General features: G+C 32.9%; 1 protein-coding gene and 1 pseudogene across 2 annotated transcripts; one reads left to right on the plus strand and one right to left on the minus strand.

Annotated features, from left to right (window-relative positions):
* Positions 1–3,882: 3,882 nt before the first annotated feature.
* LOC120158059 lies at positions 3,883–13,462 on the plus strand (annotated as a pseudogene).
* A 2,468-nt stretch (positions 13,463–15,930) lies between these two features.
* LOC120158105 (delta(12)-fatty-acid desaturase FAD2-like) lies at positions 15,931–19,535 on the minus strand. Of its 2 annotated transcripts, none has more exons than XM_039169036.1 (2): positions 19,471–19,535; positions 15,931–17,204 (listed from the first exon to the last, which is right to left on the minus strand). In XM_039169036.1, the coding sequence occupies exon 2, from the start codon at positions 17,191–17,193 to the stop codon at positions 16,033–16,035; it is 1,161 nt and encodes a 386-aa protein (XP_039024967.1). In that variant the 5' UTR covers positions 17,194–17,204; positions 19,471–19,535; the 3' UTR covers positions 15,931–16,032. The 2 variants fall into 2 exon arrangements, with proteins under 2 accessions (XP_039024967.1, XP_039024966.1); XM_039169035.1 differs by having other exon boundaries at positions 15,931–17,213; positions 19,471–19,522.
* Positions 19,536–72,089: the final 52,554 nt, after the last annotated feature.

The following is a 72,089-nucleotide window of genomic DNA, read 5'->3' on the forward strand; positions in this document are numbered from 1 at the left end:
CAGTTTTTGTCAATCATACAACTTGTTTCGAAACGATCTTTGCTTGATTTGTTAACTTTTAGTTGATAGCCATCTTCCACACATTTCGTATACAAAGCTATCTTCAAGTCTTCCTTTGTATCAAAACAATCATCTTTCTTGATACGAATAATTTTTGTGTAACAATCAACTACTATTTTTACCAACTCTTCTTCCGGTATCTGAATTAATTCTGGCATATTCCAGTTAGACTCCTGTGGCATATTCTTCGGGGACTTTTCTTCGGGGATTTCTTTTTCTTCTTTTTTTTCTTCAGGGTTATATGAATTACAGAATGGATGTTCAACATGTTCATTCACAGTCGTAACTTCCTCCTCATTATCATCAACAACATCTTCCTCGACAGCGGCTGTTTCATCATCAAAATTCGGGTATTGATCAATATCAAAATCATTACACGCAGGGTCTGTTTCTTCTTCTGAAACATCATCAAAATCTGAGTATTGACCAAGATCAAAGTCCGGGTATTGACCAAGATCAAATTTCGAATACCAACTACTACTCACAATTTTTTCTGTTGGCTCATCATCGTCTAACTGGTTAATACGAAAACCGGAATTTGGTGCTGAAAGTTGATTGGGATTTGGATTAGGGAAAGGTTGTGGGTTTTGAGATTGTGTTTGGTATTGGAAATGTGGTGAAACAAAATTTGCTTGGTGATGAAATTGTGGTGGAACCATTAAATTTTGAGCACCATAAACTGGGGTTGAAAAACTTAGTTGATTACTACCCGCTACTGACCCAACTTCACTACTTCTAGGTTCAACAACATACAATGTAACATCATCTTGCGAAACACTAATGTAAGCAATGAATCATTCAACATCTTCATTGTCGCTTAACAAATAAACTTTACCTTTTCTCTGATAAGATAGCCTAAATCCACTTAAGGGCTCTAAATTCAATTTATTTGCAACACGTAACATTAGAGTTTCATAAGTTAAATTTTTTAATGACAGTTTTAGTTGAAGATTCATGTGTAAAGGCATATATTGTAAATCACCATGAACATTCTCTCATGATCCTCCAAAACACAAATCTATCCAAACATGATCAACATTAGATGATTTCATTATTGTAAATTAATTTACTAAACAAACGAGCTGCGAAACTAAAACCCGTTGCCAGATGGGGAAGGATGTCGTTGGATATAAGAACGGATGTAGCCGGAGAGAGTGATAGATGGAGATGGAATGAGTTACGATTTAGGGATTTAGGTTATGAGTTGCTTCTGCTGCGTAGTTATATACCCAAAACATTTGTGTTGCAAATTTGAAATTCAGTGTTGCGACAGTCAGAATCGCGTTGCTATAGTCAGAATCACATTGCGATAATCATAATCGCATTGCGATTTACATATTCGCATTGCGATTTACATATTCGCATTGCGATTTACATATTTACATTGCGATAGTCGGAAAATCGCAACGCGAATTTGGAAAATTGCAATGCGATAGTCAGAATTGCGTTGCGAATCTGGAAACTGATTTGCGATACCGGAGATCACGTTGCGAATTATTGATCACATTGCGATTTAGTTGGTCATTTTGGCAAATCCAAAAAAAAGTTGGTTAAAATCGTATATTATAAGGCATTTTTTGTCACTAAGGTTATTTTCTCTAAAAAATATCAACGATCAACCATCAACATTAAAGTTTATATCGCTGTCAATCAACAAAAATTAAAAAAAAACTTACTAATAAGAGAGAAAATATCTAACTCGTTAATACACTTATAATATTTATATATAAGCTTTTTTTGATATTTTCATATCTTCGTACAAATCTCATGACCTTTAAATAAAGTAATTAAAGTTTGTCTAATAAAAAAAGATATGTGAGTACATTGAGGTTGTGCACAATTATGTTGTCACCACAGCTCGTATAAATTTCCCAAAGGACCAGTATATAGATTTCGAAGAACCTAGGTAAATAATCCATATGTCCCGATGAACATAGGTAAACAGTGCATATGTCCCAAAGAACATAGGTAAACAATCCATATGTCCCGAAGAACATAGGTAAACAGTCCATATGTCCCGAAGAACATAGGTAAACCCTCGACCCTTGGCATGCCAACTATACCCCTAGCTCTCATATCACATAACATGGGCATTATAATTTATAACAGTTCACATCACTTATTCATATCATTTCTTTTCTGTCACGTATCACATGTACGTGTAATCATTGATCTTATAATCACATATTTCTTTTCTTCTGTCACATACCATATGTATGTGTAAACATTTATTTCATATCATATAACATATAATACATATTTCATATTCATATAAGCATGTATATCATGTAACATTTTCATATAGTCACTTAGCATATCTCATTTCACATTGGTCATGTCTCTTAGCATATATCATATATGCATATAATCATGTAACATATATAATAACCTATATCCGTTTCATGTATTCATGCACATATAAGAATCACAAATCAAATAACATTTTAGGAGTCACTTCTTACCATAGTAACTCCAACACTGGCTCATCGCAAGTCAATGTTCGTTCAATAACATAAGTACAATTAAAATTGCATTCACCTTAGCCTGTTTGCTTTTGATTCAATCCTAACTGTTCGATTGTTTCGTAACTTGTTTAGGCTCAATTTCTACATAAGTATAATTTCCGATACGATTATCAGAAGCCTAAACCTTATAACTTGATGTTAATAACTCAGGCTAATTTAATAAACCAAATTTCAGCTTTTCCTTTAGGAGTGTATCGATACACTATGGGTGCATCGGTACACAAAATAGCTTCAAACTATCCATGCATCGATGCACCCCTTAATGCATCGATGCACTTACCTAAAAATCACTGTTCATTACACGAAAATTCACTCTTTAAACTTCAATTATTCAAGTTTCATTCCCTTTCATATTCTTAACTCAAATATACATGCTTAAACTCATTTATATCTATTTATTTCATCTTAAACCTCAAAATTCTATTCTCCATATAGAAATCAATAATCATACCAAATTTTTCATGTTATCCAAACTTAATTCTAACACTTCTAACTTCTTATTCTCATAGATGACAAGTCAAATTTATCCTCTAAATTCATTAAAACCTTCTTATTCAAAATTTCACTTAAAAACCCATTTTCTTTAATCTATCATAACTCCTTTATCTTTTGATTTTAAGATAACTTAAGCTTTCCTTAAGCTTAGTTATCATCTAAGGATCAAAATACATGCTTAAAATCAACAAACAATCAAGAAATCAGAGAACTCACCTTTGCCTTGAGCTTTCACGTGGAGAAGAGAAGAAGATGAAGAAGAGAATTGCTTGGAAGCTTATCTCTTCAATCATTCTCCACATGGGTATTATAATACCCATTAATTATTATTTAATTATTTTCCTTGTTCAATTACTCATTTGCCCTTTGACTCCTTTAATATTTACTAACAACTTTCAGGAAATATCTCCACATAAATCATTAAACTATTCAACTATTCTACTTTAATCACCATATTCTGAAATTTTACAATGTAGTCACTATCTGATAGTTTGGGATGTTACAATTGAATTAGAATCAACTAATATTATAATATGATAAATGTTTATAATTAAATTTAAATAGAAACTCGAAAATTCAATTCAATTTGACTTGATTTAAATTTTATAAACTCAAATCGAAAAAATTTCGAGTCAACTATTTTATAAACTGAATTGAGTATTTAAGTCCAACATAACCCTAAACCTAAACCCGTCATCACTTATTGTTCACTTATAGTTGGTTAATTTTTTTTCTAAATGATTATGTTTTGAGGGTTTAGGGTTGTTGCTTCAAGTTTAGTTTGTTATGGCAAATTTTGAGAATGGGTTATGAATTTGAGGTTGGGCATGTAATTGAAGTATTTTGGAATTTGATGTTTAGAATGTAATTGAAGTATTTTGAATTTAGGGGTTTAGAATGTAATTGATGAATGTGTTGTAAGTTTTAAAAGTCGGGGGACCTAAATACAAGCACTTGAAAAGTTCAGTGACTATTTATATAATTTACCCTAACGACAGTGAAACGAAGACTACGTCGGAGATCATATTGTAAACGAAATAAATGTTTGGTGATTGTATTGCAAGTTTTAAAAGTTTGAGGACTTAAATGCAAGCATCTGAAAAGTTCAGTGATCATTTATATACTTTACTCTAAAATTTAACAATTGTTATAACGGTTAACTGACCGTTTAGACTTAACGGTACGGTTAACCGACTATAAACACCCTTAATATTTAGAGTACGCTTATTTCACTAAAAAATAATTTTAAAAAATAATTTAAGTAATATAAATAATATTTTAGAGAAAATATATTTTTAACGTTCGAATGATAATGTGTAAATTATATTAGCTCTAATTTTTCTCTAATGTGATTTTAATTTTTTTTAAAGTGTCATCTTTATCATTATCTTTCATTTATTTATTTAAATTTAAATAAATATCATTATCGTTTTAATTTCTTTATTGTTCATCTGTTTACATAAGAAACTTTTCGATTCCAAATCTGGGAATAAAGCTTACATAGGCAAATATAAGAGAAATGTAGTGTGCGCAACAGAACAAACCTTAGAAATGGCGCCATCCAATACCAATAGATAATAAAATAGGAACAAGAGAAAAGCCGGGAAGAAGGAGGCCATATTCTTTAAAAGGGAAAAATATCACTGAGGCAAATCATCAAACACTTCCCCTACATTCCAAATCCAAAACCTTTCCCTCTCCCTCTCCCTCTCCCTCTCCCTCTCCCTTTCCTTTCCAATTCCCTTCGTTTTTCTTCTTCCCTTTCGATTTTCACAACTCACGACTCTCCATACAACTCGGACCCACACACTCTTTTGAAGCAGGACCCATTTGATATCTGTCTTTTGCTATGGGTCAAATCATTCTCTTCACCACCAAACGCCACTTTCCCCAACCTCACCGGCTTCCTTTCGAAATTAGACCTTTGGGTCTTAGCCTACCAACGCTCTTGCGCTCACTTCACCGGAACGTTCCCTCCCCGCAACGCCATTCACTCCCAGACCCTCAATTCCCTTCTCTCCCTCCGTGACGCCGTCGTTCACGGCAGCCGTTTCAAGTGGAACAACAAGACCAATCAGCTTATTCGTAGCCCGAATGACAAGCCGTCCACAACTTTGATATCAAAAAGGAAACTTCAAGCCATGCTTGAATCCTCTGAGCCTTGTTTCCAAGACCGGGTTGTCCAGGAGGTTCTTTTGATGGTCTTGGAACCAATTTTTGAAGCCCGGTTTTCAGGTAAATCTCACGCCTTTAGGCCTGGAAGGAATGCCCATACAGTTATCCGCACTATTCGAAGTAACTTTGCTGGGTACCTTTGGTTTTTAAAAGGTGATTTGACTGAGTTATTTGATAATGTGGATGTAGATGTAATGATGGGTTATCTTCAAAAAGTTGTAAAAGATAGGAAAGTATTGAATTTGTTTAAATCGGGGCTTAATGTGCGTGTTAAGAGGAGATTAAAGAGTGGTGATCATGGTAGTGGTAGTGGTAGTGGTGGAGATTTGAAGAGCAAGAGAAGGAAAAAGAGAAGCTACGAAGAAGAGAATTTTGAACGAGAACGAGCCTAAACCAGACCCTTATTGGCTGAGGACTTTCTTCGATTATGCTCCTGAGGAAGCTGCTAAGGTACCTTCATATGGTTATTGTGGAATTTTAAGTCATTTACTAGCTAATGTCTATCTTAATGAACTGGATCAAGTAATGGAAGAGAAGATAGTTGCATATTTTAGGCCGTCTAAGCACAATTCGATATGGAAGGATAGCATCGATGATGGATGCCACAACCCTTCTTGGCCTGAGTTTGTTCCTTCTAATGGTAGAGAGAAAACTAGGAAAATGGATTACATAAGATTCGGAGGTCATTTCTTGATTGGCTTTCGAGGACCGAGAGAGGATGCAGTGCAAATTACAAAGGAAATAATCGAGTTTTATGAGAGCAATTTTGGGTTAAGGTTGGATAAATCTAAACTGGAGATCGAACACGTTAGTAGAGGAATTCAATTCTTGGATCATATAATCTGTAGGAGAGTGATACACACAACCGTTCGTTATACGTCTAGTGGAGGGAATATTATAAGTCAAAAGGGTATAGGGACTTTGCTTTCTATTACCGCTAGCTTGCAGCAATGCATTCGAAAGGTCAGGCGGCTTCAGTTTGTCAAGTGTGATAAGGATCCTGAACCTTTACCTTGCAACCCAATGCTCTGCTCAAGTCAAGCTCATACAAATTTACAAATGAATATGTGTAACATCCCAAATTAAGGGTAGTGACTAAATTGTAAAATTTCAGAATTTGGAGATAAAAGTAGAATAGTTGAATAGTTCAATGATTTATGTGGAGATATTTCTTGAAAGTTGTTAGTAAATATTAAAAGAGTCAAAGGGCAAATGAGTAATTGAACAAGAAAAATAATTAAATAATAATTAATAGGTATTATAATACCCATGTGGAGAATGATTGAAGATATAAGCTTCTAAGTAATTCTCATCTTCTTCTCTTCTTCACGTGAAAGCTCAAGCAAAAGGTAAGTTTTCTCATTAGTTGATTATTTGTTCAATTAAAGGTTGAGTTTTGATCCCTAGATGATAACTAAGCTTAAGGAAAGCTTAAGTTATTTTAAAATCAAAAGATAAAGGAGTTATGATAGATCAAAGAAAATGGGTTTTTAAGTGGAATTTTGAATAAGAATGTTTAAATGAATTTAGAGGATAAATTTGACTTGTCATCTATGAGAATAAGAAGTTAGAAGTGTTAGAATTAAGTTTGGATAACATGAAAAATTTGGTATGATTATTGATTTCTATATGGAGAATAGAATTTTGAGGTTTAAGATGAAATAAATAGATATAAATGAATTTAAGCATGTATATTTGAGTTAAGAATATGAAAGGGAATGAAACTTGAAGAATTGAAGTTGAAAGAGTGAATTTTCGTGCAATGAACAGTGATTTCTGGGTAGGTGTATCGATGCAGTAAGGGGTGCATCGATGCATGGATATTTCGAAGCTATTTTGTGTACCGATGCACCCATAGTGCATTGATACACTCCTAAAGGAAAAGTTCAAATTTGGTTTATTAAATTATCCCGAGTTATTAACATCAAGTTATATGGCTTAGGCTTCTGATAATCGTCTCGGAAATTATGCTTATGTAGAAATTGAGTCTAAACAAGTTGCGGAACAATCAAAGAATTAGGATCGAATTAAAGCAAGGCTAAGGTGAGTGCAATTTAAATTGTACTTATGTTATTGTATGTGTGACATGATTTGTATGAGTATATGCTAGTGTGATTGTGAATAGGTAGAAAGGAAGCAAGAGATGATATAAGAATCTATTATAAGATATATGATATGAAAATATGATAGTGTGTTATGTGAAAGAACTATGAAATATATGAGTTTATAGTTGCTATGTGATTATATGCACATGTGATATGTGACAGAAAAGGAGAAATATGAGATTAAAATAGAGATGATATGAATAAGTGATGTGAATATGTGAACGTAAGTAAACAAGACATGATATATGTGCTTACATGAGAACATGAGAAATAAGAAGCTATATGATAAGGATATAGAGAATAAAATGAATGACATGAAAGTGGATATAGGAATATGTGATATGTGAAAGTGAACCATATATATATATATATATGAATATGAGAAATGATATAAGATATATGACATGAAATACATTATAAGAAGATATGATACTCTGTAAGGGTATTACATGATACAAAATAAAAGAGTTATGAGTTATATGCATATGAGATATATGTTTACACCTACATGTGGTATGTGACAGAATAGAAGGAACATGCAATTATAAGAGAAATGATATAATTATAAATGATAATGCCCATGTTATGTAATATGTGAGCTAGTGGTATAGTTGGCATGCCAAGAGTCGAGGAGTATACCTATGTTCTACGGAACATATGGATAGAATTACCTATGTCTTTCGGGACATGTAGACAGTATACATATGTTCTACGGAACATATGGACAGAATTACCTATGTCTTTCGGGACATATGGACAGTATACCTATGTTCAACGGAACATATTGACAGAATTACCTATGTCTTTCGGAACATATGGACAGTATACCTATGTTTTAAGGAACATATGGACAGTTTACCTAGGTTCTTCGGGACCTATGGACAATTGCCGAGGTTCTTTATGACATCTGGATAGGTCTTTCGGGACATTTATACGAGTTGTGGTGACAGCATAGTGGTGCATAACCTCAATGTACTCACATACCTTAAGTTCTCAAAAGTATACATAGGCTAATACATGATATTTAAAGACAATAAATAACTTGATATGATACTATATGTGCTCTGTTGTAAAATGATATGGATGCTCGATGGTGAGTATAGAAAGGTTTAGTATATGCTTACATGATATAAAGGAATTAGTGATAATAATATGAGTATTGATAAGTATTGTAAATGGTATATGCTTTTATATGATATGATAGTATTAATTGTTTATGCATTAATATAAGTAGAGTAATATCATATGTTTTCATGCCTCATTAAGTCAACGACTTAGCGTGTGATTGTTTTACATGTAGGTTCCGTGAAAAGGAAGATTGATAAAAGTTATGCAAGACAGGTCAGTTCTCATTTCCAAAGATCAGATCAGAAAATAAATGTATAGTATGTATTTTGTAATAAGGATAGTGGTTGGCATGTAAATAAAGGATTAAATCCGATATGTTCTAATCGGTTTTGAAAAGTCATATGATTGAGTTTTGTAATGTTCTAAACGTGTTTATGTAAATGATAATTGTATAGTAATGAACTGTTAAATTTTTAAGAGTTTTATGAATGTTTTACGAAAGTCACTGTAGCACTGTTCATGGCACTGTTCATACCGTATTTCACTGTTCATTAATACGTTTTTATCTCAAAATTTTATACCAAACACAATTGAACAATATAATATCATATTTTTCTTAATATAAGTTCAAATGTTCAGTTATTTTACAAGAATAAAGGTTTTGAAATGTCAATGTAACATCTCAGACTCGTATCCGGGTCGGGTACGGGTTGGGGTGTTACATTTAATGGTATCAGAGCTACAGTTTAGCCGATTCTAGGCTAAAAACGAAGTCAAAAGTGTTTTAAAAAGTATACATGCCAGCACAAAGTGGAAAATTTTCTGATCTGATAGGGTAAGGAGTGTGGTGTCTTGCTAAATAGAGTTAAATTGTTATGGTATATAAGATAAGTGAATACCTGAGAATGATTTATGAGAAATATATGTTTATATGATATGATAGATGATATGTGAATATATGCAACTAAAATATGTTATATGATATGAATTGGATGATTAGAGCTTGTGCCCTAGATTGAACAATTGATGTTTCTTAACTGTAATAGTAAAGGTGATAGAGTTGTAAGACTTGGAAAAGTTATAAGGTTAAGTATGATGAGTCTGAATTTGGTGGTGTATTCTGATCATATAGATATGATGTAGACAAAGAAATAAGTATTTGTATAAATTAAGGGGGGAAAATACCAAGTACAAGAGATGGTAAAGAATGATAGTATTAAAAGATATGTTCTTGTCAAAGTGTGCAATGAAAATTCGAGGATGAATTTTCTTAAAAAGAGGGGAGATTTGTAACATCCCAAATTAAGGGTAGTGACTAAATTGTAAAATTTTAGAATTTGGGGATAAAAGTAGAATAGTTGAATAGTTTAATGATTTATGTGAAGATATTTCCTAAAAGTTGTTAGTAAATATTAAAGGAGTCAAAGGGCAAATGAGTAATTGAACAAGGAAAATAATTAAATAATAATTAACGGGTATTATAATACCCATGTGGAGAATGATTGAAGAGATAAGCTTCCAAGCAATTCTCTTCTTCATCTTCTTATCTTCTCCACGTGAAAGCTCAAGCAAAAGGTAAGTTTCCTCATTAGTTGATTATTTGTTCAATTAAAGGTTGGGTTTTGATCCTTAGATGACAACTAAGCTTAAGGAAAGCTTAAGTTATCTTAAAATCAAAAGATAAAGAAGTTATGATAGATTAAAGAAAATGGGTTTTTAAGTGAAATTTTGAATAAGAAGATTTAAATGAATTTGGAGGATAAATTTGACTTGTCATCTATGAGAATAAGAAGTTATAAGTGTTAGAATTAAGTTTGGATAATATGGAAAATTTGGTATGATTATTGATTTCTATATGGAGAATAGAATTATGAGGTTTAAGATGAAATAAATAGATATAAATGAGTTTAAGCATGTATATTTGAGTTAAGAATATGAAAGGGAATGAAACTTGAAGAATTGAAGTTGAAAGAGTGAATTTTCGTGCAATGAACAGTGATTTCTGGGTAGGTGCATCGATGCAGTAAGAGGTGCATCGATGCATGGATATTTCGAAGCTATTTTGTGTACCGATGCACCCATAATGCATCGATACACTCCTAAAGGAAAAGTTGAAATTTGGTTTATTAAATTATCCCGAGTTATTAACATCAAGTTATACGGTTTAGGCTTCTGATAATCGTCTCGGAAATTATGCTTATGTAGAAATTGAGTCTAAACAAGTTGCAGAACAATCAAAGAATTAGGATCGAATCAAAGCAATGCTAAGGTGAGTGCAATTTAAATTGTACTTATGTTATTGTATGTGTGACATGATTTGTATGAGTATATGCTAGTGTGATTGTGAATAGGTAGAAAGAAAACAAGAGATGATATAAGAATCTATTATAAGATATATGATATGAAAATATGATAGTGTGTTATGTGAAAGAACTATGAACTATATGAGTTTATAGGTGCTATGTGATTATATGCACATGTGATATGTGACAGAAAAGGAGAAATATGAGATTAAAATAGAGATGATATGAATAAGTGATGTGAATATGTGAACATAAGTAAACAAGACATGATATATGTGCTTACATGAGAATATGAGAAATAAGAAACTATATGATAAGGATATAGAGAATGAAATGAATGACATGAAAGTGTATATAGCAATATGTGATATGTGAAAGTGAACCATATATATATATATATATGAATATGAGAAATGATATAAGAAATATGACATGAAATACATGATAAGAAGATATGATACTCTGTAAGGGTATTACATGACACGAAATAAAAGATTTATGAGTTATATGCATATGAGATATATGTTTACACCTACATGTGGTATGTGACAGAATAGAAGGAACATGCAATTATAAGAGAAATGATATGAATACAAAAATGTTATAAATGATAATGCCCATGTTATGTAATATGTGAGCTAGTGGTATAGTTGGCATGCCAAGAGTCGAGGAGTATACCTATGTTCTAAGGAACATATGGATAGAATTACCTATGTCTTTCGGGACATATGGACAGTATACCTATGTTCTACGGAACATATGGACATAATTACCTATGTCTTTCAGGATATATAGACAGTATACCTATGTTCAACGGAACATATGGACAGAATTACCTATGTCTTTCTGGACATATGGACAATATACCTATGTTCTAAGGAACATATGAACAGTTTACATAGGTTCTTCGGGACCTATGGACAGTTTTCGAGGTTCTTTATGACCTCTGGATAGGTCTTTCGGGACATTTATACGAGTTGTAGTGACAGCATAGTGGTGCATAACCCCAATGTACTCACATACCTTAAGTTCTCAAAAGTATACATAGGCTAATACATGATCTTTAAAGACAATAAATAACTTGATATGATACTATGTGTGCTCTGTTGTAAAATGATATGGATGCTCGATGGTGAGTATAGAAAGGTTCAGTATATGCTTACTTGATATAAAGGAATTAGTGATAATAATATGAGTACTGATAAGTATTGTAAATGGTATATGCTTTTATATGATATGATAGTATTAATTGTTTATGCATTAATATAAGTAGAGTAATATCATATGTTTTCATGCCTCATTAAGTCAAGACTTAGCGTGTGATTGTTTTACACGTATGTTCCGAGAAGAGGAAGATTGATAAAAGTTATGCAAGAAATGTCAGTTCTCCTTTCCAAAGATCAGATCAGAAAAGAAATGTATAGTATGTATTTTGTAATAAGGAAAGTGGTTGGCATGTAAATAAAGGATTAAATCCGATATGTTCTAATCGGTTTTGAAAAGTCATATGATTGAGTTTTGTAATGTTCTAAACGTGTTTATGTAAATGAAAATTGTATAGTAATGAACGGTTAAATTTTTACGAGTTTTATGAATGTTTTACGAAAGTCACTGTAGCATTGTTCATGGCACTGTTCATTTCTGTTCACGGTACTGTTCATACCATATTTCACTGTTCATTAATACATTTTTATCTCAAAATTTTATAACAAACACAATTGAACAATATAAGATCATATTTTCTTAATATAAGTTCAAATGTTCAATTATTTTACAAGAATAAAGGTTTTGAAATGTCAATATAACATCTCGGACTCGTATTAGGGTCGGGTACGGGTTGGGGTGTTACGATAAGTTTCTTGAGACTGTGGCTGATTGGTATAGATATGCTGATAATCTAAAGAAAATTGTTGGCTTTTGTGCCTACGTGATTCGTAGCTCTTTAGCCAAACTATATGCTGCTAGGTATATGCTAAAGTCTCGTGCCAAGGTATATAAGATAGCTTCACGTGATCTTAGTCGTCCGCTGAGGGAGAGTAGCAACAATCCCGCACCTGAATACTCCGACCTTTTGAGGATGGGACTTGTTGATGCGATCGAAGGTGTTCAGTTCTCACACATCTTTGATTCCATCTTGTGATTACACCCCGTTTCCTAGGAATTGGGTACCAGACCATGAGAAGCTTTTGCGAGAGTATATTACACTACAAGACCCCAAATTCTTCTGTGACTTGCATAGAACCATAAAACGTGAAGGCCTAAGTTTGCCTCAAGATGAGATATCTGAGATTGTGTGGGATTATAAGACTCTGGGGATTCGGAGATATCGATCTGTTAGCGGCAAAGAAACAAAAGAGAGATCCGAATAAAATGTAGGGACAATGTTATGCATGTGCTTGGTTTCCCTTCCTCGGGGTATAGTAGTTATCTACAAACGAATCGAACGCTACCACAGCTGGCGATCTTGATCTTTTGTCTCTTGGGGAAAGTAAATTTTACAAGCATCATTGGAGAGTGAAGATCATGAGGAATCCACCGAATATGCCTGCTAAAGTTCCAATAAATTGCGAAGCGTCCCCCCAAATTCAACTCTGCCTTCACCAGAGATCAACATTTGTGGAATGGTGGGAAGCGCTGCGTAGTCCGGCGATAGAAATCGTATCGGAGTCTCTTCACATTCGAAAAATCCGTCTATGCAACTTCATGGTTTGAATCGTTTCTCATTCATTGCTCTATTGATGAAGGCCTTTTTTCCCTAAAGGAATTGTATGCTTAATTTTCTTTTTTATTTTTTAAAATATTTTTTAAGTATAATGTTTTGATATTTATATGCAAATATCCAAATGTGCAACATTGATGTGTTGGAGATGGCTATTTAGAAAAAATACAGTTGAAGACGATGTTTCATTGTCTTGGTGCTAGATGGCACTGATATCCTTCTTTAAGCTTCCAACACTACCTCTCTTCCATTTATCAAAATTATATATATATATATGGTTGAAAAATCTTAGCAACATCAACATGGTTACACACTTTAGTACGAACGATGCCCGAAAATTGAACCATGCTTTACGGTTGACAGATCGAATGATAACAATTTTAAAAAGGGTTAAAGTGCATTCCGAATTCTGGTTTTGATAAAATGATAAATTACATCAATAGTCCCAACTTATTAATTCTCTTCAATTTTAGTAATTGAATTACGATGGAAAAGGTTTAAACTTTGGACCTCTTGCATAAAGTACCGATACCTAACCACTTAGCTAGGTCAAAATTTATTAATTTTTTTTTATCAAAATTTATATTTAATGTCATATTAACGTTGTGGTTAATTTTTTAATTGACAATGATTATAAATAAATAAAAAATGTTATAGACTTTTTTGAAAAAAAATATTAGTTCAATGATTAAACAGTAATGTACATTGAAGTAGTTTATCCTAATAAAAAAATAGGGTTGGTTTGGTTTTAGAATTGAAGAAAATTTGTTTGATTGTAAGAATTGCCCGTCCAGCTCAGTTGGTAGAACGTAAGGCTCTTAACCTTGTGGTCGTGAGATCAAGTCTCACGGGTCGATCTCACGGGGGGCAATTCATAATTTGGAGGTCTCCCACGGAAGTTGCTCTCAACCTGACGTTGAGGGCAGCCTACTATCCTACCTCCCCTTACCCCATTACATATGGGAATAAAGGTCAGCTAATTTTTTTTGTTTGATTGTAAAATTAGAAAATGATTGTTAACAAATAAAAACAAAAATAAATAATATATGAAAACATAAAAACAATGTTTTCAATATTTTCATTAAAATTATTTTAGAAATTTTAAAAATAGAAAAACATGGGATCTACAATTTAACAACGGATTTTTTTTGACTTAATGGTATTGAAGTCCTGAAACTTTTACAAAAAAACTAATGTGATTCCTAAACTTTTTTACAGTCATTGTGGTCCTTAAATTAAACTTTTATTAATAATTTAAATTCGTAATATTTTTATATTTAATTTTTTAAATATCTTAATAATTTTTTTATATTTTATATTTTAAATTTAAATATTTTTTTATTTTCTAAAAAATTAAATAAGTCCACAAACCTTTTTAAAAAAAATTAGACCCCCAAACTTAAATAAAAATCAATTAAAACTATTTATCACATCATCGTCCATCGTGTACCGTCACATCAATTTTGTAGATTATCATATAAGCATCATAACAATTAACGTTTGATTCCATTTATCAAAGGATTAGATTAATTTTTTTTCCTCATTGTAAGAATCATATTGAGTGCAAAAAGAAAAAAATTCAGGGGCTACACTAATTTTCCCTCCAAAAGTTTGAAGGTATCAATTAACATTAAATATATTTTTATTTTAATAACACTTTTGCATGCTCTTGCTTGCAACAATAATTTTTTATGTATTTTTTAAATTTACTTGATATATAATATGCATGAACATTATATTCTTATTATAAACTAAAATATTTTTTGTGTTATGAAATTTCTTATCAATTTCATTATTTTATATTTTTATAATTCACATGGTAAATTTATGTAATAATTTTTTAATAGTTATATTTTAATTTAATTATTTAATAACTATTTGTTCATATATATTTGAAAAAATTAAATATTAAATAAATTTTCAATATTTTTATTTTTAAATTTAAATTTATATTAATTAAATATTTTTCTAATTTTAAAAAAATAAAAATGAAACTATTTTTAAAAAAATAAAAACAATAAACAAAAATAAAAAATATTTCCTAAAACTAAACCAGGTTAAATTTTTGTTTCTTTGTTTAATTTAATAATAATTTTAAAATAAATTTTATAACTTAATTTAATATTTATAGTATTATGATTTCCATTTAATAATTCAATATTATTCAATAATTTAATAACATAGATCATCATCATTTTATTGTGATAAAAATATAAGATACAAATGACAACGATAAGAAACAAACTTAGATCTCTTGGAAAAAAATTAATGTGTAACCACTTAATCAAGTTAGGAAGTTGTTATAATTGTGACAAAAAATCATATTTAAACTATAATGTAATGAAAATTATTGAATAGTATAAATATAATTAGTTTATACTATAATTAATATATTTTTGAAAATATATTTATATTATTAATAGCTTTTACAAATAAAAGACTACAATATTTTAAACTCGGATCAAGTAGAAGAAAACAGGTAAAATGAAGTTGTGGCGCCAAAACCCAAATCCTTGACGATAATATAGCAGATTCATACAATTCTCCTACACGCAACCGCCATGGGCAACCGCAACGCTAATTTAAAGCTTGTTCCTAAACCAATATACACCTTTGCTGCTCTGCTCCCCTTCGTCTGGTTCCACGAAAACACACTCCTTTGCCTCCCTAAATATCGCCTTGTAAACTGGTGTGCCGTCGAACGAATAGTACTCTCCCAATATTGGCTTGATTGCATTGGTTGCCTCCATTGCATGGTAATGCGGCATCGTCGAAAACAAATGGTGAGCTATGTGAGTGTCCGTAATATTATGGAACACTTTGTTCAATATCCCGTAATCACGGTCGACCGTGGAGAGCGCTCCCCGCAACCAGTCCCACTCCGATGAGTCGTAGTGCGGCAGTGCTGGATGAGTGTGTTGCAAGTAAGTGATCATGACAAGGAATGCGTTAACGATGAGCAATGGAACACCGTAAACGCAAACGACCCAGGTAAACCCTTTGGCTAAGACGAGACGGTACAGCGCGTAGGTGACGGCGAGGACGCCGGCGTCGGATACGTAGATTTGAAGCCGTTCGCGATCGTTGTAGATGGGGCCGTAAGGATTGTAGTGGCAGGCGAATCCGTCGTAAGGCCTACCTGCTAGGTTGAACATTAAGTAAAGAGGCCAGCCGAGGGTGAGTTGAATTGTGAGGGTGATGAATCGGCCAGGTGGATTTTCGAGGTATTTCGCCCACCATCTAATGGAGCTACGTTTCTTCGGGACGAACACTTCGTCGCGTTCGAGGGAACCGGTGTTGGAATGGTGACGACGGTGGCTGTACTTCCATGAGAAGTAGGGGACAAGGACTGATGAGTGGAAGATGAGACCGACGGTGTCGTCAACCCATTGGTAGTCGCTGAAAGCGTGGTGGCCGCATTCATGGGCGATGACCCAAACGCCGGTCATGACGCAGCCTTGGACGGCCCAATAAACGGCCCAGGCGACGAAAGAAAGGGGTTGTGGAAGGTGGTTGATGTAAGTGGTGGCTACATAGTAGAAGATGGAGATTAAGATGAGGTCGTAAATTAGATAGGAGAATGAGCGGAAAAGGGAGCGCTTGAAACAATGTGGTGGGATGGCTCTTTTGATGTCGCTGAGAGTGAAGGGTGGTTTGGATATTGGGACTCTATTCAATGACTCAGACTCTGATTCCGACTTCCTTTGAGATGGCGGAACCGACATTCTACCACCGGCACCCATTATTCCACTACCTGGAGAAACATCAAAGATGGCAAAAATGGTTAAAGACCAAATACAGTTTGATGCGTGTAAATCAACCAAATATAACTGCAAATATACATCCGGATATTGAAAAAATAAACAGCTGCAAAATACAACATTAAGAAATGAAAACCATGATTAACGTAATCGTCATGATTAGGTTAGCACAACTTTTTAATATTTATACATTCAAATATCGAAATGAAAATCAATCGGTATTATTCTTTCCAAAAAAATAGAATTGAGGTTGAAAATATTTTCTGCCGATTATTATTTAATGATAAAAAATAATACTTTAAAATAAAAAGAATAAAAAGAAGTGAGAAATTTCTATTGTTGTTTTTTTATTGAAATGGAAAATCAACTTTTATTTATTTATTTTTAAATAATTTAGGGGATAATATGTGTTCTCAAGATTCTTAATTTTTTGAGAATGAAATCTCACATGATTGAAGTCTATTTATTAGACTAAAATATGAGTAAAATCATAAAAGAATTCAATAACAATTATACAATAATTAACAATTATACAGATTAATATTATTTTAATAATCATAATACATATTAAATATTTTGTAACAACTAACAAGATAAAATATAACTTTTGATAAAATAATATTTTATTGAGAAAATTGTGACTAAAAACCCACGCATAAATGGAATCGAATCATACCAGAGGATTCCTATCCAATATAAGATTCTTTGAGATACCAATAAAAAACAAGTAAACAATCACAAAATAATAAAAAAACAAAAACACAAATCTTTGGTGAAAAGTAAGAATAACGTGCCAAACAGATTTCATATAACAAATTTTAACAATTTAAATAATATTTTTTGAAAATGAAACTAGGAAAGTATTTTAAAATAATTAATACTAGGACAAACAAAATTCGACTCGAAAAAATTCAATTTGAATTAACTTCAAATTTTAATTTTACAAAATCGACTCAAAAAATTCATTTTAAATAGAGTTAACAAATATAATTTAAATAACCCAAAATAACTCGAAAGTTAGTAATTAAAGAAAAACAATAAAAGAGAGTTTATAACTAAAACGGATTCAATTTCCATTTAGCGCTCTTGGGCCTTTGCCCCTCCATCACATACTGTTCAAATAGTACATTTTATGATAACGTGACACCTTGATCACCGACTGAATATAAGAATCCAGATGATTACTGCACTATACGTTAAAGAAAGACCCTTTCAAAAGCAAGTGGTCATCACGTGATGATAGACAATCAATCAATTGTTTCCATTTATATAAGTGTCCCAAATCACCTTCTTTTTTCCACCAATAACTGCATATCTATCTCTTTCATTTCCTACCGATAATAGCCTATGTACCAATAACTACATCTCTATCATTTTAGATTCTCAAAATAAAAATTCAAATAAATATATACAAATTGGTATTGATGAAAAAATTAAGTCAACAAATAATAAATTAAATTAGAGATTATTGAAATATAGTTATAATCCGATTTTTGTGATGTTTTGCTTTTGAGATTACAGTTCATGTGCAACCCAGATTCAGATGAAAATTTGAGAATCTTATCATTTTCATATTGAAATACAGAGGAAAACAACGAAGAAGAATTTTATAAAGGCCGTCGAAAACCTAATAAACTATGACCGACGCCTGAAACTTTGACTCAGTGTGTCTAGTTGAGAGTGATTACATTAGCCAGCATTTGATTCTTTCTTTCATTAAAGAAAAAAAAATAACAATATAGCCGACATGATTCTTCATTCACCATTATAACAAAATACTTTATGATCTCAAATCAAATCAAATCCATGTTTGCATGGATGCATAAATATATATTATAGAGTAGAAGTGAGGCAGACAAAAAGACGAAAAAGAAGAGGAAAAAAAGGAAAAGATCTACGGCTTAAAAGTACAAGCAATCGGTAGCTGAAATCAGCTAAAACACAGATTAAGATCGGATAATTGAGGATTTCGTTGTTCCAACATTTCAGATCCAAACTCGTAGAGATGAAAACGTCAGAGAAATAAAAGAAAACTACATAGATTGTAACAACAACAGAAATTCAAATCTGAGTTTCAAAACGCCGTAGATCAACAGAAATTCAAATCTGAGTTTCAAAACGCCGTAGATCTAAAATCAATCAATGAATTTGCTACTAAAACTAACAGTACAAAACAACAACGTAAAATAAGCAGAATAGATTAAAAAACAACGCAAAAACAATTAAAAAAACTGGAAAAATGAAGAGAAATTGAATTACCTGAAAATGCAGATAGAAAATCAAATCTATCTTTGAATATTCTTGTTCTAAATTGGGGGGGGGGTTTTCAAATACGGCCTCTTAAATTTCTGGTGGCCGTTTGGCCACTCAAGGCCTGGTATTTAAGCTTTTCTGTTCCTACCTTTCCCTCCTCGGATGGGTGGACCTATTTTCGTAAGTGCATACTCACCATCTTGTTCCTCTTTCCCTTTCCTCCACGTGGTGCTATCTGATTGGTACTGTCCTTTACCGGTTCATTGAGAACCGTACACGGTGGTTATTTCGTGGAATGATTAAGGCCTTTGCTTCTCGAAAAAAAATATCTTACACGAAATTTTTGCCTTGGCGGGAATCGAATTCTGTTATTTTGACGGAAATACCCTCACGTCTTTTAGGAAACGTCTCCGTTTTATTCGCCGTCTGATTAGTTTTTTTAATTAAAAAAAGACGTTTTGATTTGATATATAGTATATATTATCAATTCGATGCTATCTTCTGTTTTTAAATATTTTAAAATATAAAAGGATCAATTCGATATATTTATAATAGACTCTGATATTTTATGTTATTCTTTGAAATTTTATGAATACACATAATTAAAATTAGAATCAAATCAAAAAATAATATAATTAAAATAATAATTAAAATATACAAAGATTTAGATAAGTATATATATATAATTCAAGATTTTTAATTTGATTTAATTAAATATTCACTCATAATTTTTTATTTTAAATTTAATTTTGATAAAATTTTAATCATGTTCTCTTCTAGAACTCTTCTAGAACTATAATATATATATATATATATATATATATATATATATATATATATATATATATATATTGTTGAAAATTTAATATTAGCCTAAATAAGTTCACACCTAAATTAATTTGATGTCATTGCTTACATCAATTTAGTTTTGATGTCATTGGTTACATCAATTTAGTTAGGTGAAAATTAAGTATTTTTCTCATGTTTTAATTTCAATGGTTTATATTATTTAGTGCTTATTTTAATGAGTGGTTTAGATTGTTTCTTGTAACCTATAAATACCCTACTTGTATTTGAGTTTTATCATCCAACAATCAAAGCTTAATTATAAGTATTTGAAAGTTTTCTTAAGAGTTCTTCCCTTTTGCAATTTTGTGAGATTATTCTAAAGAGTTTTTTTTCTTCTTCTCGATCAATTAGAGTTTTTACTCTATTTTGATTCAACAATTGGTATCAGAGCCACGTTTTTAAGTTCTCTTGAAATTCTGAGTATGCTCTGTGGCTGCAGTTTTTAACTGATCTTCCACATCAGAAAATATTTCTTGAGTTATTGTCTGGGTTATTACAAACCTTGTGGAGCTTCTTTGTATTTAGAGTAATTTAGTACTCTGCACGTTTGTTACTCAAGCTTGTTTGGTGTAGTCAAAGCCTTGCCGTTAAGATGAGTGATCTTCAAGTAGTTGGAGGGATCAAGAAGCTCAACAACAAAAACTAAAACACGTGGGCAACATGTATGGAGTCATACTTACAAGGTCAAGACCTTTGGGAGGTTGTCGGTGGTGGTGAAGTTACACAACCGGCGACAGAAGATGCCAATGGAATCTTGCGAAAGTGGAAAATTAAAGCAGGCAAATCAATGTTTGCTTTAAAGACCACAATTGAAGAAGAAATGTTGGAGCATATTCGGGATGCTAAAACACCAAAGGAAGCATGGGACACTTTTGTTACACTCTTTTCGAAGAGGAACAATACAAAATTGTAACTTCTCGAGAATGAACTTCTATCAATGGCGCAACGCGACATGGCGGTTGCCCAATACTTTCACAAGGTGAAGTCGATATGTCACGAAATTTCAGAATTAGATCCGACAGCTGCTATTGGGGAAGCCAGGATAAAAAGAATAATTGTCCATGGTTTGAAACCCGAATATCGAGGGTTTGTTACCGCTGTACAGGGATGGCCGACACAGCCATCGCTTGTTGAGTTCGAAAATTTGCTTGCAGGTCAAGAAGCCATGGCCAAGCAAATGGGAGGAGTCTCGCTGAAGGGTGAAGAGGAAGCGCTCTACACCAACAAAAGCAGAGGCACTTTTCAGCGGTATACTGGCAGTGGATCTAAAAAGGATGGCGACAAGGTAAAAAATTACCAAGGAAATGGAGGCCCTCATTCAGGGGGAGCATCCAAGAATCGCGGTAATAGTAGAAAGTTCGATGGCAAGTGTTATAACTGCGGGAATATGGGTCACATGGCAAAAGACTGTTGAGTTCGAAAATTTGCTTGCAGGTCAAAAAGCCTGTTGAAAGTAATACTGCTACTTCTTGTTCGAAGGAGAATAGTGAAGATAGTTGGGATGCTGAAGCGTTATTTGCTACGGAGGAAGAAGAATTAGCTCTCACGGTAACAACACCAGAACGGATTGACTACAAGAATGATTGGATCGTAGATTCTGGTTGCTCAAATCATATGACGGGTGAAAAACAGAAGTTACAAAGCCTGTCTGAGTATAATGAAGGTCGTGTGGTGGTGACAACTGATAACTCAAGGTTACCGATAACTCACATCGGTAAGACAATAGTTACGCCTCGATATAATACTAACCAGGTGCAACTCCAAGATGTTTACCATGTCCCATGAATGAAGAAAAATTTGCTATCTGTGGCTCAACTAACATCATCAGGCCATTATGTCTTATTTGGTCCCCAAGACGTGAAGGTTTATCGTGACGTCAAAATCTCAGAAACACCAACAATGGAGGGACGACGTTTGGAATCAATTTACGTGATGTCAGCAGAGTCTGCATATGTAGACATGATAAGGAAAAATGAGACATCAGATCTATGGCACATGCAGTTAGGTCACGTTAGCTATTCCAAGCTAAGTGTGATGGTGAAAAAGTCGATGCTTAAGGGGCTTCCTCAACTAGACGTGAGAACAGACACGGTCTGTGCGGGATGCCAGTATGGTAAAGCACACCAATTACCATATGACGAGTCGAAGTTTAAAGTAAAAGAAACGTTGGAGTTGGTTCACTCTGATGTGTTCGGACCGGTTAAGCAACAATCAATTAGAGGTATGCGGTACATGGTAACATTCATTGATGACTTCTTCAGGTATGTGTGGGTTTTCTTTATGAAAGAAAAATCTGATACTTTCTCAAAGTTTAAAGAGTTCAGAGACTCAGCTGAAGGAGAAGTGGGAAAGAAGATATGTTGCTTGCGCACAGACAACGGAGGAGAATATAGATCAAACGAGTTCTCTCAATACCTAAGGGAATGTCGAATACGTCATCAGTACACTTGTGCCAACAAGCCACAACAGAATGGTGTAGCGGAAAGAAAAAACCAGTATCTTACAGAAATTTGTCGAAGTATGCTACATGCAAAGAATGTACCTGGAAGGTTTTGGGCTGAAGCAATGAGGACTGCAACCTTTGTGATCAACAGACTTCCTCAACCAAGGTTAGGATTTGTTTCACCCTTTGAGAAACTATGGAATATAAAACCTATAGTTAGCTACTTTCGAGTATTTGGCTGTGTATGTTATGTGTTTGTTCCTGATCATTTACGGAGCAAATTTGACAAGAAAGCTGTTAGATGTATCTTTGTGGGATATGACAACTAGAGAAAGGGGTGGAAATGTTGTGATCCAATTAGTGGAAGATGCTACACGTCATGAAATGTGGTATTTGATGAAGCATCTTCTTGGTGGTCCTCAGAGAAGGAGGTGTTGCCAGATTCGAGAGAATTTGGAGACAAGCTACAACAAAAGATGGGGGAGCATGTTGTTCAACTCCAAACAAGTTCAGATGAATCAGAAGATCCAAATGGCGATGATATCGAACAAAGAGTGACTCAGAATCCTTGGCAAACTGGCGTGTATCAACAACCAAACGAAGAGGGTGGGCCTAGTGAAATAGAAGAATCAATTCCACAATCTCAACTCCGAAGGTCAACAAGAATACGAAGGCCAAATCCCAAATATGCCAATGCAGCCATAATTGAAGAAGCAACGGAGCCTGAGACGTTCGAAGAAGCATCGAAGAGTTCTGAGTGGATGACAGCTATGAAAGAAGAGATCGATGCACTTCAACAAAATCAAACTTGGGATATTGTACCAAAGATAAAAGATGTGAAACCCATATCTTGCAAATGGGTTTACAAGATAAAGCGTCGTCCATATGGGTCAATCGAGAGGTACAAAGCGCGATTGGTAGCTCGTGGTTTCTCTCAACAGTATGGACTAGACTATGATGAAACATTTAGTCCAGTGGCGAAACTTACAACCGTACGAGTCTTACTTGCACTTGCAGCCAACAAAGACTGGAACTTGTGGCAGATGGATGTGAAGAATGCTTTTCTTCATGGAGAACTAGACAATGGGTTTTCAGAGTCAAGATCATCCTGAATATGTGTGTAAGCTGCGAAAAGCACTCTACGGATTGAAACAAGCACCTTGGGTGTGGTATGGTAAGATTGCTGAATTTCTAACGAAAAGTGGTTATTCAGTAACACCTGCAGATTCTAGCTTGTTTGTCAAAGCCAATGAAGGTAAGCTAGCTATCGTGCTAGTGTACGTGGATGACTTAATCATAACTGGTGATGATGAGGCAGAAATTCTTCAGACGAAGGATAATTTATCAGTTCGTTTCCAGATGAAGGAACTTGGACAACTTAAGCACTTCCTTGGTCTAGAGGTTGATCGCACACACGAAGGAATATTTCTATGTCAACAGAAATATGCTAAAGATTTGTTGAAGAGGTTTGGAATGCTCGAATGCAAGTCAACTTCAACGCCAATGGAACCAAATATCAAAATGTGTGCATATAAAGGAAAAGATTTGGAAGATGCAACAATGTATCGACAATTGGTAGGTAGTCTGATCTACTTAACCTTGACCGGACCTGACATTTCTTATGCAGTTGGTGTGATGAGTCGGTATATGCAAAATCCAAAAAAGCCTCATTTGGAAGCAGTTCGAAAAATACTGAGATATGTGAAGAATACAATTGACTATGGTCTTTTGTACAAGAAATGTGAAGACTGCAGGTTAGTTGGTTATTGTGATGCTGATTATGCAGGAGATCATGACACCAGGAGATCAACAACTGGATATGTGTTTAAGCTTGGCTCCGGAACAATTTCTTGGTGTAGTAAAAGACAACCAATGGTATCATTGTCAACCACTGAAGCTGAGTATCGAGCAGCATCAATGGCAGCTCAAGAGAGTACATGGTTGATACAGTTGATGAATAATCTACATCAACCAGTAGATTATGCAATTTCGTTGTATTGTGACAACCAATCGGCAATTCGGCTGGCGGAGAATCCTGTCTTTCATGCAAGAACTAAACATGTGGAAGTACATTACCACTTTGTTAGGGAAAAAGTTTTGCAAGAAGAGATTGAGATGAGGCAAATCAAGAAAGATGAGCAAATTGCTGACTTGTTTACAAAAAGCTTGAGTGTTGGAAAGTTTGAACATTTCCGTCGTCAGCATGGCGTGATTCAAAGAATGGAGACTAACATTGAGAGGGAGTGTTGAAAATTCAATATTAGCCTAAATAAGTTCACACCTAAATTAATTTGATGTCATTGCTTACATCAATTTAGTTTTGATGTCATTGCTTACATCAATTTAGTTAGGTGAAAATTAAGTATTTTTCTCATGTTTTAATTTCAATGGTTTATATTATTTAGTGCTTATTTTAATGAGTGGCTTAGATTGTTTCTTGTAACCTATAAATACCCTACTTGTATTTGAGTTTTATCATCCAACAATCAAAGCTTAATTATAAGCATTTGAAAGCTTTCTTAAGAGTTCTTCCCTTTTGCAATTTTGTGAGATTATTCTAAAGAGTTTTTTCTTCTTCTTCTCGATCAATTAGAGTTTTTACTCTATTTTGATTCAACATATATAATTCCAAATTTCAATAATAATTTACTATTTATACAATTTAGTTGATCAGTTTTACATTTTATTCAATTTATATTTTTTCTGTATCTTTTAATAAATTTTTTCTTCTTATTAATTCATTGACTCATATATACAATACTTTTTTTCAAAAATTTCTTCTTTAAAAATTATATAATATTGTAACGTGAAAAAAATATGAAGAAACATATGAGTATACCTTATATGGTTAGAAAAATCATTAAATTAGAATCAACATGTGCCATAATTTTATAAATAATTAAATTAAATTTGGACAGAAATTTAAACTACTCAACTCGACTTAAATTTCATAAATTTAACACAAAAAATTTAAATAAAGTTTGAATGGTATATTATAATTAAACTAAATCAATATTTTTAATTTGACTTGATAAGATACTCACCCTTAATGGCAATCGTGAGGATTGTATATGTGAAAAAGTTTTTTATTTCTATAAATGTCTTTATTTTTAAAATTAAAAAAAATAGTAAATAGAGGACATGACCTCTGATAGGAAAGTATGGAGACTAAAGACTAGGATAGTCGAGTAGTGTGGGTCACATCTCTAGGGTGTATCATCTCTGTCTTCTTTTAATGCCTTTGTAGTAATTTCCATGAATTCTACTTTTTATACGTTTCTGTTATTAGTATTTATGAAGGCTTAGAAATGGGCTTGCTATCGTGGACTTCTGTGTAATATTCTCTTCACTTTTAAATTTAGTCGGGTCTTACGTTTCTGTCTATATGCAGAGATTTTTTCGCAGGGATTTATTTGCAGGGATTACTTCCCATTTCAAATGCTCATATGATATTAATGATATTTATGACTGCATATGAATATTGTTCAACTATGTTTTTATGTATTTATTTATACATGATTTGCATTTTATCTATATTTTTAATTTTCTGAGTGTCGGAGGTCTTCCACGGAAGCTACTCTCAACCTGGCGTTGGAGACAGCCTACTATCCTACCTCCCCTTACCCCATTGCATATTGGAATTGAGTTTTGTTGTTGTTGTTGTTGTCGTCTATATTATTAAAAAATAATATTATAAATTTCAACCTCGTGAAAATTCAACCTCCATATATTATAGTGCCTTATGTATTGCTCAAGGCTCAGATGAAAAAGCCGAGCAATTTTCAAGACTCTTAACAAATCTAAATATCCATATTCCTTGCTCACATTATAAAACTCCCCATACAGTGACTGCCAAATCGTGACGACGAACGACATTATCTACATTTGGCTTGATCCATCATTGTACAATTTGTAGATTATTTTAATTCAATTAACACAATTTTGAAATTAACTATATGTTATTAGCCACACGTTTTGGCCTTCATTATCAAACACGTTTTTCAAATTATTTTTATTTACGACAAACACAATTAAATGCAAGATGGAAGTTAGTGACATCACGGAAATTTGTCAATTTATTCCACCTCCTATCTTTAGCACCATGAGAATCACATGCATGACATAGACATCATGTTTGACGGTTTCAAATTTACATGTCTAATATTATCTATAATAATTATAAAATAATCTCAATTATAAAATTAAAGAGTATATTTGTTCACGTAATCATTTTAAATCATTTTTTATTGAAATAGAATGATTAGAGGATTACAAAGTAGTATTTGTTTTAAAGATTTCCAATCATTTAACAATGAAAATTAAATACTCTTGTAGTTTCTTTTACTCAAACCAGAAATAACAACCATTCTTTTAATCAGTGAGAATTAATTCGTACAATTCATTAATCATTCTAAAAATAAAGACTGTAGTTCAAGGTTTTTAGTTACACTCAACTCGCCACGATCTATAACTTATAATGATTGATCAAGCATAATATGTCTATATAATTACATGTAATTACACTCAAACTCAATTACTATGTAATTTTCTAAATGCACCCCTTGCAATGAACGCTCATATTCTTACTATGAATCGAACACATGATCTCCAGGAAGAATAACAAGTCTCTTAACTACCAAAGTCAATTGGTTTATGCTTCTAAATGCGCCCTTAAATGTTAAAATAGTGTAAGTTATGGATATTTGTTAAAAAAAATTTATTTGTTTTTTTATGTAAATAGAAGTAATTAGTTAATTAATAAAGATGAAATATCTACAATTATAATGAAGATATATAACCATAAAACGTATATTAAACATATAATTAGGACATATCCTATACCGTTAATACAAAAATAGTCACTTGAGATCATACAAAAACCAATTAAGGAAATAGTTAAAATTCCATCCAAAATCTCGAATAAAGATCGGTACGAACATATCTGACTACATCGATGAACGAATCACAACAATGAATCAAACTATTAGAAGACCTCCGATAATCACAAATCAGAATCGAATATTGTGAAAAAGCTCAATTACATGAATAACTAATTCCTAACGTCGAGTGACCAATTTGTAAAAAACGGTAACGTTAGTGACAATTTATTTCAATTGAGCTTTTTCATGAATGTTCTAAGTAAATAAAATAACTAATTTCTAATCAACTAAAAATCATACCAAGAGTTCTAATAAAATAACTAATTCTTAACTAAAATAATAATAAAATAATCAAATTAAAGCTCCTAAATAAAAAATTAATAATAAAATAATCAAACTAAAATTTTAAATCTAAAAGATTTATCACAAAAGAAAAAAATAAATATTTAAATCTTGTACTTCTGTTTGAATCGACTTCATCTTATGGATCTTATTCTAGATGAATTTCAATTAAATATTCAAGATAATCCGTATATGCTGAGTGGACTATCGAAATCTACTAATTAATTCAATAAAACTCATGTCCAAAACAAACCCAAATAAAGATAAATAATCGAAAATAAGGGATAAATAACAATAAATATATACAATATTAAATACTCATCAGTCATCTTTAATAGGTTGATTACTAATAATCAGCTATTGAAGATGGGTTTAACGGTGGATGATAAATGTGTTCTGTGTGGTGAGGCGGCTAAGTCAAGGGACCATTTGTTCTTTGGATGTATGTTTTTATTGGTGTATGTTAACGGTGGATGATAAACGTGTCCTGTGTGGTGAGGCGGCCAAGTCAAGGGACCATTTGTTCTTGGATTTTGTAATTGTGAGAGGTCGGTGTGTTCATAAAAACGAGTTTCTCTGAACGGTTCTTGCTCTCAAGGGTAAGTCTTTACCTCTTATTCTTAAATTGACATTTGGTTAGAAATGAACGAAATAGAAGAACATTTAGCCATTTGGTTAGAAATGAAGACATTTTCAGCTTGGTAAAGTTTACTGTTCAACACAAACTATACGATAGGAAGATTAATAGGATAGGGTCTGTAAATTCTAATCTTTATATAGAACGTGATATTTTTGAGTGAGTATCGAGTTTTAGATGATACTCGTGTATTTTTGTAACAGTTTGTTACTTTTATTTGGTATAATACTAACACATGCTATTTCTAAAAAAATATTTCATAAACAAATTTTAATATTTTGTATGTTAGATTTAGGACTTAATATTATTAATTTTAGGATTACATTTAAAATTTAAAATTTATAAATTAAAGATTAGGATTAAAGGTCTAGAATCCTTTCAAAATATAAAATGACAATCAAATAGGTAACTTATATATAAATATGTGATTAATTATATACCGATAAATATAAAATTTTCTTTTAAAGACAATTACGATAAAATCTAGCTTTCAATGCCATTAAGTCTAAATTAAATTAAATTGGTTCACGTCATTTTCTAAAATACTTGCAAATTGAAAAAGAAAAAGTTAGGTGCCGCTTAGGTTAGGTGGTACAGAAATCGGTCACCCATATTTTTAGAAAAATTATGGTTTGACCCTTTGAAATTTTTTAAAAATATCATTTGACCTTCTAAATATTAGAAAATTTTCAATTGTTTCTTTAATTTCTGTAATGTATGTATATATATCTTGAATAACACCATGACAAAAATTATCATCAAAGTTTTGTGATATATATATATGTGTAAAATCATTTACAATTTTTTTTTAATTGCTCATTTTTTTTTACAAATTCTTAATCTAATCTTATTTCTACCAAGAGGGAAAAGGAATGAAGGATTTTAGGGGAAGGAAGGTGAGTGTTTACTTGGTCTAGAACTCATGACTTGAAGGAATATAAAGAAACAAAGATAAACAACGTGATAAACCGACCAAATATAATTATTCTAATTGCTCCTAAAATTTAGTGTTAGAATATGTTATTGGGTGATAAACTTAGTTAGGTAGTCTTAAGAGGCAATTATATTCAACTTTTAATCGTATTTAAACTCGTGACTTCTAAAAAAGTATCAAATAGTTAGTATTCAAATCAATTTTTATTTTAAGATAAACTATAATAATGATCATTGACTTTTAGGGAGTTTGCACTTTGATCATAAAAATGAAAAACTTCCATTTAGTTTGTATCTTTAAAAAATATTTTCACTTGGGTTTTTTAAGAAGAATAAAGGTGGAAGACGATGATTAGGTTACTTTGGTTAATGTGCCATTCAACCTTCCTTTACTATGATAACGGTGTTAACGATCGATAATCGATTTATAAAATGATAACATTAGTAATCAAATTGTCACTTTTAAAATATCAGTAGAAAAGGAGAAATTTACTCATATTCTGATGACTATGATATGAGATCAAATGGTATGATGATGGTGGCTATGATGGGAAAAAGCCATGAGGTCAAATGATATGATGAATGGTCATTCCATGAATGAAAGAAAAGGAAGAGGTGGTAGGGATGATGTCAAGAAAGAGGTAGCTATTGACATGTATGTGGTTATGAAAGGCAGGGAGAGAACAAAGAAGGGAAGGGTAGTAATGGAGGAAAGAAAGGAGGTGAAAAGAACAACAAAGGAGGAGATAAACATGGTGGTAAAAAAAGAGGTGGGGGAGGAGGTTTACTTGTTTTTTTAAAAAAAAAAGGTGGAACATGATGAATAGGTTATTGGGTTAATGTTTCATGTCAGCTTTTTATTTTTGAGAAACGATGTTAACGATCGAGTGATCGATTTGTTATAAAATGATAACATTAGTTATCACATCGTTATTCTTAAAATATCAATGTAGAAAAGAGTAACCTATTCATACTCCAATTACTATTTAAACAGTTTATCCTATAAATTAATAAAAAATAATCATTTTAATAATCATAATTCTACGTAACTGCGGGATCATTGTATCAGTGGGAGGGGCTTAGCCCTCCCACCCCACACTAATTTTTATTTTATCTCGAATTTGTATAAAAAAATTAGAATATAGAACAATTATAAATTATCCTTATCCTTTATTATTTGCATAAACGGAACTAAGATTAAACATTGGGAGTGACTAACTTACTTACAACATATATTCAGTAGGATTTAAACCTGAAAATTGCAGGGGACAAGGCTTAATTTGATCTATATTTAAAGTAATAGGAATTGATATTCAATTAAGGGGCAAGAGCCCTCCCAAGCACTACATAATTCCTTTCCGGACTATTCAATTAAATTATATTTGCCCTTCTCGATTGATATTCTAACTCTTTACCTAATTCTAGGTTGTAAATAACATGAAATTTTAGATTTTGAGTTTTTTTTTAAATTCCACTTCATCCTATTAATGGTGTTAGTGATTTTGACCAAATCATAATATTAATAAGAGCGAGATGATCAAATTATGTCATATTAAAATATTTACACAATTTTCAAACCGAAATAGTACAGGGACGAAAGTAAATAATTTAACCAATCTTCCTCCTATATATTACATCTTACGGAGGACCAATTGTAAACTGACGGACAATATCTAGGTTTAGACAAGATATTAAACCAAGCTCTTGTTACATTCAATTCGAAAGTTACCATTAACTATGCGAGGGGCCATGAGCGTGACGATATGTGTCTGCAATTTTTATTTTAAAAAATAAGATTAATAAATAACAAAATGTACTTTTAATAAGAAAAAGTTGAAAATATATAAACAAGGATAAAGTAAACAAATGGTCATCCGATTATAGGATGTTGTTTTGTTGAGTTCTCCAATTATTAAAAGTTACAAAATTATCACCTAACAATTTATATGTACAAGCTCGTCATTTTTCGTTAAAAATTAACGTCAGTCTAAGAAAAATGTTAACCTGTTTGACCGTGATATGCTAAAATATGATCCAGAATCTCAAACGACTATCATATTTTAGTCAGCACGTTAACTTCTATCTTAGATAATCGTCAATTTCTTATTGAAAAAGGACGGGTTTGGAACATTGAATAGTCGAGTGACTATTTTGTAACTTTTAATAGTCGATGTACTCAAAAAGCAATACCCTATAGTCAGATAATCATTTGTGTATTTTACCCTAATTTTATCCTAACTCCATTGCTGAAATTACGGACTACTATTTATTTATAGGGCTAAAGTACACAAATAGTCCCCGACTATAGGGTGCTATTTTGTTGAGTCTCCCGACTATTACAAGTTACAAAATAATCATTCGACTATATGACGTTGCTTTGTTGAGTCATTCGACTATTAAAAGTTACAAAATAGTCACTTGACTATTCATATGTTCCAAACTCGTCCCTTTTCAATAAAAAAATGAAGGTCATCTGAGTTGATGTTAACCTGCAGATTAAGATAAGATAGTCGTTTGATATTCTAGGATAAAATTTTAGCATATCATGGTTAACAGCTTAACATCCAACTCAGATTACCGTCATTTTTAACAAAAAGGACGAGTTTGGAAATATAAATAGTCGGATGATAATTTTGTAACTTTTAATAGTCGGTGACTAAACAAAGTAACGCCTTATAATCGGATGACCATTTGTTAAACTTTTAGAAGTTATAAATGATCATTAAATTTTATCTAATTGTTACAATTTATCAAACTTTTATAATTATAATAACATTACAATGATTATTTTGTAATAACTCGATTGATTAAAGGATCATTTTGTAATTTTTAAAAGTTCAGTGACCAAAATAATCATTTTAGTATAGTTCATGATCTTTGGTGTACTTTACCCTAAAAAGTACTTTTATGGCTTAAAATTTCAAATTAAAAAGAGAGGAAAAATCAGTTGAACAGTGCATTAAAGACGAAAAAGTTGTATGCTTACTCTATAATATCCCTCCAGTAAGAGTCACTTGCCGTTGCTTCATCACCCCAAGCATCAACGTAGTCGAAGGGTTAGAGATGTTGTTTTCATTCTCGATAACATTAATGGCCGGTCTCGGTCGACATTCCGGCGATGCCGGAATCAACGTTGAAAGCTGAAGAGTAGTCGAATTTTGAATATTAGCAGCAACGATGAAGAAGAAGCAAAGGGAATATCAATACTGTTAGAATATGTTTTCGAGTCTAGGATCGGCTTCGGCTGATGTTGAGAAGCCACCAGGTCGATAAAATTCGACTGTAATTCTGTAATTTCATGTCCGACGCCGTATCCGAACGGTTGATTCTCGACGGTTGTTGGATTACTGGCAGTAGTACCTAGGACTTCAATCATGTTGTGCAACAAGTGGAGTGTTTTGGCAAGCGTTGCAGCAGCATTCGACTGCAACATAAGAGCGCTGTTGACGTCTATAGGGTTGCTGAAGTTTGCGGCGGCAAGCAGCTGTAGCTGGCTAGAATGCTGTGAACGTCGGTTGTCGGTCCGTGGGTGACCGGATCGATCCCCATCTGGATAAGCTTCCTCTTCAGCCGTGTGTTCCATAGATTTTTAATCTCGTTGTCTGTTCTTCCAGGGAGATGACTTGCTATTGTAGACCACTTTCCAAGTTAAATCATAAATACCATTTAGTAGTGGTAGATCTAGAAACATAATTTTAGACTGACAATAAAATTTTAGGGGATCATTATTAATAAAATAAGTAATTAATCAAAGAAAATTTAGATTTTAGAATGGACACGTGTCCACCCTCGAGTACATGTGGATTGTCACTGTCATTTAGAGTAAGTGATCGATCTTGACGCTCACTTTTGGAAATCAGAATTTTTTTAAGGAGTCTTTTTTTCAATAGACTAAAGTGATTATAAGGTAATATTTATTTAATTTTTTTTGAAGTGATCTTATATATATAGTATATATTATATAATGCTTGATTTTAATAATAAGTTTTGTCACGATGTTTCTTTGATATGTAAATATATTTTAAGATTTTCAAAAAATGATTTAAAAGTTTTTAATATTTAAGGAGGCCTAATGCTATTTTTTTTTTAAATTTCAAATGGCTAAATGGTACTTTTTCAAAATTTTGAGGGTCTAATTGTCATTTTAAAGAATATTAAAGGGCCAAATGAAAACTTTTTAAAATTTCTAAATTACTCTCGAATATAAAAATATTCTATTTGAGTCGTCAAAATCAATAACATATTGACCATGTCATTCTATTAGCTTAACCGTTAACTTGGGTAAGTTCACTATAGATAACCTTATCTACTAAATACGTCATATCTGAATTAATTATGTGACAAATAAAAAATGTATTTATAATTTAATTCACATATATTTAAAATTATAATACTTTTACGTGTTTCACATATTTCTTTCATATTTTTACTTTAATAATTTACATTTTAATTTCTTATAGTCTTTTACACTCAAAAAATTAATTTATATGATTCTTTTTCTTATAATTTAACTCAAATGTATTACAATACAAATAATGTTAAAGGTAATAGAATGTTTTTTTCCATTAATTTTTTAATTATAAATTTTCAAATCTTGAATTACATTAAATTCAATATTTTAGAAAAGAATATACTAAATTGAAAATAAATTAACAAAATTAGAATTCTTTCTTAAAAATATGTATATGTATTTAAAATTTAATTATAAAGAATTATTTAACATCACATATGTTTTCCAAACACATTATTTGTCAACTCTTTTATTTCAATTCCTTACTTGTTTTATTAAATTGAATATATATATATTACTAATATTATATTGTTTTAATCTCACTTATTACTAATTTCAATCACGTTATTTGTGAAATTTTTAAGAATTTAAAAGATAATATGAAGTAATTTACTAAAACTAGAATTGTTAATACATTGTAAAAGGGAAGTATTAGTATTTGATTCATTAATAGTATATGATTTTATGCATATTTAATGAATTAGATAATAACATGTTATGATATATGAAATTGTACATTGTGAGTGATTCAAATATCTACCGAATGAGAAAAGCTGTGGAGAGTAAAGAGAGGTTACTTATTGCCAAGGAGTGCATGGAGATCGATAATGGTTTGCTCTTCCTCACTAGAGAAGTTGCCTCTCTTGATATCAGGCCGGAGATAATTAGTCCATCGGAGCCTGCAACTTTTGCTAGACCGGTCAGTCCGGCCGATGTGGCGACGGATTTCCATTTTCCATGCCCATGCTTCTGAACGTAATCAACGAGGATCCGGTCTTCTTCCGGCGTCCACAACCCTTTTTTCAAGCCACTTTCATCACTGCCCTTCATCCCTGCAAAAGCACACACATACAATGATCATCACTTTGTTCAAATAATACAAGGATTTGCGTAAGCTTTCAAACCTTTTTGAATCGTATTATGGGGGGAAAAGGAAGTGCCGACTGATAGGATATAGTTAATTGAGCGTTGGAGATGTCTTTATATAGTGTTTTCTAATAAATTCTCATAAAGGGTTGTTCCGGTTTAATTAAGATCTCAAATTTAAAATTTAAGAAAATGATAATATTAAATATTTGATGGGAGTATTTTTGTTATTTTTGCGGTTCTACTTGACTCGATAGAATTAATCTATGGCATAGACTATTAAACGAATAGGGGAATCTTGTGATTCACAAGCATACAAAAATCGAGCTTGAATGAATAAATCATAGATTGTATTCTTGTTTGTTTATTTAAAATTATGTTTGTTTATGGATAACTATTTAGTATGATTATAAAATTACTGAAAAGTTTGTTAATAATTAAATTATGTTCGTGAATAATAAACAAACAAATTACAAATCATATATTTCTTATTTTTTATATAAATAATCAATATAGATATTAATAAATATATTATAAATAAATACGATGATGAAATTAATAATTATACACTGATCGAATAATAAACGAGCTTTAAACAAATACATTCAAACTTGTTTATAAATATAAGGGTAAATTACTTTATTGGCCACCAAACTATCATTGCCTTTCTATTTTAGTCATCAAATATTTTTAAAAATCGTCACTAATGTTATGTCTTTTTCTATTGTAATCACCTATCGTCAAATATTTAACTTCAATCTAAATTTAGCATAACCATTACTTTTATAGATTATCAAGTATTTAAATTAGTGTAGTGATTAATTGTTGGACTCATGTAATAGGATTTTATGATTGAATCCTTATTAAAAAATACACATGATAATACTTGTAAACAAAAAAATAACGAAAAAAATTTAACACACCATACATTTCATTAGTATCGTCGTTAACTTTTTAACAGCTAATAAAACATTTTACTCTAAGTATAGATAGTTTACCCTAAATATAATTGAACTTAACTATCATTGTTCGTATTTATTTATTTAGCTTGATAAACAAACAAATATTGGAACTCTTTATCAGCTCTAATAATTTAAAAGTCATATTTATTAATGATTTGGTATTTTATATGAAAATGATGCCTAGTTACAAAATCACTCATGAAAAGGATAAGTGAAAAGGATTTGTAAAGCACTTGATATTAAAGGGTTTTATAATTGGATATTTGGATATTTAAAAATACATATTTAATTATTCAAATAATAAAAAATGATCGATATTTTGATTAGTAAAGATTAGATATTCGTGTGTAACCCTCCAGACCCGGTCTATAAGTTAGACCTAAACCTAAGTGGTCACATATCCCATTTAGAGTTTTTTTTAAAATACATTAGACATAATATAGAACAAAATATTATAATACAATATATCCAAAACGGTAGCAAATACATGTCACCAAACATAACCGAAAAACATATAGAGATATACGTTCGTACAAAATTAGTTGATCTCCCTTGATGCCAAATATGCTAGCTTACGGTCTGCTGTTATCTGAAAAAGGCTAAAAACTACAGAATGAGCTAAAAAGCCCAATGTGCTCCATACAGTATATAAAAAAACATACAGATAAAAACTTTCAATAAAATCGGTTTATGCAACATGTTTTTAAAACATGAACACTACCCCCATCCATTCACATCATAAATGTGTAGGTTCCCCAGAACCATACACCCAACCGCACATGCCATTTAGACCCTGAGCACAAAGCCGAGGAGTCTACAGATAATCTTCCTTCGACAATATCCCTCCAATGACAATATTAAACATGAATGTATTCAAGTGAAAACAATGATTAATCACTTAAAACATAAAAATGTTTCATACTTGGAAACCATATGCAGAAATACGGAAATCAGAATTCAAAACAGTAATATATGGTAATTCAGATGTCAGATAATCAGATTTCAGAAATCGGTATGAAATACCTTAATCCAGAAATTATATCAGAATATACAGTAAATCAGATATCAAATACTTGGTATTCAGATGAATCATTTTAAAACAATAATGTAATACTGTTAGGAAACACACCTGTAACAGTCTGAGAAATCAGATAGGGAAGCCTACTACTGGGTTTGTCGATCACGCTCTGCTGTAGCGCTAGATCCTACGAATTGGAAAAATACATATTGGAATCCTAATATAAATAATCTTAATCTTTATTTAAATAATATACGTAAAACCTACGGGTAATTCTTGTAGTATGTGGTTCGGGCTGATCTGACGAACGAACAACTCCGGACCTAACTGATCCTCGCTCAGGTGAACCACGAGTACCTTTATAAAATATTTTATTGAATCAATTCCTTAACCAAATCTCAAATAAATAATTAAAATATTAAAATACTGAGCCCTTTTTGGGTTCACGTGCTCGATTTGGGAATTTCGGATCATAATTTGGCAAAATGGACTTCGAAATCAGATTCAGGACATCGAAAAACATAAAGTATGACCTTCCGGATATTTAAATTCTTGGTCAAAGTCAAAGTCAAAGGGTTTGACTAATAATTTGGAGACTTTCGGGTTCGAATTTGGTGAAACAGACCCCAAAAACATATTCAAAACGTCAAAAAATGTCAGGATAGGTATACTCGGAAAAGATTAACGGTCGTTTAATGGCTGGTCAAAGTTCTGGTCAAAAGATGTCAACGGTCAATGGGTCGGACCGGTTTGGACCGGTCAAACCGGTTTCAAGCACTGGCCGAGCCTTCCCCACGCGCAGTGGCGGCGCGTGGGGGCGCGTTGGGACCTCCTCTAGTGTCCTATAATTCACGGAAAAATTTATAAAAATTATTTTTAGCGATTTCGAGATACTTACAAAGCTCGGTTCAAATTTTTGAACGGCGGAGAGCTCGATTTCAACAAATCAGAAACTTTGACCGCTTCACCTCCCCACACACTGCCGTCTACGGAGACCAAGGATGACACTGGCGGACTCGGAACGGCACAAAGAACACGATGGTGCGGGAGGTGTCGTAAACGGAGCAACGATCGGCGATGAATTTAAGATTTTCTCGGCGATTGTGCTAAAAAATATCAAAACTTTGACTTGAAATTCCCGACGTTTGGCAGTGTTTCACTTCAATTAATTTAATGGGTTTGTTCCTCGCTCGATGATGAACACGGTGGTGCTTTCAAATCGACGATCGGAGGTCAGACGGCGTCGGAATAGTGGTCGGAAGTTGGGGCTTTGAGGGAGGAAATTTGGTGAAATTCATTCTTATTTCAGAATGAATTTCACGCTTATAATGCGTTGCCGATATTCCAGGGGTAAATTCAGGGATTGGTCACTGAATTTCCTTCATCTCTAAAACAAGCTATAAGTTTTAAAAACTTTCAATTTAGTCCCCAAATTTCATCAAATTACTTAATTAACTCGTCCAATTTCAATTAAAATTATTATTATTATTATTATTTTAAATTTTCGGGTTGTTACAATTCTCCCCCTTTACAAGAAATTTTGTCCTCGAAATTTACCTTATGAAAATAGATGAGGAAACTCAGCCTCCATTGACTCCAAAGTCTCCCAAGTAGCTTCTGAGGGACTACGATTACTCCACTGAACTTTGACTATTGGAATACGCCTATTTAGAAGAACTCGTTCATCCCTCTCTAAAACCTGAACATGCTCCTCCTCATATGAAAAATCAGGTCTCAGTTCTACGTCATCAACCTGAATGATGTGATCCGGATCTGAACGGTATCGCCTCAACATAGACACATGAAAAACAACATGAATACGACTGAGCTGTGGAGGTAACTCAAGCTGATAAGCAACATGTCCAACTTTCTTCAAAATACAATACGGCCCAATAAATCGCGGAGTTAGTTTACCCTTACGTCCAAATCTCAATACCTTCTTCCAGGGGGATACCTTAAGAAAAACATGATCTCCTACCTCAAACTCGATATCCTTACGTCACTTATATGTGTATGATTTCTGCCTATCGAATGCCTCTTTTAAGCGATCACGGATCAATCTGACAGTATCTTTAGTCTCTCGAACCAAGTCTGTACCCAAAGTTTTTCTATCATGCAACTTAGTCCAACATATAGGAGTACGACATCTACGTCCATACAGAGCCTTGTATGGTGCCATGTGAATACTCGCCTGATAACTATTATTGTAAGAAAACTTAGCTAACGACAAGAAATCTTCCCACATAAATCAATCACACAACCCCGTAACATATCCTCCAATACTTGAATAACTCGTTCAGACTGTCCATCAGTCTGAGGATGAAAAGCTGTACAGAAATTCAAACGAGTACCCAGAGCCTCGTGCAAAGCTTTCCAGAACCTGGAAGTGAACCTCGGATCTCGGTCAGATATGATAGACAACGGTACATCATGAAGTCTAACGATATCAGAAATGTACAACTTAGCCAGTTTGTCCAGAGAATAATTAATCCGGATAGGAATAAAGTGCGCTGACTTAGTGAGTCGATCAACAATCACCCAAATATATAATCCTTTTTAGAAGGAGTCAGAGGAAGACCAGTAACGAAGTCCATCGTAATGCGCTCCCATTTCCACTCAGGAATCTTAATTGACTGTAATAATCCAGATGGATATTGGTGTTCTGCCTTAACCTGTTGACAAGTCAAACACCTCGCCACAAAATCTGAAATATTCTTTTTCATACCAGTCCAAAAGTAGCGCTCCTTGAGATTATTGTACATTTTGTCCCCGCCAGGATGCATAGCATAAGGACTACTATGAGCCTCCTGAAGAATAACCCGTCTCAACTCATCATCTTTAGGTACGCAGTAACGACCGTGAAAACACAAAATACCATCCTGATTCACAGTATACTCTGAACCCGTTCCCTGCTTAACTTGTTCAATAATGGGAAGCAATGAGCTATCCAGAAGTTGTTTGGTCTTAATCTCCTCGGCCAAAGTGGGTTTAACCTGCAACTCTGCTAACAGACTGTTATCATCAAATAAACTCAAGTTGGCGAATAAGGCTCTGAGATCTGATATCGTCTTACGGCTCAAGGCGTCTGCCACTACATTAGCTTTTCCTGGATGATATTCTATCTCTAAATCATAGTCCTTTAGAAGCTCCAACCAGCGACGTTGTCTCAAATTTAATTCTTTCTGAGTAAAAAGATACTTCAGGACTCTTATGATCAGTATACATATAACACTTTTCTCCGTATAGGCAGTGTCTCCATATCTTTAAAGCAAAAACCACGACAGCTAACTCCAGATCGTGAATAGGATAGTTACGCTCAAGCAGCTTTAACTGACGCGAAGCATAAGCGACAACTTTCCCATCTTGTATCAAAACACATCCTAATCCAGAGTGAGAAGCATCATTGTAGACAGAAAAATCTTTCCCATATTCAGGTTGAATCAACACTGGGGCTTGAGTTAGAAGAGTCTTCTATTTCTCAAAGCTAGCTTGTTGGTTCTCAGACCAGACAAATGGAACATCTTTCCTTAATAGTTTCGTCAGAGGAGCTGCAATAAGAGAGAACCCCTCAACGAAACGACGGTAGTAACCCGCTAAGCCCAAGAAACTACGGATCTCAGAAACGTTCCTGGTTGCTTCCAGTTCAGAATATCCTCCACTTTGCTTGGATCCACCCGAATACCATTATCAGAAATGATATGTCCAAGAAAATTCACTTCGCTAAGCCAAAACTCACACTTGCTCAGTTTAGCGTATAACTTATTCTCCCTTAGAGTCTGTAGAACAATCCTTAAATACTCCTCATGTTCTGCTTCACTTCTAGAATACACCAGTATGTCATCAATGAACACAACTACAAACTGGTCCAAATAAGGTCGAAACACCCTATGCATCAGATCCATAAAAGCAACAGGGACATTTGTTAACCCGAATGACATCACTTAAAACTCATAATGCCCATACCGAGTACGGAAAGCAGTCTTCGGAATATCTGAGTCTTTCACTTTGAGTTGATAATAACCAGACCTCAAGTCTAAGTTTGAAAAGATATAAGCCCCTCAAAATTGGTCAAATAGATCATCGATCCTGGGCAGAGGATATTTGTTTTTAACCGTGAGCTTGTTCAGCTTCCTATAATCAATACAGAGTCTCAATGTCCCGTATTTCTTCTTGACAAAGAGAATTGGGGCTCTCCACGGTGATACACTGGGTCGGATAAATCCCCTATCCAACAACTCCTGAAGTTGGACTTTCAGTTCCTTAAGCTTCTTTGGGGCTATATGATAAGGAGTCATTGAAACCGGAGTGAAACCAGATTAGACTTCAATCTCAAACTCAACTTCTCTATCCGGAGGTAATCTAGGCAACTTCTCGGGAAAAACATCGGGAAATTCCTTAACAATCCAGATGCCTTCAATATCATATTGAGAACTCCTAGTATCCAATATATAAGCAAGAAACGCCTCAGAACCTTTCCTGATCATCTTCTCAGCTACCAAAACAGACACAACATTCGTCAGAAATCCACAGCGTTCCCCGATCATTACAATTTTTTGATTATCTGGGGTCTTCAGAATAACTCTCTTAGTCTTAAAATCAATATTTACTCGATGTTTGTCCAACCAATCTACGTCGAGAACCAAATCAAACTCTTCCAAAGGTAACTCCATCAGGTCGACCAGAAAAATTTCCCCAACTATCACCGAATACTCAGTATTCTCAACAAGAATATTTAGACCCTCAGAAACGGAATGCGATACATAGAAATTGGTAGAACCACTATCAAACAATGCAAAGTAGGGAACTGAATGAATAGTAACAGTACTTGCAGTCACATTATGCCCATCACGATCTTGTCGAAGTCTGGCAGTGTAAACCAATGCAGGCTGTCTGGCCTCAGATCTGACTGGACCCCTACTCTGAGATGCTCGACCTCTACTAGCTGATCCCGATGATCTCTCATAAGTACGACCACCTACAAGAGTATGAACAGTACTCTGATTATGAGCGGGAATACGAGCTGGTGTCTGAACTGTAGTAACTGACACTAGACAATCCCTTATAATATGGTCACCAGAACCACATCTAAAACAGGTGCCAAATTTTTTTCTGCATTCCCCAAGATGATGTTTCCTACAATAATCACATGTCTGCAAAGATTGTAACCTAGAAGATCCACCATGTCTAGAAGGCTAAACAGCTGAAGAACTAGATGCAGCAGGTCTGACACTCACATCGCCTCTCTGAAAGGAATCACCCATGCCTCTCTTGCTAGGATATGCAGAAGAATCAACAGAACCAGAAGGCCTCCTGAATCAGTTTTGAGCCCAATCACTGTCTCTCTTGCGCTCCATACCTAATCGCTCTATTTCCTCAGCAGTCTTGGCTATCTCAACCAAGACATCAAAATTTCTCTCCCGGTGAGTAGTAACTCGGCTCTTGATTTCATACCTGAGTCCATTCTCGAACCTCAAGCATTTATCTACCTCAGTGTCAACAAGTCCAGGGGCATAACGACTCAATCGGATGAACTCCACCTCGTAATCCATAACAGACATATTACCCTACTTCAGATCCTGAAACTTTTGGCGTCGCTCCTGCAGATATCTCTCCCCAATATAGCGACTCCGAAAACATGTCTTGAAAAGATCCTATGTTAACTGGTTTCTAGGAATACTACCAGAAATTGATTGCCACCATCTAAAGCTCTCTTTCTTCAACATAGTTAGGCCCCCCTTCAACTTCTGCTCAGGTCTGAGATCCATCTCATCCATAATCCTCTCAGTGTCCTCCAGCCAATACTCAGCGTCTTTCGGAGGTCTACCAGTAATACCCTCGAATGGAACTACACCAGCAGCGACCAGAGAATTTGAAATCTCAACCGCAGTCATATTACTATGGGGCTCTGGCAGTATCCTCATCTCCAGTGACGGGAGAGTCTCTCACAGGAGTAAATTGGTCATCATGAGAAAGGGTCGGATCTACTTGCGGAACAGGAAGATCATGTGGAAATATCGGATCGTCGATCGTAACAGAAGGTCGAGTGACTCATCCTCGACCACGACCACGTCCTGTCCTACGACCCCTAGCAGCACTCATCGTTGGATCTATAAGGCTATACAGAAAGAATTTGAAACATATGTCAGATTAGCATCAGTGATCTCGAGAAAACTTTAAATCATAAAATAAGGTGACATGTTTTTTTTTCTCTTCAAAATTTCTTAAAAATCCAAAGTTTAGGACCCATATACAGTCCAAGTGTTTAAAATCGAAAGCTCTGATACCACCAAATGTAACCTTCCAGACCCGGTCTGTAAGTTAGACCCAAACCTAAGTGGTCACATATCCCATTCAGAGTTTTTTTTTAAAATACATTAGACATAATATAGAACAAAATATTAATAATACATATATATCCAAAACGATAGCAAATACATGTCATCAAACATAACCGAAAAACATATAGAGATATACGTTCGTACAAAATAAGTAGTTGATCTCCCCTGATGCTAAATCTGCTAGTTTACGGTCTGCTGTTATCTGAATTAAAAACTACAAAATGAGCTAAAAAGCCCAGTGTGCTCCATACAGTATATAAAAAACATACAGATAAAAACTTTCAATAAAATCGGTTTATGCAACATGTTTTTAAAATATGAACACTATCCCCATCCGTTCATATCATATATAAATATGTAGGTTCCCCAGAACCATACACCCAACTGCACATGCCATTTAGACCCTGAGCACAAAGCCGATGAGTCTGCAGATAATCTTCCTTCGATAATACCCCTCTAATGACAATATTAAACATGAATGTATTCAAGTGAAAACAATGATTAATCACTTAAAACATAAAAATGTTTCATACTTGGAAACCATATGCAGAAATACGGAAATCAGAATTCAAAATAGTAATATATGGTAATTCAGATGTCAGATAATCAGATTTCAGAAATCGGTATGAAATACCTTAATCCAGAAATTATATCAGAATATACAGTAAATTTGATATCAAATACTTGCTATTTAGATGAATCATTTTTAAACAGTAATGTAATACTGTCAGGAAACACACCTGTAACAGTCTGAGAAATCAGATAGGGAAGCCTACTACTGGGTTTGTCGATCACGCTCTGCTGCAGCGCTAGATCCTACGAATTGGAAAAATCCATATTGGAATCCTAATATAAATAATCTTAATCTTTATTTAAATAATATACGGAAACCTACGGGTAATTCTTGTAGTATGCGGTTCGGGCTGATCTGACGAACGAACAACTCCGGATCTAACTGATCCTCGCTCAGGTGAAACACGAATACCTTCATAAAATATTTTATTGAATCAATTCCTTAACCAAATCTCAAATAAATAATTAAAATATTAAAATAATGAGCCCTTTTTGGGTTCACGTGCTCGATTTGGGAATTTCGGGTCATAATTTGGCAAAACGGACTTCGGAATCAAATTCAAGACATCGAAAAACATAAAGTATGACCTTCCGGATATTTAAATTCTTGGTCAAAGTCAAATTCAAAGGGTTTGACTGACAATTTGGAGACTTTCGGGTTTGAATTTGGTGAAACGGACCAAAAACGGATTCGGTACGTCGAAAAATGTCAGGATAGGTATACTCGGAAAAGATTAACGGGGTCGTTTAATGGCCGATCAAAGCCGATCAAAGTTGTGGTCAAAGGAGGTAAACGATAAACGGGTCGGGTCAACAGGTCGGGTCAACGGGTCAGGTCAGACCGGTTTCAAGCACTGGCCGAGCCTTCCCCACGCGTAGTGGCGGCGCGTGGGACCTCCTCCAGTGTCCTATAATTCACGGAAAAATTTCTAAAATTTATTTTGAGAGATTTCGAGATACTTACAAAGCTCGGTTCAAATTTTTGAACGACGGATAGCTCGATTTCAACAAATCGGAAACTTTGACCGCTTCACCTCCCCACGCGCCGCCGTCTACGGCACAAGGAACACGATGGTGCGGGAGGTGTCGTAAACGGAGCAACGATCGACGATGAATTTAAGATTTTCTCGGCGATTGTGCTAAAAAAACGTCGAGACTTTGACTTGAAATTCCCGGCGTTTGGTAGCGTTTCACTTCAATTAATTTAAGGGGTTTGTTCCTCGCTCGATGATGAATAGGGTGGTGCTTTCAAATCGACGATCGGAGGTCGGACGGCGTCAGAATAGTGGTCGGAAGTTGGGGCTTTGAGGGAGGAAATTTGGTGAAATTCATTCTGATTTCAAAATGAATTTCACGCTTATAATGCGTGAATGCCGACACTCCAAGGGTAAATTCAGGGTTTGATCCCTGAATTTCCTTCATCTCTAAAACAAGCTACAAATTTTAAAAACTTTCAATTTAGTCCCCAAATTTCACCAATTTACTTAATTTACTCGTCCAATTTCAATTAAAATTATTATTATTATTATTATTTTAAATTTCTGGGTTGTTACATTCGTGTGTCGAGTACCTAAAATAGTTTACAAGGTACTCATGATTAATTTGTGTATTTTTTGTTTTACGAATCATACAATTTAAAGAAAATATATGAACAAACATAAAATTTTAAAAAAATTAAATTACGTACGAAACATATGTGTGCACATCTGTAAATGTTTTATTAACTAAAACACACATATGTACACATACAATTAATTTGGTTTATTTGGTTTACAGAGTTAATTTAAAAAAAATACATTAATTGCATGTTATTCTAATTTTAATATAAAATTAGATACTCAGTTATAAAAAAATTAATCTAGTAAGGGCTCAAATTATATCTAAAGTTAACTTTAGGTACCTAAAGAATCATTCGTTAAAAATAAGTACCTAAAGTTTCTGACGTTACACTTTTAGGTTATGCCGTTAAATTCGGTTGTTAAGTGACGCATGTCAGACTTATTAAAATTTAAAAACTTAATTTATTTTTTTGAAAATTTATATGCTAGTCACATGTCACTTAACAGTCAAATTTAACGGTGTTAACGATCCAGACACCTAAAAGTGTAACGTTAAAAACATTAGACACTTATTTTTAACGAAAAATTATTTCGATACCTAAAATTAACTTTAAGTATAGTTTGGACACTTACATTTGCATTTAAGCCTTAAGTATATATTTTACACATCCTTGAATACAAGAGTCTTATACCACATCATTAAAAATAAGAAACATACATAATCTGACGCGCATGGAAAAAGTTCGTGCCTCCATTTGTTTGTATAATTATACTTTTAATTTCTTTTAAGTATTTATCAAATTAAATATTATCCCTTTCAAAATTCAAATTAAATACTTCTTAAATCTTTATTAATCTTGAGATTAAAAGATTTAACTCTTTTTATTATTCAATTCTGATTCCGTCATGTTTGTGAGTGTATGAAAACATATGTCATTTTCATCCTAATTATAAAAGCATATGTCATTAATTAATATAATTCCAAGATCATTGCAATTCCAATTATTACTGCAACAACGTGGTCGACATTGACACTTACAAAAGCTATTTACCAGATCGCACGCCATCATTGGAGTATACACAGTCGAGTTCCATCAAAGTTCAGTAATCTCGTTCACCGAATTTCCTTACGCCGAACATTATTTAATATTTAATTTATGAATCGATTAATTTAAATTTAAATATTATAAAATATATCATAAAAAATAATTATTTTAGTTTAATTTATTTCATTCATAACATTAAGATTTAAATTCTGAAAGTTATTTAAGGGTTCTAACAATTCTACTTATCTACTCTTTAAGTGGTATTAGTGGTAAAAAAGGAAGACTATTTTTCCTAAAGGTCTTAAGTTTGAGCAGTTACGTCTGCAGAGTGTGTTATCAATAGATTAAGAAAATTGACCATATATTATCTTATAATTACTTTACACTATTAAAAAAATATAATTTTATTTGTCTAAATAATGATATGCGACATTTAAATTTGATTTTCATTCGTGTAAATTTGAGTTGTTTTTGTTTTTGTTTTTTTGTAAATACATTTTAGATTTATTTTAGGTTTGTTCATATATATTACAATTATTAATCTAATTGTATTTTATATTAATTAATTCTGATTATAATCTATTTAGATATATATTAATTATAATTATACAATGCTTTATTTACAAAAAGTTTTTCTAACATGAGTTTCCTGGCTTTGTCATCTTTGTTTTAATGGTAAACTACATAAATTGACACTTATATTTGACTAGGTTTGTATTTTGTGGCTAATGTTTGAAAATTTATGATTTGATCATTAATATTATCAATTTATTAAATTATGATCGATTATCGCTAGTTAAAAGTATAATAAAATAATGATATGCCATGTTAAAAAAATTAATATCTAATTAATTGAATTCATCAAGTGACCTAAGTGATAGAAGATAATGTTGTTCTCCCTAAGGAGCTAGGTTCGAGCAATTGAGTTTCTAGGGGGAGTGTACTGTCATTGTTAAGAAAGATTCTGAAAAGATATTACCTTGTAATCACTCAGACTATTAAAAATATTTATTTCAATTTTAAATTTGATGTATAAGTTATGAAATAAATATGTCTATTTAAATTTGATATATAAGTTACAAAATGAATATTAAATTCATTGAACAGTTACAAAATGGTCGCTATAATGTTATAATAAGTGTAAAAGTTCCGAAACCAAAAAAAAGTGTAAAAGTTCAATATACTTAATGACCATTTTATAAAATTCAATAAAATCTAAGGATTATTTTCTAATAGTAGTTTGATAAATTTTAGGGTAAAGTACATGAATGGTCACTAAATTACATTAAAATGATCTTTTTGGTCGCTAAACTTTCAAAAGTTATAAAATGATCATTAAACTAATTAAAATGTTACAAGATGGTACTGTATATTATAAAATAATAATAAAGTTTAATAAGTTTAAAGGCTATTTTGTAACATTTCAGTTTTGTATTAGTTTGATAAAATTTAATGAGATCATTTTAGCTTAGTTTAGAGATCACTTGTCTACCCTAAAATTTAATGATCATGTATAACCGTTCGATAAAATGTATCATTATTTTATAATTTTGAAAGTCTAGTGACGAAAACGATCATTTGGATATAGTTTAGAAATCTCAAGTATAATTTACCCAAGTTTTAATTAAAGAAACTCCAAATCTCCACGTTACCAAAACAACTGAAGCAAGTTTGGAGTGAAGAAAAAGAGATAGAAACAATTTAGTTCGATCTGGTCACCTATCTTTTCATTTGCTGCAAATTTGTTTTCTTCATTTAGTATTTCGATACATGAGATAGGTAGCATTGATCGATCACGGAACTACATCCAAAATAGTCAACACATATGATAATTATAATAAATATTAGGGTAAACTACACATTTAGTATCTAAACTATTATTTTTGTTCCATTTTAGTTTCCAATTTTGATTTTTTTTAAATCATTCATAATGTTTAGTTTAAGTTTCAATTTGGTAATCTTTCGTTAAAAATTAACAAAACCGATGATATGACATTCTTTTTTTTTCCAATGATGACATGACATTATCTTACAGCGACATGTCAATGTCACCGTTATGTTTCTAACAGTAGTGTACCAAAATGAAACATAAACTAAACGCTAGGTATAATTTAAAAAATATTAAATTTAAAGACTAAAATAGAATAAAAGAAATAATTTATGTATCAAACACGTAGTTTACTCTAAAAATAATACGATAAAGATATAATCACAAAAAAAAAATTAAATGTATACATTCAAAGCAAACATTATAGAATAGTTGGATTAAAATCGAATTAAGACAAACTCTAATTTGAATTGAAACATTATGGATAAGAATCATACAAGTTGAAACTTTAATTTATAAGTATGTATAAATTTATACACTTGAACTTGAATTCAGAAACTTAACTTCGTCATTGACCCAGTATCTTAACTTATACGAAATAGTATGTCTATCATAGTTGTATTTAAAATACTTTTACTTACCCAATTTATTTTTAAAATTAATATATAATTTTTCAGGATTTTAAATTAATCTAATTTGAACGAAATGATATTTGTCCATGTTCATTTGTTTATTTCTAAGTGTGTTTGTTTAATTTGTCAAAAGAAAATGTGTTTGTTTAAAATTTTAAATTATGCTTGTGTTTTTTTTAATTATATGTGTCCACATTCACTTGTTTAGTATCCCTAAAATTTTAAAATTGTGTTTGTGTTTGTTTTTTTAATATGTCCATATTCATTGATTATCTAATTTCGCACCCCTAAAACTTTTAACATAACTTTTAACTTCTCACCCCTGATATGAATTCATGAGTCCGTCTCTGACCATTGAGTTGGAATCTTGACTCCGTATGTAACTCCTAGACCCAGCCTATGTGTTTCGACTAAGTTTAGCGGATTACATTAAAGATTCTTAAAAACTTTTTCCAAAAACGTTATTCGATAATTTAAATCATATTACAAATGACATTTATAAAAGTATCATAATTAACGATAAAAAATCCAACTCGTAAATATAAAACTAAAAGCGACCAGGTAAAATAAAACATGTAACAAATCTGAAGCACAATAAATCAAATATCAGTAGCAAAAGTAGTAAACATCATAAAAAGATAAGTACTTCAAAAATAAGACACATGTCACCATAATTAAAAGCAGTTCAGAAGATAGAAACATTACAACAAAAAGATCTGTACTAAATGTGCCAATCCTCCAAGTGCCTGATACGGAGTGCCTATCCGAGAATATCTAAAATGGGGGTAAAACAGTTTGAAAAGTGAGCTAGAGGCTCAATGTGTCCCAACAGTGCAAAAATAAAAATAAAAATATACAGTTATGCTTTTAAAATCAGTGCAAATCACAGCCATTAAAACATCACAAGAGTTTTTAATTTAAAAACTTCGTATCATCCTCCAACCGAACGCCATGTGCAGTTCCCCAGAACCGCACAACATAAGGGAGTACCTTGGGGCCTGAAAGCCTATCCAAGACAATTCTCAGGGCCACGGAGGCTTACCCAAGAAAAATCTCGGGGCCGCAAACCCTACCCAAGGGTTGCCTTAGGTCCATAACAAATTACCAGTTGGTGCTGAACCTATCCAATGAATTACCAACAGCGACTGAACCTGCCAGAGTCTTCATACCAGATCCCAGAGTGCCCCGAATAAAACATTTTTCAGACAGTAACCAGTAGTAGTAAATCAGAGTTGAGACAGATCATCAGTTCAGTAAAACAGTAACCAGAAATCATAATCCAGGCAATCATGCTTTACATTTTAGTAAATTAGGAATGAGGTTTCAAAATAGGTAATTTATACAGTAGTCAAATCAGATCAAACATTATTGTCGAGATGGTATTTCGTCTGGTGAAAACAAGTGTCGTTGCTTTCTAAATCTCGTCTCGAAAAAGTGAGTGTTTTTCTTCTGGTATAAGATAAAACACAATTTTTAGAGTCGCCACCAATCATTTTATTAAGGTGTGATTGGTCACAAAAAATGTTATGTTATTTTAATAAAATTTATAAAAATAATATTAAAAAAATACAAAAAGGGTCTGCTTACCAGAAAATGAGTTCGGGAGTCGGTTACGTGTGGGGAAGGATTAACACCCCCACAACGCCCAAAATTGGTACCTTGTTTATTAATTAATGTCTTTGCAATAAATTAACAAATTTGTATTTAATTTCAATTTATGATCCCATAAAAATATTAAGGATATTATTTTATACCAACAAACTATTTAAAATAATCCTAATAAGTTAAGAAAATGTTTTATAATTTATTTTATAAAATAAAATAACCCAAACACACATAATAAATTTAATGATTCAAAATAATAAAATTTTAGGTTACTATTAATAAATACTTAATATGCAAAGTACTATAATAGTAAATAATTCTAAAAATAATATTTAAAATTATTATTTTAAAACTAAAGGATTAAAATTGTAAAATATCAAAATTAAAAATCCTAATTCTAAATATCATGAAATCTAGGTATTATTAGTGTAAATAATCCTAAAATATTATTTAAAATTAAATATTAACCTCAGTGATTAAATTGTAAAAATATATAATTAATGGTCTTAATTTAAAATATTATAAAATATAAGTACTAATAGTGTAATTTAACCCTAAATGACTATTCGAGATTAAAATATAAATAATTAAAACATCGAAGACTAAATATGTTATCTACCCTAAATATATGTAAATATGCGATTAATGATTAAAATAAAATAAAATAAAATCTAAAAACCAAATTATAGTGCACAAAAATCAATTCTAGTGATTAAATTGTAATGCATACAAAGTACAGGGACCAAAAACATGATTTGCACATTTAAGAAATTACGCAGAAGCCCCTCCCCAAAACGACGTAGTTTTGAGGATGATATAAATAGGCCTTTAATGGTCTAAAATCCTCATTTTCTCTCATTTCTTCATTTTTGCTTCTATCTCTAAACTCCCTCACCGGAGGGAGAGCCGGTCACCGGTCGACCACCTTCCGACCACCATCAGGCACTATTTCGGTCGCCAATCACTATTTACGGTGGCCAAAAAAAATAAAAATACCTCAAAACGTAGATCGGCTTTCCCTCGACCCGAATCTAAGCTTCTTTTTCGCTAAAAGCTAGTCAATCGGACTAGATCTTAGATTTTACCTTTGGTAAAATCACTTTTCCGATGATGTTTGAGCTTCAACGGTGGTAAGATCTTTTCTCCTTTCGTTTGCTTTCTCTGTTCGTTTCTCTCAGTCGTCTGTTGCTTCTCTTCGCGTTCTTGTTGTTGTTGTGTTCTCTCTTTTTTGTAGGGAAATCAAGGCTTTTTATAGCCCTCGAAAGATCTTGGACCACCGTTTATTTTGGTGTGTCATCGGATCTACGATGGTGACTCACCATAGGGCGAGGTGTGCGGTTATCCTTGCTTCTTCTAGATCATTCTGTTGGAGGCGGCGGCGTCGTGGCAGTCACCGGTTGGGGCACCTGGAGGCGGCGCCGGAATAGTCCATTCTTGCTAGAGTGGATCTGGATCTGAGCCTCTGGTTTTGTAAATGGGCTCCCAATTTATTTTGTAATAATAATAATATGATAGTCTCAGACGAAAATGACTGTCGACAGCTGCCCCTCTTTGTTTATTTTTGTGTTAACAAGAATAGAGCAAAGATAAAAAGACAATGAATTTTCATCCAGTTGACTTTATGTTTTGATGTGAAATCCGTTCCATTCTTCATGGGATAGATCCAACTGGTGTATGATATTGTTCCTTCATGATGAGGAAGTCTGGCCATCTTTGAAGATATTTGAGATAACACGGTTCCTTCGTGATGAGGACATCTGGCTATCTAAGAATAACTCTTCCTACGTGATGAGGAGTTCTGATCAGTGGATGACTTTGTCCCTTCGTGATGAGGACGTCTGGCCATCTTTAAAGATATTTGAGATAACACGGTTCCTTCGTAATGAGGACGTCTGGCTATCTAAGAATGATGTTGCTCATTCGTGATGAGGAATTCTGATCGGTGGATGACATTGTTCCTTCGTGATGAGGACGTCTGGCCATCTTTAAAGATATTTGAGATAACACGGTTCCTTCGTGATGAGAATGTCTGGCTATCTAAGAATGATGTTGCTCCTTCATGATGAGGAATTCTGATCGGTGGATGACATTGTTCCTTCGTGATAAGGACGTATGGCCATCTTTAAAGATATTTGAGATAACACGGTTCTTTCGTGATGAGGACATCTGGCTATCTAAGAATGATGTTGCTCATTTGTGATGAGGAGTTCTGATCGGTGGATGACATTGTTGTTGGTGGACACAATATCTTTCGTCGTGAAGTTGATATCGTGAATAACCCCTTCGTCATAAAGTTGAGCCTATAATTGGATATCCTTCGTCGTGAAGTTGAAATCCAAGGGTTGCATTGGTGTTGTTTAGAGTCCAATATCCTTCGCCGTGAAGTTGAAATTAGCTCTAAATGAAACTGGGAAGCCCCTTCGTTGTGAAGTTGAGCTTTGAATTGGATATCCTTCGTTGTGAAATTGAAATCCAATGTTGCTGACACGATATCCTTCGTCGTGAAGTTGAAATCGTGGATGACCCCTTCGTCATGAAGTTAAGCCTCGAATTGGATATCCTTCGTTGTGAAGTTGAAATCTAATCTAAAGATGAATGTTGATGGTGGACACGATATCCTTCGTCTTGAAGTTGAAATCCAATCTTTCATTGTATTGCTTTGAGTTCAATATCCTTCGCTGTGAATTTTAAATTGACTCTAAATGATTTGAATTTGATATCCTTCATTGTGAAGTTGAAATCCAATCTTTGGTTGTATTGATTTGAGTTCAATATCCTTCGCTGTAAAGTTGAAATTGACTCTGAATGAAACTGAAAAGTTGTTTGTTGAGCCTAATATCCTTCGCTGTGAAGTTGACTCTGAATGAAATTGAAAAGTTATTTGTTGAGTCCAATATCCTTCGCTGTGAAGTTAAAATTGACTCTAAAAGTCTCATTTTATCTCCTGGGTAGAGTCTCATGCTTTGCTTGTTCCTGTATGTGGGATTTGAATTCTACCTTCCATTTATAAGGTACTTTGTCCTTGCATCTTCATGTGAAAAATGTATTTATGCAAATGCAATCAAATGTAATGCATGATCTTTTATGTAAATAATGTTCTCATGAATGTAAAATGTCGATTCAATCTTCGTTTGACTTCAGAGTGCTGAATTCAATCTTCTTCCACTTAATAATTCCTTCCAGGGTTTCCTCCAAATATCAATGTAGCAACTTATGCTATCAAGCTTGCATTTCTGAATAACCATATGATCAACTTGTATCTTTGTGTCTTCTTTGTCTCAATTTGCATTAAAGTCTCAGAAGAAATGTTTCATTTACGGATCTCTTCCTGCAGTTAGAATTATGACCTCAGTGTCCTCATTTTATCCTTAAACTTGTGTGAAAATCCAATAAACCTTTCATTTTTGAAATGAGAATCTATCATCTTTGGAGAATGTAGATGTAAATATGCTAAACACATCACAAGGAGAATTTATCCTAGTTCTTTTTCATGTGACTTCTGTCCAGATTTTTTTCAGTGAAGCTCTTTGCATAGCATTCAGAGCTTTTGTAGGATGTCACTTAAGAACAAAGCTTATTGGGAATATAAGTGGGATGCCTTAACTTGTCAGCATAAATGTAGGTGAAATTACCAGTATAATGCAACCATATGATGAACAAAATGATCATATATGGTCATCTCCATTGTCACTATTTCACCATTTTCATTTTTCATACCTTTCTCTATCATTGGAAATATTTTTTCAAATCAATGATCTTTCTGAAGGTTGATATGAGCTTTTAGCATACCCCAGTGTTTGCTTCTTGTTGATATGAGCCTTCAAAAATGCCCATCATGAATCATTTTTGATTGATTGGAATGAGCCTTCAAAATGTCCCAACATTCTATATCTGGTTGAAATGGACTTTCAAACTATCCCAACCTTTTTATGTTGGTGTGAGTCTTCAAGATGCCCCAATCATAGATAATATGGGCCTTTAAAATGCCCCTCATTATTTCTGGTTGAAATTGACCTTCAAGATATCCTAACTTTCTAAGTTGTAAGGTTCACTCTCAATGTTCATTGGATTTAAATCTCATGATCTCCACAAGGTCCAATTTTGATAATGCCTCATTGTGGGTACTCGTGGCTCTATTGGTGCCGAATCTCTTAATCTTGAATGTTCTCATTCAGGTGTTACTAAACAATATTGTTGTCAAGTAACTCGGGAGATTATCTTCATGTTGTCATAAACTTAAGAAGTGATCAATCATTCTGACAGAAATGTTTGAGATATGTGACTCTTTCTGATGAGGTGATCATCTTCTTCTTGACTGTTTTCCCCAAAGGGAATGGTTTTGGTTCTTCAAATTTTTTATTTCTCGGGCCACTTGCTTTTAGAAATATGAAATGTTTCATTACTCTGGCCTTGCTCATTCTCCTTCTCAACAAGAGTAGAATATGTATCAACTTGCTTCAAGATTTTTTTCTCATTTGAGACCATCTTGTTTGAAAATGTTCTTCCTCATTTCTTATCAAAGAATGAAATAATTTTGTAAAATATTGCCCCTTAAAGGTTCACAATAGAATCAAATCATAAGCATGAATTCAAAGAATATCGAGGAATCAACAACTTTTACCTTTTCAAAGTTATAGTTCTTTGACAAGTATCAAGATTGAGAGGTTAGTTTTAGGTTGGCTTCTCTATTTTCTATGGTTACATCTTAGTGAGGATGTCACTCCTCTCTCACTCTTTTGTGAACATTATCACATACCTCACTTTCTTGACTTGGTATCTTTAACCGGATGCGTTCAAAATGACACAATCTAGTACAATAATTACTAGACCTTCTAAAATACTTCCATTTCAGTTCTCTGAAATCTTTGATTCTATTCAAAGCAGTGTGAAAACATCGATCTAATACGAGATTTCTATGTGCATATGTGTGAAATAGACTATAACAATTATTATTTCACTTTCTTTACAACAACTTCTTTTGGCTAGCTAAATTCAGCTTTATTGACATTAGCCTACATTGGGATAGTTGAAGGATTCATCTTATCACAAAGTCTTAGAATTGACAATCACATTGGAGCAAACATCGAACTGCTAGGTACCCGAACAATGCCATATTTTGAACATAATCTATTCATAAAGACGAGGCTTTTGAGTTTCCTCTAGAACCAATTGCCTTAGTGGAATAGCTCAGCTTTTATTGAATATATGACTCTTACTTTAGAACCTGTTATAGTCTACGTGTTAGGTGAAAGTCAGAAAATCTCATTACCAAATTTCAATTCACCATCAGCTAACTTTAGACTAGATTTGTCAAAGTTTCATCGTCGAACCTCATCAATAGAAAAGTAATCTAGCTAGCTTTGCAATGTCACAAAAGATGCCCCACGTTGTATGCTTCTAAATATCAATACCAAACCTTTTGTCTAATTCCTTACATTGGAGAAAGCTCTCTCATATTTGTGGAAAGGTAATATTTGAGGAATGCATTTCTTCTGAGGTAAGGTCAGGTCCTTTTTTTTCTTAGTATTCAATATTGATAATTTTGTCAAAGATGTATAACTCTAATCGTAAAGAGCTTTTAATCTAATGATACTCAAAGAATTTCAAGATTTCAAAGTTGATTAAATTCTCATAACATTAAAAGCAACACAAATTTATTTATCAAAAAAAGACGGAGAAAGGAACAAAAAACATGTTCAAACAAGATGCTGAAAATGAAATGCAACTGTGGAAGATAACAACTTCCACTTGTTTATTAGGCTTGCCCTATCATTCCTATAATGTTGGGTTTATAATTAGACCAGAGTCTTTGTCCTTACTTGCCCCCCATCTTTTGATTATTTCTCTTATCTGGGCTCGTTTGGATGATTTCTCAGACGTACCAGTTTTTACTTATTTCTTAGCAGTTTTTTGTTCAGATCTCATCTCCTCATTTATCAATTGGAAGTTGGGCTCAAAACAATTCTCGTTGGTGACAAATAGCTTTGTCCTAGTTCTGAACACATATTGTAGCTGTGATGGGTGTAGTATTCGTCAGGTTCTGTAAACTATCCAAAGCCCCATCTGTCCTCAAGAAGTCTAATATGGGTGTTTGAAATGTTTTCATGGTGGCATCTTCCCAGTTTATTTTTAAACCTATGGGCCAATCTCGAATTACATCCATGGGAACCTTTTTACTTTGATTTTTTCCATTTTCTTGCATCTGATATTCTTCACAGGATTTAATCACATTAGTCTCTGTCGAGACAATGATTTCTGAGTATTGAACCTTAACCCTTTCTTCTACCTTGCACTTTTGAATTGCTTGCTCTAAAGGTTCTTGGAGATTTCCCTCAAGGTTACTAGGAACCTTAGCTAAACAATTTGGAGTTCCAGTCTCGTTTATCTAAGGAACCTCCTTATAGGTCCATTTTTCAATTGGAGGCCACTATGGCTGGACATATCGTAGAGTAATTAATTCTGCTGAGAGCATTTTTGAATGCAAATTTTCACTCGAAAAGTGGAAAGGATGGAATTGAAAACCCTGCATATTCTTTTTCTTCTTGATCAGCCTTTGACCCTTTTCTATGCCCATCTTCTTTGGGTAAAGCTTATCTCTCACAAGGGAACTTTTTTCTTTCATTGATTCTTCATTCACCATTAATTCACCAATGCCCCCTGGGACCAAATCTTGAAGCTGTCTTGACCCTAATAGGTTCTTGATCATCAGACAATATCACTTCGAACTCATCATTATCATTCAGAACCTTATTCACAACCTTCACAGCGGGATCCTAAATATATTATTTACCCTAATGGTCTTAATTCAAAATATTATAAAATATAATTACTAATAGTGTAATTTAACCCTAAATGACTATTCGGGATTAAAATATAAAATAATTAAAATAGAAGAGACTAAATATGTTATTTACCCTAAATATATGTACATATGCGATTAATGATTAAAATAAAATAAAATAAAATCTAAAAACCAAATTATAGTACACAAAAATCAATTCCAGTGACTAAATTATAATGCATACAAAGTACATAGACCAAAAATATGATTTGCGCATTAAAGAAATTACGCAGAAGCCCCTCCCCAAAATGACGTAGTTTTAAGGAGGATATAAATAGGCCTTAAATGGTCTAAAATCCTCATTTTCTCTCATTTCTTCATTTTTGCTTCTCTTTCTAAAGAGAGAGAAGCTCTCCCTTCTCTTTAAACTCCCTCACTGGAAGGAGAGCCGGTCACCGGCCGACCACCTTTCGACCACCGTCGGGCACTATTCTGGTCACTATTCAAATCTCCGGTCATTATTCACGGTGGCCGAAAAAAATAAAAATACCTCAAAACGTAGACCGGCTTTCCCTCGACCTGAATCTAAGCTTCTTTTTCGCTAAAATCTAGTCAATCGGACTAGATCTGAGATTTTGCCTTTGGTAAAATCACTTTTCCAATGATGTTTGAGCTTTAACGGTGGTAAGATCTCTTCTCCTTTCTTTTGCTTCCTCTGTTCGTTTCTCTCAGTCGTCCGTTGCTTCTCTTCGCGTTCTTGTTGTTGTTGTGTTCTCTCTTTTTTGTAGGGAAATCAAGGCTTTTTATAGCCCTTGAAAGATCTTGGACCACCATTCATTTTAGTGAGTCACCGGATCTACGATGACGACTCACCATAGGGCGAGGTGTGCGGTTCTCCTTGCTTCTTCTAGATCCTTCTGTTGGAGGCGGCGGCGGCGTGGCAGTCACCGGTTGGGGCACCTGAAGGCGGTGCTGGAATAGTCCTTAGGGTTGGTGAACCCTAGGATTCTTGCTAGATTGGATCTGGATCTGGGCCTCTGGTTTTGTAAATGGGCTCCCAAATTTATTTTTTAATAATAATAATAATAATAATAATAATATGATAGTCTCGAACGAAAATGAATGTCGACAATTATATTTCAAATCAGAGAAAATGTTCATGTGCACATGAGATTTCAAACATATATTTCAAACATTTACATTGCACACAAGGAACACACCTCGCAAAACGGGTCAGTCCGAAAGATCTATCGTGTACCGGCTTCATTAGGCTCTTCGACTGAACGAGAACCTAAGCCATATAAGAACAGAGTCATATTCGGAATAATATTCTAAACATAATAACTAATAGGGTTACAAAACTATACGGGTATTCACGGCCTCTCGAGGATGAACGAAACGGGAGGAATCGGGTTGAGCAGTGACACAGTCAGGAGATCCCTGAGTACCTTTAACATACGATAACATTAATTGGTTTTTGACCTTTCGATTAAATTAACTAAATTAAAACACTTAAATAAATATGCATTTTTAAGGTTTACGGGTTAATTCAGAGGCTTTCGGGTTTGAATTTGGTAAAACGGACTTCGGAATCGGACTCAGGAGTCGAAAAACCTAAAATATGACTTTTTGAAAAATTTGACTTTTTGGGTCAAAGTCAACTCTGGTCCAAGTCAACGGGTCGGAGTCAATGGGTCAGGTCGGGTCAAACAGTTCGAGTTGGGTCTGGTCAAATAGTTCAGGTCGGGTCAGGTCAGCGGTTCGTGTCGGGTTGGACCGATTCAGGCCGATCCAGACCGACTGGACCGGTTTCCAGAATGAACCAGATCGGAGACAAGCCCCACGAGCATGCGGAGGCGCGTGAGCCAGTGAAATGGGGGGTTGGTCGGTGGCCAATTTCTCCCAAGCATACCAAACATCAATTGCAACCAACAATATCACCTAAAACGCCATAAACCAAACCAAACAATCGGAAATACAACTGGACTTACCCAACAACGATCGGAGGAGGAAACGACGACGATACGACGACCCATAGGTTGGGTTTGGAGCCGAGGATGAGGAGTCTAAAATCGGGGGCGGTGAGGCGAACGACTGAGCATGGTGGCTGGAATCGATAAAAATCAAAATGGCGATAGGGGTTTTGGGTATCGGTTTCTCCTCTCGATTCGGCCAAATGGTGGTTGATTTTAGAACGGGGTTGGTCGAGGTTGGATCGATGGTCACTGCTAAAGTCGAAGGACACGACGGTGTACCTCACCGCTGATCGGAGGAGGCTGACGAAGGGGCGATAGTGGTTGAGTTTTAGAAAGAAATAATTTGTGTTCACTGCACTAGGGTTTTAATTATGGGTAAAACGGGATAAAATATTAAAACCTATATTTATTTAAAATTAGACACAAATAGTGCTCTAGTCTAGTGGTTAGGGCATGGTTGCCTATCCCGAATTGTAGGGGTTCAAATTCCCTATGCCACCAACTCAAACATTTTTTATTTTTTGGACCTTATCAGAAAAATGGGTTAATTCAGGGTTAAGTCCTTGAACTTCCAAGATTTTTAAATTTAGCTCAAAAATTTTAAAAATTTGCAGTTTAGTCCGAAAAAACAATTAAATAAATTTTAGTTAAATTTTTAGGGTGTGACACCGTTCTTAACACTTTCCACTGCCATCATATCTCTAATCACCTTCTTTGGTTGAAACCAACACCAAAATATAAAAAATCACCTTCAAGCTACATACCAAAACCTATAAAAACAGTTTTCATAGCTCCACTCGATCCAACTCTGAACATAATTCAAAATGTAATTTTTTCCCCTAAACTGAAAACAACCCAAGAACCAATTGTTCCTACAATAAAAAACATCCAAAACCATCTCATTTCCCTTAAATGTTTGTCGAAATACAAAATCCAACATATGAAAATAAGGGACACCACAATAATAGTTTTCTTACCATCTTCTTTGGATATAATTCAATGTAATTTTATAATTCAATGTTTGTCGTAATTTGTGGATCCTACTGAAGTTATATATAATTAAAAGCCTTCAAATATACTTTTTACTTCTTAGAGGGAGTTGAGAATTGGTGTAACTACTCGCGTAATTATACTTTTCAATTTTATAATTAATATAAATTTAAATTTAAACTTTCTACAATTACAATTTGCACTATTATCAAACATGGCATATAGAATTATAATGTAATTAAACTATGTTAGTTAAACATGTATAGAAAATTAGAAATTTTTATAATTACACTCGTATATAAAACTAAGATAGTAACTATATTTTTCTGCAACTATAATATGATTTTTTTTTACTATGTTTAGAGATATTTATCGTGTTCGGCTCTAGATATAGCTAAGACTTTTGTGATTACATAATATTAGAATCACAACCATCTATTTTCACTCATCCCTCGGTTCTAGTTTTATATTGTGTACTTAGATCAATATATATATATATATATGACAAAGGAAAGCCACGTGCAAAAAGAATACGCATGCATGTTGTTGGCTCTTATAAACCAGCTCGAAGGTTCAGATTTCGTTCACTGCAATAGTTTTCTTCGTCGTCTTCATTACTACTGGTAAAGCTCAAAGCAAGTTCAATGGCGCCAATGAAGAGCCCAAGAAAGCTATGGAGCCAAGTCTAAGGGAAACACCAACAAGTGTTTCAAATCCTAACTGGAACTACCTTACATGTCTTTACAACCCGAAAGGTACCCATACACAGGGATGGACAGAAGATAACGAGTGAAGTAGTTGCCCTATTGAAAATCTCAAAATTGTTGAAAAGACAATGCAAGTTGGCCAAACTTTCAACATTATTTTCGGTGGAAACATGTGGCTTTGTACATGTAATTTCGGTAGGCACCGAAAATTAGTTGGAATTGGTTGAAATTTGGAAAATGGTAAAATCATTTTTAGTCATTGTAATTTAGAGGATTTACAAATTAGTCCTTAAGCTTCAACTATAAATATCCTAGCTCATTTAGCTTCAAATTCATCCCAAAGCATTCTAGCTTTCTTCCAATACTAGAGAATTTAGAGAGTTTCTTGAGAGTTGTTTTTCATTTTTATCAAGAGAGAATTATCATTGTTTTCTCCTTGGTAGATCGAGAGAAGTTGTAATTCCTATTTTCTCATAGTGAAATTCTTCTACCGTTGCCCGTGGTTTTTATCCTATATTATTTAGGGGTTTTTTCACGTAAACTTTGTGTCTCTTTTATCTTCATTTTTATTTTCTCAAATTATCAGTTGCGATTTTGCTCTATCCGATAGCCGTCTTCCGCAACAATTGGTATCAGAGCCATATTTGAGTGTGTAATTTCTGCTTATTGTCTTTGTGGTTGCAACCAAAAGGTGGATCCTCCAACATAAGAAAGTAAGAAGTTATTACCCATTTTTTGAAGGTTCCAAAGAACTATTTATGATAGTGAAATAGTGAGAGCTATCCGTAAAAGAAGCTATGACAACGAAATTTGATATTGAAAAATTCAATGGGAGAAATTTCTCATTGTGGAAATTGAAGATGAAGGCCATCATGAGGAAAGACGGTTGTCTAGCAGCTATCAGTGAAAGGCCGGTGGATTTCACAGATGACAACAAATGGATCGAAATGGACGGGAATGCTATGACAAACTTTCATCTAGCATTAGCAGATGAAGTATTGTCAAGCATCGAGGAGAAGAAGACAGCTAAGGAGATATGGGATCATCTTACCAAATTGTACGAGGCCACATCGCTGAACAATAAAATTTTCCTTAAGAGAAAATTGTACACTCTCCGGATGCCAGAATCTACTTTAGTGACGGAACACTTAAACACACTGGACACGTTATTTTCTTAGCTTACATCCTTAAGATGTACAATAGGAGAACAAGAACGTGCTGAACTTCTACTTCAAAGTCTACCTGATTCGTATGATCAACTCATCATCAACTTGACAAACATTAATGTCACCAGTCTAGTCTTCGATGACGTTGCAGCTGCTGTTCTCTAATAAGAAAATTGGCGCAAGAACAAGGAAGACATACAAGTAAATCTACAACAAGAAGAAGCGTTGACAACGATGAGAGGGAGATCAACAAAACGTGACCAAAGCAGCAGTCACAAACATAGTAGATCGAAGTCGAGGAGTAAGAAGAATTTAAAGTGCTACAACTGTGGAAATAATGGTCACTTGAAGAAGGATTGTTGGAGTCTAAATAAAAACTCCAATCCAAAAGGCAATATCGCAAACACTTCAGACGATGGAGATGTTTTATGCTGTGAAGTGTCAACCACCGTGGAAGGTAGAAAGAGATATGCAGATATATGGCTCATTGATTCTGGAGCAACATATCACATGACCTCAAGAAGAGAATGGTTCCATCATTATGAACCTGTCTCAGGAGGATCTGTGTATAGTTGCAATGATCATGCTTTAGAGATCATTGGCGTGGGAACAATCAAATTGAAGATGTATGATGAAACAATTAAAGTTATTCGAGATGTGCGGCACATGAAAGGCCTGAAGAAAAATTTATTATCATACGGATTGTTGGATAATAATGCAAGCAAGATTGAAACACGGAAAGGAATCATGAAGGTGTTCCGTGGAGCACTTGTGGTACTAAAAGGCGAAAAGATAGCATCAAACTTGTACATGCTGAAGAGAGAGACTTTGCTAGAAGCAGAAGCCTCTGTTGCCTCATGTAGTTCAGATTCTACAATGCTATGGCATCAGAAACTTGGACACATGTCAGAACAAGGAATGAAAGTCCTTGTGGAGCAAAAGCTACTTCCAGGCTTAACAAATACATCACTTACTTTATGTGAGCATTGCATAACAAGTAAGCAGCGTCGGTTGAAATCCAACACGTCAAATTCTAGAGGCAAAAGTGTTCTAGAATTGGTTCATTCTGACGTATGGCAAGCACCAGTTACATCCCTAGGCGGAGCAAAATATTTTGTCTCATTTATTGATGACTACTCCAGGAGATGTTGGGTGTACCCTATTAAGAAGCAGTTAGATGTGTTTTCCACTTTCAAAATCTTCAAAGCGCGAGTGGAACTTGATTCTAGAAATAAGATCAAGCGTTTCATAACAGATAATGGAGAAGAATACACAAGTGAAGAATTTGATGACTTTTGCAGGAAAGAAGGCATCAAAAGACAGTTCATAGTGGCGAACACTCCTCAACACAAGTTAGATGTCTTTTCTCCTGTCGTTCGACTAACAATAGTTTGAGTAGTCTTGGCAATGTGTGCTACATTGAACTTACATCTAAAGTAGCTACATGTTAAAACAACTTTTCTTCATGGAAATCTTGAAGAAGAGATTTACATACTCCAGCCTGAAGGATTTGAAGAAGAGGAAAAGAAGAACTTGGTTTGTAGGTTGAACAAATCTTTGTACGGTCTAAAGCAGGCACCGAGGTGTTGATATAAGAGATTTTATTCCTTCATTATGTGCCTTGGATACAACAGACTTAATGCAGACCCTTGTGTTTATTTCAAGAGGTCTGGTGATAACGATTTTGTTATATTGTTGTTGTATGTGGATGACATGTTGGTTGCAGGACCCAACGAAGATCATATTGAAGAATTGAAGGCACAACTGGCTAGGGAATTTGAAATAAAGGACTTGGGATCAGCAAACAAGATTCTAGGGATGCAAATTCACAGAGACAGAAATAATAGGAAGATTTGGCTTTCACAAAAGAATTACTTGAAGAAGATCTTGTCACGATTCAACATGTAAGATTGTAAGCCAATTTCTACCCCTCTTCCTATTAACTTCAAATTATCCTCTAGTATGAGTCCTAGTAGTGAAGAAGAGAGGATGGAGATGTCTCGAGTGCCATATGCATCGGCAGTGGGAAGTTTAATGTTCGCTATGATATGCACAAGACCAGACATTGCACAAGAAGTGGGAGTGGTTAGTCGGTATATGGCGAATCCAGGTAAAGAGCATTGGAATACAGTAAAGAGGATCCTAAGATACATCAAAGGGACCTCAAATGTTGCATTATATTATAGAGGATCAAACTTACTTATCAATGGGTATGTTGATTCTGACTATGCATGGGATTTGGATAAAAGCAAATCTACTACAGGATATGTGTTTAAAGTTGCTGGAGGAGCTGTAAGATGGATTTCAAAATTGCATTCAGTTGTGGTTACATCCACAACAGAGGCAGAATATGTAGCAGCTACACAAGCCAGTAAAGAAGCAATTTTGTTGAAGATGTTATTGGATGAGCTTGGGCACAATCAAGAGTATGTCTCTCTATTTTGTGACAGTCAAAGCGCCTTGCATTTAGCAAGGAATCCAGCATTTCATTCAAGGACAAAGAACATACGAGTTTAATACCATTTCATTCGTGAAAAGGTGGAAGAAGAAACGATAGATATGCTGAAGATCCATACCAAAGACAACATAGCAGATTTCTTGACGAAGACAATCAATGTTGATAAATTTACTCGGTGTCGATCCTCTTGTGTCCTGTCAGAAACATAAGCAACATGAAGGTACAATGTAGAAAGAATGGTGTGAAGATATGATTGTTCTAATCAAATCTTCAAGTGGGAGATTGTTGAAAAGACAATGCAAGTTGGCCAAACTTTCAACATTGTTTTCGGTGGAAACATGTGGCTTTGCACATGCAATTTCGGTAGGCACCGAAAATTAGTTGGAATTGGTTGAAATTTGGAAAATGGTAAAATCATTTTTAGTCATTGTAATTTAGGGTATTTATAAATTAGTCCTTAAGCTTCAACTATAAATACCCTAGCTCATTTAGCTTCAAATTCATCCCAAAGTATTCTAGCTTTCTTCTAATACTAGAGAATTTAGAGAGTTTCTTGAGAGTTGTTTTCTCCTTTTTATCAAGGGAGAATTATCATTGTTTTTTCCTTGGTAGATCGAGAGAAGTTGTAATTCCTATTTTCTCATAGTGAAATTCTTCTACTGTTGTTCGTGGTTTCTACCCTATATTATTTAGGGGTTTTCCACGTAAATTTTGTCTCTTTTATCTTCATTTTTATTTTTTCAAATTATCAGTTGCGATTTTGCTCTAACCGATAGCCGTCTTCTACAACAAAAATAATATATATTTTAGATATTTTTTCTATTTTCAATTAACCTTAAAATTTTATAAATTCATCTTTACTAAAATTTTAAAACTTCAACCCTAGCATAATGTCATGCGTCCGTCTCTGTCCATACACATATATATGTTATATTTTGATGTGAGGAAAATTAATTTTTTTATATAATTATAATAGAAATCGATTTCTAACTATTTAATGGGTCAAAATATATATTTTAAGTAAATTTTGGTACAATAATGTTAAAATATCAAGAAATTTAGAGCAGCTAGGGACCAAGAACACTTCTTGTATCTGTAATTAAGGGTTAGTAAATAGTCGGTTAATTCAAATGAATCATTTCGATTTAATAGATTTGTAGTTTATTCAAATGATTTGTTCGACTCTTGAAAAAAATTAGTTTGCTATTTGAAATTCAAACCAAATAAACCAATTAAATTTATTCAAAATGTACATGTTTTATATTAAAAAAAACATGTACATGTTTAATTAATTTCATTTAAACATGAAATTGAATACTCAAATCAAATATAAAATAACTTTATTGAATTATTGAATTTAATTAATTTGAATGTATTTATATTTTTATCTTATTAATATTATTTTTTATGATGGTAAAATTCCTTAGATAATGTGGTAGAAAAAAAAAGTTACCTCATTTTAATGTGTTGGAGAAATTATTTTTTAAAATAAGATATTTATTACAATGAAAATAGAAAGACGTGGATAATTTGGCGTCTTTGGAAAGACACATGAAAAATATGACAGACTTATCCAAGCAACATGCAATCGAACTCCAAATCTAACATAATAATAAATTTGAAGATGCCGTTTCTTTTAGATATCTTCTCAAAAACACCAAATAATTTATGTGATTTCCTGCTGATATTATAATAAAGACACTATCGTAGAAAATAAATTTCTCAACACCTTATAGCACTAATTTCCCCCCAACATATTTCTAATCATCTTGCCATCATATGATATAATTGTGTCATATTCAAAATTATAAAGTTAAAAAAAATATAATAATAGGAGTAGCTCTTGTGTCAATGGACTTGATATGTTTTGACTTGCAAATATTAGACATGAGCTTTTCCAATCATTCAAGGAAGTGAAAGGCTTCCTTGTCCAAATTGCAAGCGTTTTAACATTGTTCAACCCAAATTACTAAACAGCTTGAGCTTGTGTAAGTGGATACGTTAACTTCCATCTTCAAAATCTGACTCCATTAATTTAATTTGATCCGATCAAATTTACTGTTAAAAGTTAATATAAATTGATTATATCGTACCTAAATTCAAATTGACCTGAGTTTGAACTTATTAAGTGATTTCAATGGTAAAATAAAATGTTGTTCTCTTTAGAGGTATTGAATTTGAGCAAGATGCAAGTGTGTAGGTGTTGTTAATTGATTAAGCAAGTTTTGAACATATACTATTTTATAATCATCTCCTACTATTAAAAACATAATATAAGCAAAATGATCGAAACTTAAGATCACACGATCTCAAAAACAACTAAAACCCCAGGGCAAGTCCAAAAGAAAATTAGAGACTTAGATTTCATTTATAAATATAGGGGTAAAGCATAACTTTTATCATTGTAATTAGATATGGTTATAAATTAGGTCGGGTTAGATTTTGACCTGCTCAAACTCGATTCGAGTGTAACATTCTTTCTACTCGTTACTTGACTTGATATGAATTTAGGAAAGTTTCATCTGACCCGAAATTCAACTCGATTTTTAAGATAAAGATTCACATCAAATTTAATCCCCTATACACGAATAAAATAAGGAAATAATTGAAAAATATAGATAAAATATAGAAAGATCAATTATATCATTATTCTCATGTCGAATCAGATATTCTTCACCCTAAATTTGAACCTAACGCAACATTACCCTTTAAAAAAATTGACTCGGCCCAACCCGTATATGATTTAAAAAAAAAAAGTTTCAAAACTATAAGATCATATCATATTAAAATGTATTAAATTCGAATCATTCATCCCTAATTGTAACTTAAAATTTCAACGGGCTGAAAACTATTGCATTAGCTACTCTTCTATTAAAATCCGAAATGAATTAAAATTTTAAAACCTGACCTAATCTCAATTGATTTCAAACCAAAACGAACATAACTTATCTAATTAATAAATCTATGTTTAACTCTTAATCTGAAAAATTAAAATTATTATCATTTACCATCCGACTTAATGAGATGGGACATTAGATTTCTTAAACAAAGTTATAGATTTAAACTCATATTATGAATGAAGACAACTAAATCGAAAGAATTACTCTAATATTAGATCTCTGTAACACCCAATCTAAAGCCGATCAATAAATAAAATATCAATAATTATACTCTAAAATTTAAATATAGTAAATTGAATAACTCAACTCTTGGTAGGGTCTTAGCTAAATTGGACCCCAAACGTGAGAGGTAAGTCGGAATCAGGTCAAGTAGAGGAGCCAGTTGGAAAAATTAATGAATTGCAACCCTTGACCCCACTTGGAATCATTTGCATCATAGGCCTTATTTAGCCTTCAATTATACAAGCTATGCCATGGCATGAACCCCAGAGACCATAGGGTTTCGGTTCTATTACATAATTTTACTTTTAATTTTTGTATCGACTCGAATTGCATATTTTGGAGCTAATTTAAGGCTAACCCACCATGTCAGTGAGAGTACCCAATTGATTTGATTATTAGGGTTTCAGTCTGTCTGTACAAATATCCTTCCTTCTAATCATTGCTTTTATGTTGTGCAACTTCTTCTTTAACCCATTGTCGAGTTTTTCTTTTTCATTCCTAACCATTCATTTTTTTCAAGATTTAAATAACGGTCACAGTTCGATATTTTACGAGTTTAATTTTTGTTATTATTTATTGATGTTTATCATGAAATTTATGTTTACCTAAAGAAAACGAAGCTTACATGAGATGCACTAAAATTGCGTTATGGGATAAAATAATTGTGTTCGTAGGGTGTGCGTGCATTATCAATAACTAAAAAATATTTAAATTTTAACAATAGCTAAGGTGATTACAATGTTTTTAAAAGAAATCTATAAAATATTTTTTAGTAGTATAAAATGATTACAATATAATATATGTTCATAAACTTTCTTAATAGAAAATAAAGTACACACACCTTATAGACACAGTTGAATAGTCGATGATTCCATAAACCTCTCAACGAGTCCAATATACAAATCCCACGGACTCATTGAGGGTACACAATCCTCAATACAAATGGTATTATTGGAAAATAAAACCCTAAATGGTATTAGAAGAAAATGATGCAAACGGGGAGAGAGAGAGTGAAAGAGCACAAATGGAAGTGGAAAAACAAGTTAAGGATATGTGTAGGTAAATTGGCCACAAATGGAATCCATTGATAAGGTGGGGATTTTGTACTATGAAAGTCTCTGCAAACTGATTCATCTCTGCAAATTTTGCCTATGCTTGATTTTGTCTGCTACATTGTTTTAATGGCCAAAAAACAAAAAAAAAACCCTAATCTCTTTAATGCCAATAGCTACATGTAGAGTACTGGAGGGCATTTTTCTGTGCCTGGCTGAACCCTAAAGGATGGTCGTGGTTTAATTTTAGGGTACCCCAAAGATGTAAGATTCCATTAATCGATATTTACATTAAACCACGTATCGAATCGATTAAAATTTTGATCAAGATTCAAATCAAACTTTCTCTTGACATTATTAATATCATTTTTTAAATAGTCAAAAGTGATTACAAATTAATATTTATTCAGAATCTTTCTTAATAATTGATAATATACACTCACCATGCAGATGTAACTGTTTGAACTTAAGACCTCTGGAGAGATCAACGCTCTCTTTAACCATTGAAGCTATTTGATAAGTTTCCGATCACTTATTAACATCAAATATCAAGATTTAAATCAAATTTTATCTCTATATGTAATTCAATTACGTAGAAAAAAAATCTGAATGATAATAAACTAAAAAATATAGGTAGATGTATGCATTTACTTTATATATATTTACAAGATGCTCTAAGGGACCCTACCTTTTGATAAGTTCTCCTACAATGAGGGTATGAATAAAGGTCAAAAAGAGAAGTGGAAAAGGAGTCCCCCCACCAACTATGAACCATTCATGGTGGCCATGGATAACGATCCCATATGTCAACCACCAATCCATCATGTATTGATATTCAGTCAATTTTTTAACTCTTTTAGCTACTCACTTTACACTTCAGAATATTTAAAATTGCATTCCATATTTGAGAGTATTTAAAAGAATATTAGACTTGAAAAAAATGAGTTTAGAGAAAAAAAAAGGTTAAACTTATTAAAGGTATAGGTCAAATTTGAACTCCAACACCCAAAATTTGACCCAACTATATTTTAATTTAATAATATATTTTCTTTTATCATTTATATTATATAATTTATATCATATGAAAATTAAATAAATAATACTTGTTTATACATTTAGTGTTGCCCATGGCAGTGATCACCCCTGAGGGCGAAGCAAAAAAATATATTAAAATTAAAATTATGGTGTCAGAATTTAGGAAATTATTTAAAAGAATTTTTTTTATGTGGGTAGGAACAAATTATGGGTAAAAATATTCATTTTAAATGTACCTGATTGATCGATAATAAAATTTATGAACACTCTTTTTTTAATATCCGAATACGAACTTCAATTTATTTTTGATTAAAAAATGAATTTTTTAATAAGGTCCTTTTCTTTTTAAAAAATATTCATTTTAAAGTATTAACACGTGAGCATATTTATAATATGTGAGATGGTGATTGAATAGTGAATTTCTCACTAAAATTATTTCCGTAGACATAAGATTTGTTGGATCTGAATTCTATTAACAATTGAATATATATATATATAGTCGTATCTATTTAAAATCTTTTTCAGTCATTGATAACGTGTACGTATCTTTTAAATATAGTTACTCGAACACAAGATCTTTAGAGAAAATAATATTCTCTTCAATGATTAAATTATCTTAATGAATTTTAACCATATAAATTTGAAATAACGTTGTAGTCAAGGTACGTAAAAATATAAATTTTACTCAAATATTATAAATTTGTTTTGTTATCTTTAATGTCAGCTATGATCTAATTTCTCTTAATAACATTATCTCTGAAATTTAAATTCTTTCTTTTCGAGTACAATGTGCCTTGACACTGCCACTTATACAAGTCTAAATTTTGAAATTGTTTACAACTAAATAATAATTTAAAGTATAAACAAGGTACGATCTAATTATATTAGAGTAAAACTAAATTAATTTTATATATTTTCATAAATTTTTATACCATCTATATTTTGGAAATTCAACTGTTATAATGTTATATTCTATTCACATAAATTACGCGTCTTAAAACTTTTAAATTCTTTTAATTATTCAATTGATAGTAAAACTTCAATTTGTATATTTACTAATAAATTTATTATTTTCGATAAATATAAGATTATTTTAAAATTTTATGTATATAAATAAATAAATAATTTAACAATCGAATTATTAAATTATTAATATATAAAAATGCGAAAATGTTTAAAATTTTATTTGTAAATGGTTATAAAATAAAGGGTGAACTATGTGTTTAACACTTAAACTATTACTATTATTCTATTCTGATATCTAAATTTTATTGTTTTTCAAAATCATATCTAACATTTAGTTTAAGTTTCAATTCGATATCCCGTCATTAATAAGTTAACAGAACTGTTAACATGATATATTTTTTTTTCAATGATGATTTTACATTACCTTATGGTGATACATCAATATCACCCTTAAGTTTTTAACGTTATGTATGATTTTGAAAACGATAAAGTTTAGGTACCGAAATGGAATAAAAATAATAGTTTAGATACTAAACTTATAATTTACCCTAAAATAAATGTAAGCAAGTGATGGGTCATAAGAAAACAGAGTCGGGGGCGGTCCCCGCCCTATGGGACCGAGCCAGTGGCTTAAGCCCCACGGCTCGTCCTTCCGGTTCCCCACACATCGCTTTCAGATTTTTCTATTTTCTTTTTAATTAATTATTTAATTATAAAGAGTTTTATTTATTATTGTGTTTATAATGGTACAATATTACAAGTTTTTCTTAAGCTATTCAGTGCTTCATAATCCTCATTGGGATTTATTCCTGTATTTGACTTCAAAAAGTTTTTATTTAATATATTATTTATACTTAATTAAAAATGATATATTGATTATATATTTTTTAATTAATATTATCAAAGTGTTAATACTTACCTTAATTTAGAGGTGCTTTTTTTTTAGTTTTTATGAGATGAATATGACAAGTAAAGATAAAAGGGTATATTAATCGGGATAGAATCTTATGACATAATATAAAATTTTTTTAGGTTTACATAAATTTAGAATCATTAGATGAGTGAGAATATATGACTGAAATTATCAGTATAAAACGAGAAGATATTCACCGATAAAAAAATAAAAGTATTCACATCAATCTATTTTGACTTATTTAACCGTCCAAAATCAGTGTAAAACTAAAATAAATGTACATTATGTAAATGCATCCTAAACATAACATAATATTAACATATAATAAACAACAATAAAAACATACAAAAAAAGTAAAGAAAAATAAGAAGAGAAAATAAAAATTATCTATCTCAGTCTTAGTGAGTTTTTGATGACCAGAGCGATCGCCCGTTAGT

The sequence above is a fragment of the Hibiscus syriacus genome, unplaced genomic scaffold, assembly GCF_006381635.1.
Source record: "Hibiscus syriacus cultivar Baekdansim isolate YM2019G1 unplaced genomic scaffold, ASM638163v2 tig00111303_pilon, whole genome shotgun sequence".
Taxonomy (NCBI): domain Eukaryota; kingdom Viridiplantae; phylum Streptophyta; class Magnoliopsida; order Malvales; family Malvaceae; genus Hibiscus; species Hibiscus syriacus.

Bases quoted from the DNA above. Each gene is read 5' to 3' on its own strand.
- LOC120158105 (XM_039169036.1), bottom strand. From the start codon at position 17,193: ATGGGTGCCGGTGGTAGAATGTCGGTTCCGCCATCTCAAAGGAAGTCG.